The sequence below is a fragment of the Pieris napi genome, chromosome 23 (assembly GCF_905475465.1).
Source record: "Pieris napi chromosome 23, ilPieNapi1.2, whole genome shotgun sequence".
NCBI classification, from domain to species: domain Eukaryota; kingdom Metazoa; phylum Arthropoda; class Insecta; order Lepidoptera; family Pieridae; genus Pieris; species Pieris napi.
The window spans coordinates 754,087-807,017 of record NC_062256.1 but is presented as its reverse complement, the minus strand read 5'-3'; the positions used below and the strand labels follow the sequence as shown (position 1 = coordinate 807,017).

Below are 52,931 nucleotides of genomic sequence, written 5' to 3'. Positions count from 1 at the left end.
AGGATAGCCGCAGTTTAAACGCTGTGTGCGTTTTGAGAAGGTGTGATTTGGAAACGGAACTGTAGATCAAAAATTCAATACATTTTTGTCATACTTTGCATTAAATGTCGTTCCTGAATCCCACCCTTTAGACTGCTGATATCAAGATAATTTAAGTACATAGAATTTTTATTACATTATTGTACATGTTAAAAACCTTCTTTAACATAGTTTAAATTAACATATAGCATAAACTGATATGGTGTTTGTACTATTACAGATATGATCGTATTATAAATAAGCATATTTAATAATTGGACATTTTATAGATTAAAACTATACGATTATTATAATTGAAATAGTAAAATAGAATCTAGTAAATAGATAGTAGGGTGACCTAAACTTGGTAAACTAAGGTAAATATTATCTCCCTACTAATCAAAAATAGGTTTAATTGGACTGTTTATTTGAAGCACTCATCTGTCATTATATAGTCAAGATCATCACAGAGTTAATACAATTAGAAATAAATAAAGTAGTGTACCTACTGTAAATAGCATTCTCAATTGAGAGATTTAACTACTTCCAACTGCATCCAAAAACGTCGGTATTGCTGTCGCTATTGGATGTTGCGGTCTGTTTTTGAAGTTGCTGTCATGTGGAGCATAGTGCAATGGTATAGCTTACAACCATTTAAAAAAAAAAGAACTTGCCGAATAAACGCGCCGAAGCTACGGAGTTCTCTGCCAGTTTTTCTCGTGAACTGTACGAAACGCGGTGTAACGTTCGATTATCTTATTTATTTATTCTTTATTTAATTACAATAATACACTGCTTTAATGATGATGAGCAAGATGTACCTTATGGTTTCTTACAAACGTTTTGTAAAAACTTGGCGGTTTAAGAGTGACGGAGTATTGCTAGTTCTTTTCGTTTTACGCCCTTTTTGCAGTAATGGCAGTAAATGTAAGCATTTTCTTACATAAGTGTACTTTAAGTTACCTACATTAATATATGACATTTTGCTTTCAATCAAGTTTTTACCGGCCCTTAGAAACTAACGTTTTTTAGTACTTTTTGTATTATGACAGACATGTGACCGAAACATGTGCCACACCTAAAAGTGCGTGCCATTATTCTAGCAACTCACATGACAAATAGTATGGTCCAAGATCCCAGGGCCGCCAGACATCACGTATTTTCTGACGGATGAAATGTGGACGATTGGGTAGTGTAAGTATGTACTATGATCGTATGCCTACCTGCTAGCTTGGTCAAACGGCCAATTTCCAGGTATCAGGTAATTAAGGTACACAAAAACATTACTTACTTCACGTAAATTCTCATGGCTGATTTTTATATATGTTTTCGAGTGTATAGTTAAAAATAAATTGTCAATACTCCCAGACACTTTCCGTCGGCCATATTGCTTAACAGACGCTTTAAGGGTCTCAAAATAATTAGTCAACTTCACGTAAATTCTGACGCTCCATTTTTATATATGTTCATCCGACAACTATTTTAAAAGCTTTGACAAGAAGACAGACCGATCCAAGGGGCCAATCATCCCCTAAACTAAATTTTAATATCTCTATGAGTGAGAGAGCATTATCTACGCGCATTAGACTGAGTGAGACCGACTGCGCTGTTAAAGCCATGAAAATTACTTGAAAAATTATTATTATTCAAAAAGGGCAAGCAAAAGCCGTTTAATATTTTGAAGAAAAATGAAGAGTACCAACAAAGCATTTCACCGTTTTGGTACGTTGGATTTTGTTGGTGATGTAGATGAAGAAGAACGTGTATTCAACATAATACAAAAATTTATCTGTGATGTTTACAATTTTCCTGGAATAATTGATGTAGATGCTGCCAGACTACAGTTGTTTATCATTTACATACATGGTATCTGATATAAATGAAGAATTCAATCGTAAGAATTTAAGAAACTTCGATGCCAGTAACTTACCACCTTGTAAAAGTGAGCTTTGGCAACAGTTTCGACGGGCTAGCTTTGGAACAATGCAAGTATGAAGATGATAAATATTTTCAACCCCGAAAACAATGGCTGGACACTACAAGATGGTAAATATGATTTTCATTGGTTAGATGGAGATCAATTACCGGGTTTTGTCAGTGAGTCGCTGGAAGAACAATCAGGTAAATTATTTTCGTTTCTCATATTATTTGTATCTTTTTAGTTTTTTCAGACCTTCATTGTTTAACTTGTTTTTTACAGAGGAAGAAAATAAGGATAATGCTGATGATGACGATCACGATTTAGATATTCAATTTCAAGATTGATATTTGATGATGATGATAATGAAGATTAAAAGCCACTGTTAAGAAATATTGAAGAATTAATATTTTTCCACTTTGTTTCCAAATTTCCAATAAATAATTAATTAAAAAAAAAAAATGTCGGCTAACTTTAGTATTATTTATTATGTGTCAATTTTTTTCTTATTTTTGTTGCTATAATTTACTTGTCAACAAACGTTCTAAAAATTATAAAATATCTGTTCAAGTAATTTTCATGGCTTTAACAGCGCAGTCGGTCTCACTCAGTCTCATGCGCGTAGATAATGCTCTCTCACTCATAGAGATATTAAAATTTAGTTTAGGGGATGATTGGCCCCTTGGATCGGTCTGTCTTCTTGTCAAAGCTTTTAAAATAGTTGTCGGATGAACATATATAAAAATGGAGCGTCAGAATTTACGTGAAGTTGACTAATTATTTTGAGACCCTTAAAGCGTCTGTTAAGCAATATGGCCGACGGAAAGTGTCTGGGAGTATTAACAATTTATTTTTAACTATACACTCGAAAACATATATAAAAATCAGCCATGAGAATTTACGTGAAGTAAGTAATGTTTTTGTGTACCTTGATTACCTGATACCTGGAAATTGGCCGTTTGACCAAGCTAGCAGGTAGGCATACGATCATAGTACATACTAACACTACCCAATCGTCCACATTTCATCCGTCAGAAAATACGTGACGTCTGGCGGCCCTGGGATCTTGCTCTAGTATTTTTGGCTGTAATTATAGACATATGTTCACTCGAACCTTTTAGCCAGGCGATGAGTAGCTAGCCACTTAAATTGGTACTACGTTTTTCAATATTAATTGAAATTTATGTCTAATTTGTGACTGTTGTAGTAAAGAGTTCTATGTGGAGAGGATTTCCAATTAAACCTTTACCATATCATAAACTGACCATGTTTAGGTCACCCTGTGAAATTTATCGTCGCCAATATTAAAGCCCTTCAATATATAGAGCGCACTTCATTTGTGCCCAAAACACGCAAGTTCTTTGGCGTGCAACAGTTCTTGTACGCATCAACTGCCACTAGAGCTGTTGGAGAAAGTCCGGTTTCCGTATTGTTTTCGCCATTGCTAATTGGACCCTTTAATTGTGAAGGTTTCGTCTACTTTAGTGTCGTTACTAAATTACAGTTGCACATACTGGTTGTTGGACGTTTAATATCCATGGTGATTCTGTATTTTAAAATAGTATGTTTTTGTGATTCTTTCGTAGCCAACCAATAAAGTATTTTTTATTATGAAAATAAAATACCATATTCACCTCCGCTGGGTGTCATGCTGCAGTTCACTAGTTAGCACCTTAAACTAAAGTACTGTCTGTCTCTTTCTGTCAAATTATGTTTACAATGTAATGAAAAAAGACAGAGTACTTTAGTTATGGAGGGTAAGAACGCTCTATACATTTAAGGCAAAGTTATAACAATTTTGAATATTTAAGATAACTTAATTTAGTATTTGGTGATTTAATTTAATTATTTTAAATTTATGTATTAATTATAATAATATTGCCATTGGGCGAGTATTGGAATAAAACGCTTATTTATCTACTAGAGTTTTAGACTAGAGTTGGACCTAGCGTTTAAAGGCATTTAGTTAAGATTAAATCTAGATAAAGAAGTGGAAATGCATATAGCTAAAGATATAGTGCCGTAAACTTAAATGACCCATGGTCAACCGTTCGACTTTTGAAGTGACATAGATTTTAGGATCATGCAAGCTTGCAGCACTATTAAGATTAGATTTATATCAGAAATACGTTAAAATGGTTACTTATACAAGTTGTGAGATTCAATTTATAATATTAATTTGTATGAAAAACCTTACTATATGAATATAGAATAAAAATAATTTATATGCACCATTTTAACCAAAGTACACATCTGTCTCTTTTCATCACAGCGTAGATACAATTTGCCAAAAAGAGACGACTGATTAAGTTAGTTAAGAGTGCAAATTGGCTGTTTTGGTCAAGACTACGATAGCGACATCTTTCGGAGACTGTGGTGTCCAAATGTTTTTACATGTCTAGAAACAATCATCTGTTGTTGTTTGCTTATGGAACGTTCTGATTTTGAATTAAATTTTTGGTGTTGGATAGTCTATTAATAGAGGAATGGTATAGTCTATAGAACACGCTACGACCAAATAAACGCGGGCTTGCAAAGTCATATTTTTTTTTTAAAGACAATTCACACCAATTGACCTAGTCCCATGCTAAGCTGGTGAAGCTTTTGTTATGGGAACTAGGCAACGGATATACATACAAATTATAGATAGATAGACATATAAATACATATTTAAACACCCAAGACCTAAGCACAACACCAAATGCTCATCACATCGATATTCGTCTCAGCCGGGGATCGAACCCGGGACCCATGGATTCGCCGTCAGGGGTACTAACCACTAGACCAATGAGTCGTCAACTTATTTTAAAATAACCATTTTAACATATGACTGTAAATTGAAAGCAATTTATGTTTTGTTAATTTTATTTTCTCGTGTACGTCTTTGTTGTATGTTTTCGATGTTTGTTTGTATGTTCGGAGTGATTTGTGGTAGCGGCTTGTTTCTTCGTTTCACTCTTTGCGGGGATGTTTCTTCTGTTAACTGAAAGAAAAAACAAATTACAATCTTAATTTTTTGAATTATCACTGAATAAATGTAAAACTCTCATTAAACGTAAATTAATGATAATCAATTAAGCTACGATAATTTTAATGATCCTAATCCTTAGGATTGATTTGCTCCAGTTCAAACAATTTGTATGACTCAAAACTTGGCGATTAAAAAGAGTGGCGGAGAGTTGCTTGCCAGTTCTTCTCCGCTCTAGAATTGAGAACTGGCGGGAAATAAAAATTTAGGTCAATTTTATTTTTAAATATTTTTATTGACATTCATAAGTGTATATTGTTTTACCTATATATAAATGATATTTTTCAATTACATAGGAGTCGAAGCTGTCAAATGTTGTCACCATAAAATATAGTCAACTTATAAAGGTGCGTACAGACTATGTAACATATTATATAACTTGTGATATATAACACTTCCACAGTATGTAACCTTATCATTCAACATTATAACATAAAACATTACTGTACACATTAGAATAACAATGCAATATAACAATGTTATATAACCATTTTAAATAACAAAAGAAAAACAAAAAAAACGTAGATGCTGGGTTCGTCCTAGCATACATATCAATAAAATGTTATTATAACATGTTTTATAACATTCAGTGTCCACATTATCTGAAACATGTTGTATAGCAATGTTGTATAACATGTTATGTTATATAGTCTGTACGCACCTTTACGATCATTTTGGGCAGAGCCATGGCAGAGCCTCACTTGAATTAATTGAAATTCTGCATTCAGGGGAAAATAACCAAATATAATCTGTACGTAATAATACTAACAGTGGTTGTGAGTCTTAGCGGTGCAGTATGAGGTCCCATCAAGGGTGTTCCACTGGAACTACCAGACTGAACTGAACTGCTTCTGTAATTAGAAGATTAATACAGCCTGAAAAAGGTTTTCTATCAATAGTTATAATACAAGTTGGACGCTAAGCGTCTCATACTGCAAGTGAAGGCAAAAATCTTTCTTAAAAAGCCGGCAGCGCGTCAACCCTGAGTTAGAGAGTTCATGGACGGCGGTATCACTCAACATACGATGAGCCTCCTACCCTTATGCTCTCTTTTCTATGAAAAATATCGAGAGGAAACTGAACAAATTTCACACGTGTGAAATTAATGCGATTACGATACGAACACTGGCTGATCTCCTACATGTCGGAGTGTCCATGGGTGGCGGTACCATATAACATCAGATACCTCCTTTTCTATGAAAAAAAAACATCGTGAGGAAATCGTGTCACAGACTGCTCACCTACTTGTCTATAAAAGATATGACAAAGGCCCATAAGGGTTGGAATAACTTGTACACTGTAATATGACCTTTATTTTGAAAGGAGGGTAGTTTGCGCCTCAAGTGTAAACAGCTGTTTTGAAAGTTCTGTAGGAAAAATAAGTTTTTTATAGTTATTTTGTTGTTGGACAGTGTGAAATTAATGTGTACTTGCTATTTAACCATAATAGCATTGATACTGAGAGCAGGTTTGAATATAACTGCATAAATATTAACTTTTCAAAATGAACTGTGCTGCGTGTAATAAGCCTGTGAAAAATGAAGACCTATTGGTCTGCACACCATGCAGGGCCGCGTATCATTACAAGTGCATTAACATGACTTCAATACATTTAAAAAAATATATAACAAAACTAAAACAGTCTTGGATTTGCCCCTCCTGCCAGAATGTCACGGCAAGGCGTAAAGGTGACGAGACACCCGTTAAGACTCAATTTGAGTCTTCTCCGGAAAGCAGTGCATCATCAAATAGCACTTCGCACACCGGAACTAGCCCAGTAACGTATGAACAGCTTAAAGTACTTCTGGAATCGAACATAAGTGCTGCTCTCACCGAGATTAAAAAGGAGTTCTCGCAAACGGTTGATTTTTTGACCGGTCAACTAGCTGAGTATAAAAACGAATTGAATACTCACATGGGGAGAATCCTGGCACTTGAAAGTGATAATATGGAATTGCGGGCTGAACTCAACACTGTACGCAAACAACTTTCGTCACAGAATACCTCAGGTCTTAGTACCACCGTCACAGAATTGCGATATGAGTTAAACGAACGCTGCCAAATGGATTTACTCAACGACATTGAAATATCTGGTATCCCGGAATTTCCTAATGAGTCCCCAGTGCACCTCGTTCTCACTACCGCACAGAAGCTCGGAGTCATTATTGAGGAGCGCGATATAGTTAGTGTACACCGCGTCGGTGCTAAACCTCCAACTAACAATGATTCGGACGGCTCGCAAGTCATTACCCGTCCCTCCCGTCCCCGGCTAATTGCAGTGAGACTCGTGCGCCGTTCCATTAGAAATGATTTTTTAAAACAGGCTAGAGTAAAACGTAACTTATCAACAGCTGATTTTGGCTTTAAATCACACGCCCCGAAGCCGATTTATATCAATGAGAGGTTAACAAAGGTCAATCGCTTGCTTTATGGTAAGCTACGAGAGAAATGCAAGGAACACCGTTGGAGATTTGTGTGGACGAAGGGGGGTCGTGTGTTTGCTAGGCAGACAGAAACAACTAAGATAAATATTTTTCGTACTGAAGCCGACATTCTACGTGTGTTTGGGAGTATCCCTAGTGTATCTGATACATGTGGCTAAGATTAATGGTAGTGTGTCTTTCTTTGATTTAATATTGTATACTGTCTATACTTTGCCATCGGTAATCGTTTCTGTTAATGATGTGTGTGTTGTGGTAGTATTCATCTTGATCTATTGGTTCTTTGGTATGCATAAACTTATATACTTAAGACACAGTCTAATTTACTTACATTTGTGTATTTATATATTCTGTACACAGGGTAATAATTGTTTGACTTATGAATACCATCAAATGATACCTCATGACTTAAATATTATTATTTTATTAATTTATTTAAAGTATTGTGTATGTATATGTATATGTTTTTACTATTGTGCATACCAGAAACTTACTGCTATGTATCAATTTATTCATCTTCTGAAAATACCTCTATGTATAAATTGTCTATCTTATTGCTTTCTTATAATTATAATATATCGAAGTTGGGTATTCATAGCTATTACAAGGGGGGATTTATTTATTTATTGCATATTTTTATTTTTTTATATCAAGTAACATGAACAAGCATAAAAAATTACTTATTGGTTTTTTTAATGCGGGGTCGTTGGGTACCCGGCATGATGAATTGCGTGTCATATTTGATCGCCATCTGCCGGATATCTTTGCAATCAACGAGACTTGGCTTAGGGACGGGCAGGAGGCTCGTGCACCGACAATACCAGGATACACCTTTCGCCATAGGCCCCGGTCCCCTGAAGTTCGTAGCAGAGGTGGTGGCGTTGGTTTCTATGTCAAGTGTGGTATTAGTGCGCGTGTCTGCTGTCTTCCCCATTGCAATCAGTCTGTGGAGCAGTTATGGCTTAAGATTAACGTCAAATCACTTCGTGTTGCTGTGGGTACGGCGTATCGTCCGCCTTGGCTGAATGTAGACGTTTTCTTAGACGCATTGACGGAGACTATCTCATCGTTAGGTAGCTGTGATTACTTGGTACTTACCGGTGACTTTAATATAAATCTTCTGAAACATCTAGACAGTAACACAGCTCGTCTTAATGCATTTTTGAAAACAGTGGACTTAGTTAATCATGTCAAGGATCCTACGCACTTCACTTCTCACAGTCAGTCACTCATTGATGTTGTTTGCACAAATGCCCCAGTTGCCTGCATAAATATCGAACATATCCCAGATCTTGGTGCACACGCTTTTATTCTAACAGAGTTTAAATTGAACAAACCGAAAGCACCGTCCAAGCGCATAACGTTCAGGCCATTAAAAGATATCGATAAATCTAATCTCGATAAGGTTACTGCATCGATACCTTGGCATTTAATTGAGAGCTTTGCTGATGTGAATCAAATGGTTGATACTTTTAATCGTTACATAATCGAACTCTTCGACAGGTTTGCTCCAGTAAAAACAAAGGTGGTAAAAAAGTTATCATACCCGTGGCTTACCAGTAATATCCGGTATATGATGGAGTTGCGAAATGATGAACATCAAAGGTACCGCAGAACCAGGCTAGATGTTCATCTTGAGTCATATAAACAGTTAAAAAGTTTGGTTAATTGCAGTTTATTTTATGAAAAAAAAGCTTTCTTCGACTACAATATCAATACACATCATAAAAACACTAAGTTGCTTTGGAAAAATCTAAAAAAGAACATCTTGCCTGACTTTGCACGTACAGATGATCTACCCCGGTACCTGTGTGATGCTGATGAGATGAATAAGCATTTCTTAAATATCCCGGGGGATAATATTGTAGACCCTTCCTATCTCGCATACTTTGATGACAATCGATTCAGCGAACGAACTTTTACCTTCGAACCTGTCAGTGAGCATTACGTCGGTAAGCTTATTTTGGACATCAAGACTAATGCACAGGGGGATGACCGAATTAATAGAGATATGTTTATTTTAACGCTTCCTTATACTTTAAAGATTATAACAGCCATAATAAACAAATCTCTTTCAACCTATACCTTTCCATCACAATGGAAGATAGCCCTTGTCCGGCCAATTCCTAAAATACAAAACCCAATAGAGCTCAAAGACTTAAGACCGATCAGCATTCTCCCTTACCTTTCAAAGATCCTGGAACGAGTAGTTTATAACCAAGTCATCAAGCATTGCGAAGCCTGTAACATACTCCCTGCATTTCAGTCAGGATTTAGAAAACTCCGCAGTACCACTACTGCATTGCTTGATGTAGTGGATAATTTGATCTCAGCTCAAGACATAGGTAACCCGTCCATCCTCACTCTTCTTGACTTCTCTAGAGCTTTTGAATGTATCAATCTTCCTCTTCTTATTTCTAAGCTTCGTTACTATGGATTTGACTATATATCTGCTTCGTGGTTTAGTAGTTATCTCAGGCATCGATATCAGAGAGTGTGTTTTTTGGGAAGTGATGGGATCCGTGTTTCATCGTCTCTGGGCCCTATCGACAGAGGAGTACCTCAGGGGTCTATTTTGGGACCCCTATTATTTATCTTATATTCAGCAGACATAACTTCATGTATCCAAAATTTTCACTACCATCTATACGCTGATGATCTGCAAATATATCTTCCTGTTGATAGGGCTTGTGTCAATGACGGCGTCCGAAAAATAAATGAGGACTTGGAATGAATTTCTGTTTGGTCCCATAAAAACGCACTCCTCTTAAATCCAACGAAGTCGAAATTTCTTATGGTCGGCACCAGGAAGCAAGTGTCTGATCTCGCAAGACAAAGTCCCACAATTCTAGTTAATTCTTCGCCTATAGCTCAGGTACCAATGGCAAGAAATCTGGGCGTAGAATTCGATAGTCATTTGAGGTTCGAAGATTATGTTACAAATATAGTTCGTAATTGCTTTTTCCGTCTCAAGGTTCTATACAATATACGACCCCTCTTAAGTATCGACCTTCGTATTAGACTTTGTGAAAGCATTGTGCTCTCCAAACTTACCTACGCTCTTCCGGTGTATGGGCCTTGTATAACTGCTAAAGCACAACGGTTGATCCAGAGAGTACAAAATGCATGCGCCCGGTTTTGTATCACCATACCACCTCGCTCACATGTCACCCCCTATTTGAACAACTTAAATTTTCTGACAATGGGGGGTCGACAAAAATTGTATCTGGCTTGTTTATTATTTGACGTGGTATGTACTAAGCAACCGGAATATCTATACAAAAAGCTTCTCTGGCGTAGTAATGCCAACAAGCATAAAGTCAGGAGTTGCACTCAGGAGCTGGCCATTCCCAAGCATCGGACGGCTTCATTTCGTGGGAGTTTTAAATATAACGCGACGAAGTGCTGGAACAATATCCCTCCTCCGTTGAAGTGTCTTCAATTAAAGTCGAATTTTAATCGCACTTATAAGACACTTCTACTTATGCAACAAAAGTCCCACAAAATTTAGTTTCTACCCATAAAACAAACAAATATCTACTTATTTACGTTTATTCTTATTTTTAACTTTTAATTTAATTCTATTTATTACACAACGTTACACACGATTTACTCACACTTCTTTAATACTTATCTTTAATATTATTATTATTTTTTTTCTACTTGGTATTATAATTATTTATTTTATTTTATTAGAGGCGCAAACTAGCTGCTGTGGTCTCTGGCAGAATGACCAGCGCTGTGGAACTTCTTGCTCCTCAGCATAATGCTGAGCCAGGGCCAATTACAACCACAGTACACACACATTGCACACTAGAAGCGAACCGAATGGCAAAAGAAAATTTCTTAATTTTAATTTCTAATTTTTATTGTTTGTGATGTCTTATTTTATTTTATGTTTTCTCTAAGTATTGTTATTTTGTGTGTTTATGTGTGTGTGTTTTTGTTTGTAATAAATGTTATGTCTATGTCTATGTCTATGTCTATGTCTATGTCTATGTCTATGTCTATGTCTATGTCTATGTCTATGTCTATGTCTATGTCTATGTCTATGTCTATGTCTATGTCTATGTCTATGTCTATGTCTATGTCTATGTCTATTACAAAGGCCTAAAAACAATATTTGAATCTCTTGGTACCGAGTTACTGTAAGGATCAGTACAGATGCAGACATGTGGCTTTCCCAGATCTTAAACAAATCAGTGGCGCTTCAACGCGTCTGGGCCTCAGATCTCTGTAAATGCTTCATGATCATTGCAATCTAATAGGCAAGTAGGTGATCAGTCTCCTGTGCCTGACACACGCCGACTTTTTGGGTCTAAGACAAGCCGGTTTCCTCAGGATGTTTTCCTTCACCGTTCGAGCGAATATTAAATGCGCACATAGAAAGTCCATTGGTGTACAGCCGGGGATCGAACCTACGACCTCAGGGATGACAGTCGCACGCTGGAGCTACCAAGCCAACACAGCTCTCTCTCCAGGTCTAGGACCCCATATATTCGCCTTAAACGAAACAATAGTCTAGATACCAACAATTGAATTAAGATTATAGTTTTCTACTTGTCAAACACTTGTCAACCTAGACATACCTTCTAGCTCTCGGCGGAGGTGGTGGGGGCGTAGCAGAAGATCTAGACGATGTCCTCGAATCCTTTGTATCCTCTGAGACCTGGGATCTAACAGACACCTGGGACTTCATTGACACCTGCGAAGTGGAGCGGAGCTTAACCCGTTCTCTCCTCAGTGGAGGGAAGGGGTGACCAGGATTGGTGTAGGCGCTGACGGAGGGACTAGGACCGAAGGAGGGGTTGGGGCTAACAGAGGGGTTGGGACTGAAAGAGGGGTTCGAGGGATTCGGACTGGGAGAGGGAGGGGAAGGTTCGGATCACAAGACTGTGTCGAGGGTATCAAGAGATCGGAGAAGAGCGGGGTCTCGAGCGCACCAGCGTGCTAGCTCGTCTAGCGTTACAACGCCATCGGCATTTGTGTCCATTAGCTGTAAAAAAAGTTTTTTTTTTTATGGCTCTGGCACGGTTTGTGCATTAGCCAGCGTCAAGTAGATTTTTATAATTCGTGCTTGCCTTCGAAATTCGACCGTGTCCTCCATGTACGGTTTAAGCACTCGCCCGGTACCGCACAACCCTCCCAAAGGCCGAGAACAAATTTAAATTAAATTAAAACTTGCTCTCGAACCGGGAATCGAACCCGGTACCCCTCACCTAGCTGCCACTTAATAAGACCGCTAGGCTATTCCTCCAATGCGGCAACATTGATAGATTAAAATATTTATTATTTCTTACAGTATTTCCTATATTGATATGAAGCAGATCTTTTGTCAGTTCAATCAACGGACAATTAAAAACGTCATTTATTATATATTTCTTTTTTGACGTTTATAAGTGTACATTGAGGGGCCTCATATACACAATAGCCTAGCGGTCTTATTAAGTGGCAGCTAGGTGAGGGGTACCGGGTTCGTTTCCCGGTTCGAGGGCAAGTTTTAATTTAATTTAAATTTGTTCTCGGCCTTTGGGAGGGTTGTGCGGTACCGGGCGAGTGCCTAAACCGTACATGGAGGACATGGTCGAATTTCTAAGGCAAAAAGCACGAATTATAAAAATCTTATACTTGACGCTGGCAAACCGTGCCAGAGCCATAAAAAAAAAGTATACATGAATCAATGTTTTTTATTTGGTGACACCGGAGCTGGTGCTATCCTCGCTCAACAAATAAGTATCGCAATACAGCGAGGAAATACCAGCATTGAAGGTACACTGCTACAGAAACCAAACTTTTTAATTTTGTTTTAGCAAACTAAAAAATAAAATAAAATATTCATACAATAATAAGTATAATACGAGTATAGCCTTAATCATTTCCTGTTCCATACATACATTAAATATCCGATCCACGTGCGTCTCCGCTTCAGTACGTTGAACTGGTGGCAAGGCAGTGCGTCCCAACAGCTCGTACACAGCGCGTACCACGGACACCATCTCTCCCCGGGAGATCCTTCCATCGCCATCAACATCGTACAAAGCGAAAACCCAGGACACTTTCTCTTCTATAGATCCGCGTGCTACACGCGATAGTATTTCCAGAAATTCCTGGAGTAGTAGAAAAAGTATTAAAAAATAATTAAAAGAAAGTTGATATGGCTAAAGAGCCGTAAGTATGTACCTTGGCTTTAGAATACGAAATTCCACCCGTATCACCTCGACGTTCCTCGTTCCACAACTGAGCGTTATTTAAGGCAGTTTTTGCCGCGTTTGACTTAAGGTTCTTCAAGGAAAGAGTGTACCAATTCTTAAAAGGCCGGCAATGCACTTGCGAGCCCTCTGGCATGAAGAGTATCCATGGGCTGCGGTATCGCTTAACATCAGGTGAGCCTCCTGCCCGATTGCCCCCTGTTCTATAAAAAAGTAGCTAGAGCTTGCAACTCTCATCCCTGTGTTCGCACAGCCGTGATGTGCACCAATGGACTTTCTATTTATGTCCACATTTAACACTTGCTCGTACGATGAGGGATAACAGTAAACTACTACTGGGTCATGCCTTAGACCAAAGAAGTCATCGATTTAAAGCACACAAGGGTAGTTAGTAACTAGCCTATTGGAAAAAGCATATGATCACGAAACATATGTTTCGTGATCAAAATACACGAAAATATACGAAACATTATGTTTGGGAGGTATTAGCGATAAAATGTAGTACTTGCTTAAATCATAAAATGACTGCTTCACGACTGATTTGAGAGCGACCGCCGATGCGAAAACCGCTGTGTGAGTTCGAAAAGTGAGTTACAGAATCGCAGGGCTGTTCACCCCGAGTCACTGACACAACAATTAGTGCTGGGATAGGGGCTAGGGCCTTAACGTTGAGGAAACTATCAATATCACACTCAAACATGCCTTGTGAGAAAATAAATATAAGAAATAATTAAACGGTGTAAATAATAATCCCTAACAGTGAAACTTCCGTTAAAGTTTAGCATTAATGTTACGATATGTAATTGAAGGACGATAAAGGGAATGAAACGTCCTTTTGATATGGCCGTAACTTGTTGCCATAAAATAAAACGTTCCTAATAATAATATAATAATCGAATATTCTACCAAAATTATGCTACCATAAAGTTATGGTAAAGTTATTAAAATAATGGCGCTACAAGCTTATTAAGTCTGGGCCTCCTCTATCTGTTTCATGATCATTTGTCAATCTAATAGGCAAGTAGGTAATCAGCCTCCTGCGCCTGGTAAAGACGTTCAGGGCGAATAAACCTTTACTTAATTTTCGGATACACATTTATTGACAGGCATCATCTCCTTTTTGTCATGGGCTTTTATATTGTTGATGCATCTACCTAAAACTCTTCTGCCAATTGCATTATATTGACACTTAAAACTGTCATAGAAATGACAGCCATAAATATCGAAAAATTTCCTGATGTTTTATACTAAAGAAAATTTGCTAAACTACATATAAGAATGCTAAGGTACATAAATATGACATCAAGTATAAAATATGGTAAATTGGCAACACTGATATGATTTTTCTGTAGTTTATTACGAAAGACAACCCTACGCTGTATTATCGACGATTTTTATGGCAGACCTTTAATATTTTATATTGGAATGTTTTTTTTATGATATTGGCTATCGAATACGGCCGAGCCTATTTGAATGTAAGTACGTAAGTACCATAGAGAAGTAAGAACATAAGTACCATATGTTGAATTGAGTTTTGTTAGCGGGTCCACTTGTATACCTTTTCAAATTTTATTTTTGTATAGAAAAATGTGCTTAAATATAGAACTTGGGAAAATTTTAAACTTTTTTTTTTTACAGTAACATAAATAGAAAACTTATTAATATAAAAATTTAACTAGAAACATAATATTAAAACTATTAGATAAGGACTGCCACTGTCAGTCTATCACACTGCCAGTTTTCTGTAACTGTTTCATGATCTATCAATCTAATAGGCAAATAGGTGCTCAGCCTCCTGTGCCTGACACACGCCGTCGACGTTTTGGGTCTAAGGCAAGCCGGTGCACAGCCGGGGTTGGAACCATCACGAGAGACCACATCATGAGAGTCGCAAACTAATGCCACTTGGCTAACACACTAACACTACCTAATTTACACTTAGGTATATTGAATATAATTACCTCAAAGTTGAGTTTTCCACGTTGTTTGTGCTTCACCGTGTTGAAAACGAAATGAGCATATTGTGTAGCATCTGAAACATTAATAATATTATTATACTTATGTAGAAATTTGAATTAATATCAATGAATTATAATTGGGTGATTAAAAAGAGTGGCGGAGAGTTTCTTGCCAGTTCTTGCACGCTCTACGCCCATGACTTTCGAATTAGTAAATGTAAATTTAGGATCAATTTAACATCCTTTCTGTTGACGTTCATAAGTGTACTTGGTTACCTATATGAATAAAGTTTATTAAATTATTTTGAGTTATATAATTATATTAGATATATGCTAAATCTATATATCAGCATAATGCTGAGCCAGGGCCAATTACAATCACAGCTTCAATGATAAGGGTCACACGTTTCCAAACTTATCATCACGTACAGGACATGGCAAGTATTTCACGGAATTCTATAGAGAACAAATCTTTGTTTTTATTATTTATTATTATTATTACATAATTACTTATGACGCCATGTGGAACAGCTCACAACAACAACAGGTTGCAGCTCCTTACAAACGTTGTGTAAAACAAAAAACTTGGCGATTAAAAATAGTCACTTTGACTTTGTTTCGTAGTAATTTTATAAACGAGGGCAAATGGGCAGGAAGCACTTGGATTTACCAGCAGGCTGAGTAGGCCTAGGCGGTAAATTTCCGGAGCTTTTTTTAGCTACCTCTTGGAAATTAAACAGATTTGACGCTTCTGATGTTTTACAGATATAAGTCTGCAAAAATGTTGCCGATGACTTATCCCTTTTACTTGTAATTGTACGTTTGGTGTTCCAAACTTCCATATTCAAGAGTAAAATAGCAAGCCAACCAGTAATCCACCTCAGCGCCATCAGACTAGATTCTTGAAAAACGACTTAGTGTATTACTTTTGGAAAAAATGTACCTACTATTCAATAAATGATTATTTGCGTGAGACACTGTAATTGATATAAATTTAATAAAGTTTGATATGTACGATACAGATAATATAAGAATTGACTTTGACTAATAATAAAAATCTAATATGTTGTTAGGGTGGTACAATCGTAAATCGTTCGCATGATTTACGATTGTACCACCTTAACATTTTTGTACAATATTCTTGCAATAAATTAATTATTATTTTTATAACATCGTTGTTGGTATTCGTTCTAAATTAAATTACTAAAATACTGCCTCTAATATATATATATACATTATGACCTCTATTACTACCTGTATAAACCAACGTGTATCGCGTATAATGAAGTTGAGTTCATTAAAACTTTGCACATCGCCGCCCTCAGACCCCCGCGCCCTTCGACCTCCATCGGGTTATAACAGGGGTGTACTCGTGCTAATATATTGCTAAGAGAACAGCCCTGCGATTCTGTAACTCACTTTTCGAACTCACACAGCGGTTTTCGCATATATACATAAACAATAAACTACAAGCTCCCACATTTTCAGAATGCCAAATTATAAAATGACTGCTTCACGACTGATTTGAGAGCGACCGCCGATGCGAAAATCGCTGTGTGAGTTCGAAAAGTGAGTTACAGAATCGCAAGGCCGAACCTAGAGAAGTTCATCCTGATTGGCAACACCGGAGGCAAAAGATCGCCTGGACGTTCGCCAACTAAATGGTCTGATCAAATCAAAGACTCCCCAAAACTATACATAGTTGTAAACACCGAAATTGGTGAAAGAAAATTATACGCACCACATAAATACAGATGACTATTCAGACATGAACTACCGACCCAGAGACAATCCCCAAGCTATATGAAAGATGGGAGTACGAAAAGATTGCTTCATTATATAATAAAAAGAAAATAAACAAAAACTTAAATTTCAACAGATCTACTTTATTGATTATCTTAGGCATCGCTATACACATTTGAATAAAAATTGCCTAGTAATAATATATTAACAGACAAAATAATACATAGACCAGATATAACACTTCTAGATAATGTCAATAAAACAGCATATTTAATAGATATCACCACACCCCAGAAACAATAGCTAATAAAATCACGAAATTTGTATCATCCTTCAAAAAGCAATTATATTACAAACGAAAGAATAAATACATATGAAACCTCTTTTTTATTTAAAACTTTGATAAGAGTACGTCCCCGTACAATCGCGTACATAATATAGCGATACACTCGCGCACAACAAGTGGGAAATACGAGAGTTTGAAAGAAAGTTCAAATAAGATTAATAAATTATGAACCGGACTGTACCCGTATTTACATTCAAGAGTTTGTTTAAGTAATTAAAAAACTTTTTTTCAAAAATAAAAGCGGGATGATTGTAATACGTGACCTATGAAGGGGAATCACGTTGTCAAATATCTTTTATTTAGAATATAGACACAAATTTGTGTTTATAATACTATTATAATAACCAATTTGAGTCGTTTTTATACTTAAATATATACTAAATGTGAGCCGTCACGGGACACCTGGCAGATGTGAAACATCGACATTATTTTGTAAAAGTAAAATGCAGAAAATAACAGATTGTGATAGGAACTAAATATGTCAAGATGATAAAATAAAATATTATCTACGATTTTATTTCCAGATAACGATGACTAAATAAACATTTATTTTCGTTAAATACAAAAATTTATTTGTTTAATCAGTGACTGAAATACACACACCATACACACTACTGCATATAAACTGTATATACATATATACCATCATATAACGTGACGACGCCTCGCCACGGCATGCGTCGCCACGCCACGACATGCGTCGCCACGCCAGAAATCGGTTTTACGTGCGGCTATAGATGTTTCACATCAATAAAACCTATTCTGTAATAAGTGCAATAATAAGTAATAAAGTTAATGGCGAATTTACAAATTTGGCATAGGCCTTAGGTCAAGTTAGCCCTTGCCTCGGCAATCTAACAGTTTTGTTGAAATCGCACGTAACATAATACACACATAATTTTAAGTAGGACTGACATGTATGGGTTGATAGAAGAAGAAAGAAATATAATTTCACTCTTTTCACTTATAAAAAGTGCGAGCTAAGGGCGTAGACGTCGATTACTGGTTGGAGGGCTGTTTTACTCTAGAATATGGATATGCTACTCCAAATTAACAATGACAAGTAAGAGGGGAAAGTCATCGGCAAATTTTGTTGCAGACAACAGTTCTTTCTGTAAAACATCAAAAAACCATGAATTTCTTCATGAAGTAGCAAAAACAATTCGGTTCCAAAATGCCGCCCCAAAAATAGGCTGGTAAATCCGACACTGAATAAACGATACCAGCTGGGTTCATTCTCATGCCCTGGACACCCTCAACAGCTGACACGGGGCACGTGGTTGTTCCAAATTTTACCATCTGGGAGTATATATGTGTGAATAGGTGTAAGTAGTATTTAAGATAGTCTTAATTCATTTCTCGCTTTCTTTCAAAATGGCGAAATCTCCTACAAGCCCTTAATTATCGTGGTGTGCCTGCCCGATAGCTTTGAGATAATCCCACCACCTTGAACCTTTGATACTACCCGTGGGGCTCCATCTGCTACCTTCTCTTGGAGCAGACATCCCGTACTTATTTATATATTCACTACTTATGTGTTAGGGTACATCTATAGGGGTCCGTGTGGTCGTTAGGTTCTTAGCTCTTATATATTTAGTTATCCAGTGCAGCTAATACATACACTACATATACTGCTGACAATACATAAATATATATGCACACAGTCCACTGTATGCATGTAGTCATTATCCAGAAGTTATTAATATATCTTTAGTTCTGGCAAAGCCCATTAAACAAAGGTTTATCAATTCAAAAAAGAAATAATGTTCTTATAACGTAACTTTACACGGTACGGTATTTAAAGTTTTAATTATTAAATGTTTATAAATAATTATTATATTCTGTAATAAGTATTTTTGATTACTTTATAATCATTTTGGCAATAAATATCTAATGTGTTATTGTTGGTAGTATACTCTAGCAATAAAAAAACGTATATAGCCTATAGGTACAGAGTTCGATTTTCGAAAAAATATTTGCCTCGCGTAGGCTATTAAAATAACTTGTTAAAATATAACTCACCTCCAAGAGGAAAGAATTGCGAGAAAATATTCTTAAACGACTCTTCATCCACCACGCCTGTCGGACACTCCTGCGTAAACAATATTGATATATTAGCATACTGATGGCGATATATAAAAAAGTTATGTAAGTAATGTAGCATATTCGCGTTTATATTCATGGTATTGAGTGCATTTTTAGAAGGTTCCGAACCTACGCAAAAGATTAGTCTGCGCAATTAACCATTGCACTTAGTCACTTCATAATTTTTAACAAAAAAAAATGACTTTGTTTTCCAAGCGATGCCCATCATCAGATCCTGTTGCCGCCCTTGGGATATCGTCAAAAAATAAAAAGAATCATCAAAATCCGTTCACAAATGAAACGAAAGTTATCGGCAAACACACATAATATAGTATAAGGTCAAATTGAAAAAAACTTTTAAACATGCCGTCAATCAAGGGAATCAATACATATTCAATGATGAAGACTGACTTAATTAAGACTGATTTAACAATTGAGACTGTCACAATGATGAAGACTGACTTAATTATAGAAATCAACTTAATGATGGATGAAGACTGCTTTAATGATGAAGACTGACTTAATGATGAAGACTGACTTGATGATGAAGACTGACTTTATGATGAAGACTGACTTAATTATAGAAATCAACTTAATGATGGATGAATTTATGATCAAGACTGAATTAATGATAAATATTGACTTAATTGTGAAGTTGTATTAATGATGAAGACTGACTTAATAATGAAGACTGACTTTATGATCAAGACTGAATTAATGATAAATATTGACTTAATTTTGAAGTTGTATTAATGATGAAGACTGACTCAATTATGAAGTCTAACCTGCTTAAATCCTCGGTACATGAGCTTGATCTCATGCTGTGTGAAGCGAGTGGTGGATGCCAAGGTGGCGGGGGGCTCCGGTCTGTAACGGGCCCCTACCGCCCACGTGTTGGGGTCTTCGATGTCGTCTTCTGCAAAGCAACAAATAAGAACATAAATTTTCTCTTTCCTTTTCCTTTTAAAATTGTCTTTTAAATAGGATACATTATGCCAAATATTAGGATAGAGGACAAATCTTTGTTTTTAATTTATTTTATTATTATTTATTACTTAAGATGTCATGTGGAACATGGTGTAATGGTTGCAGCTCCTTACAAACGTTGTGTAAAACAAAAATTATTAAAACAATAATTATTGCCATTTCTTCTCTTCCGTTCTACGCCGTTGAGAACTGGCAGTAAATGTAAAATTAGAAACATTTAATGTATATTTCATTTTTGACGTTCATAAGTGTACCTACATTGTGTTACCTATATGAATAAATGATTTTTGACTTTTATAATATAATAATTAAAACATATATTATTAAAAGGAGTCCCTTTAGACAATGTTCCGAAGATACTGGCAGCGTTTTTTGAATAGCTAGACTAGTTTGTTATCTTCCTAAAATAAATGTCGAAAAATGTCCATAACTAGGACAAGTTTCCAAAATTTAAAATTGGAATGTGACCTTAGTCTGAGTGAGGTCTCAAATTACACATCGTCTCGACCCACATTCGTATGTTTGTCTTGTTGCACCCACGACAGAGGTTCTCAAACCAGCATCAACATATATATGTGTCAGGGAATGCTTGGATTATCAGGAAATGTTCTGATCAAGTCAATTGAACGTTGATCAGTTGAATCAGTTGCGCTACAAACTCTTTAGGTCTGGGCCTACATTTCTGAATCTGTTTCATGATCATTTTTCGATCTAATAGGCAAGTAGGTGATCAGCCTCCTATTCCTGGCACATATCGAGTTTTTGGGTAAAAGGCAAGCCGGTTTCCTCACGATGTTTTCCTTCACCGTTCGAGCGAATGTTAAATAGAAAGGAAGAGGAATGCTTAAACGATCCTAATCCTTGCGATTGATTTGCTCCAGTTCAAACAATTTGCATGACAATACTTGGCGATTAAAAAGAATGGCGAAAAGTTTCTTGCCAGTTCTTCTTACCCGCTCTATGCCCTTGACTTGCGAACTGGTAGTAAATGTAAATTTACAATTAATATAACTTGACAATTCATAAGTGTACTTGGTTACCCACTTGAATAAAGATATTTTGAGTTTGAGTTTGAAATAGAAATAAACATAGAAAGTCCATTGGTGCACAGCCGGGGATCGAACCTACTACCTCAAGATGATTTTTTTATCATACACAGACAAATACCTAGGTCAAACAAACAGACTTTTTACAGAAACTGATTTAGGTTATTGGGATTTTCAGTTTAATATTCTGGTATTCAAAAATGTTTTGTCTTCTAGCAAACGATTTGACCTGAAAAGAATGACGTGGGACCGTAGCTGTTGTTAATAATATTTATTCAAATATTTTCTTTAATAAGATTGTACTTTTTAAGTGTTAAATCGCAAAATAAGGTTAATTTTTTCATGAAAGAAATTACGATTTGTTGACTCGTCAAAATAAAGTTGTTTACATATTTTGAAGGCCTGTAGTTGTGGTCCTACCCACTGAAGTATTTCCGAACCAATTCCACTTAGGGTCCTTAAAGAAAAGAGCGTACCGATTCTGAAAAGGCCGGCAACTCAATGGCACCTTCTGGCAATGTGAGTGTCCAAGGGCGGCGGATTCACTTAACATCCGGTGAGCCTGTTACAAAAAAAAATGAAGTCTAATAATTCATCTCAATTCAATAACATCCTTAATGTTATCAGTTAAAAAAGAATGCAACTGATATATGTTATCTACTTTTAACTGAACGGGTACTCTTTCACTAAGTTCTGCAGCTGTGATACTTTTTGACATTCAACATCTCAGCACGCGAAACGTCGGATAAATTTAAAATTATGTTTAAATAGTTGTAAATTTATAATAATACATAACTTTAATCCGTTCAAAAAAAAGTTTTTTATTTAAATGTATATAAGTTATGTCAATCAAAGACAATACTCGACTCAAAAAGTTTCTCGGCCTCCGAAATGAGAAACTTCCAGCGCTCCCTATCGTGTAGGTAATTCTATCAGTTATTATATAATAAATCAATTAAAAAGCCCATAATTTCCTACTAAAATATATAGACTAAGTGTTTATTAAAACTGGTTGGTTATTAAAAGAGGCAAATAATAACTGAAATATATTAAAATGTTCGTGAACTTTGAGAAACACATGCATAGCCGTTATAGGAGCACAGTGAGACAAAAGAGCGACATTTTGTGTTATTTAGACGACATTGTTGTGAAACCACTCACGTTTAATGTCGCCTTGAAAAGAAGATTCTTTAAAATTCATAAGTTTAATATTTATGTTACACTCGCAAACTACAGTCTGTAGTACTCTTCTTTGTCGTTGAATGAACTCTTATTTTTAAGAGGCAAATTTCTAATGCCACTGCTATTTATCATGAATTGAAGGAGCTTTTAAAAACTGCCAAGCAAGGAAAAATTCCAAAATTCTTTAAACCATTGCCTGAAGATAATAATTATATGTTTAAAACCTTCAATTAAATTGTTCTTTTTCTATTTTTTTCACCTTAGAACTTGTCCCCTATAATCTAATTTAAATTACCATTCCGTATGCACGGTTTCTGTATCCGCGGAATATTTTTTATTTTATTATATTATATTTTATTTATTGGACATATACTCCGCGAATAAAGAGCTTTTGTTGTATTAAAAATTATGCATGTCACATATTCATAAGAATTTTAGAAAAGCTTGGATGGGCCATGGCACAAAATGAGGTGGATCTAACGCCTCGAAGCTAATATATATATAATATAAATAAATAAATTAGTTAAAGATCGGTGTTGGCCAAGTGGCTTCAGCGTGCGACTCTCATCCCTGAGGTCGTAGGTTCGATCCCCGGCTGTGCACCAATGGACTTTCTATGTGCGCATTTTACATTCGCTCTAACGGTGAAGGAAAACATCCTGAGGAAACCGGCTTGCCCTAAACCCAAAAAGTCGACGGCAGAAGAAAGAAAGCTCAACCTACTTGCCTATTGATTAACAAATGATCATGAAATAGATACAGAAATCTGAAGTCTAGACCTAAACAGCTTGTAGCACCATTGATTTAATTCTAAAGATTAACACTGAAATGTTTTACAGTTAACTTATAACCTAATAGGAACTCAGTTAACCTGCTGTCGCATTGTTCTTCTAATTAACGTGTATTGATTGACTCTGGGTTAACTGCGGTTTGAACTACAGCTGAATGTAACTCATTTTGATGATTGCGATTAAACATTAATGATTTTACGTATTTCATTTCATAAATTAAGTTCGGTGGAAGTTGTTCTTTATGCTTTTTTGATTTATTAGACGTTGCTTAAACAGATAACATCACATGAAATTAACCACACTATAACTATATATTAATTTATAATCAACAGACAACCACTACGATCGATAAGTTCTACGCCCTTGATTTGAGAACTGGCAGTAAATGTAAAATTAGAAGCATTAATATGTATTTCTTTAATGACGCATCACAAGTGTACATTGTGTTACCTACGTGAATAAATGATTTTTGAATTTTTGAATTTTGATAGTAATTATAAGAAACGTCTATATCTGATGCGAGCGACGAAGAAGTGAGAGTGACTATTTCTTTTTTGAATGGAATCTGGCCGTTGGCCTGAAGGGCCTATACAGCAGGGCAGCGCAAGGGTGTCTCTTGCGAGACTCGGACCGCGGCTTGGGCCGTCGCAGGGTGGTCAATCGCCTGAAGGGCAAGACCTAACTGCTAACTGGAGTGAGCGAAGTAAGGGTTCACCATTGAAAGCGGTTTTTGATCTGATTGTGTAAGAGAGCGACCACACCCTGCGCCGTGCTTTTTGCAGTATCCCTCACTCTTACGTATCACTTGAGGTTTTTCAGCTTCATATATTTATATGTTCGCAGAGAATTTACAGAAGCGACATTAGTGTTTTTTATATATGCATTGACACGCGTCATCATACCTCTTGCCTCTTTGACTTTTAATTATTCAAACTCTAACTCAGAATATCTTTATTCATGTAGGTAAACAAGTACACTTATGAACGTCGAAAAAGAGGTTAAATTAATTGTAAATTTACCACCAGTTCCCAAATCAAGGGCGTAGAGCGGGCAAGAAGAACTGCCCTGCGATTCTGTAACTCACTGTTAATCCGTGAGTCCACTACGCAGTAACAGCGCTCCCTTCGTCACTGACGTAATTTTTGGAATCTCATGGTATTCTGTTAAGAAATTTTACATTACGTCTTGATAAGTGGAGGGAGGTAACCTAGTGAGTTGTTGTCTATTAATATCGTGACAATTGACTCATTTTATTTTATAAAAAGAGTTAATTGTCAAAATTTTCATCATACATAAACAAAATATTTATACGTTTGAAATAAAATTAATAATATTAAAAAAAAGATAAACTGTGAAAATATCTCTAAGAGTTTATATTTCGTATTTAGCCGACAACTGACCAGCCGTGGTGTATATGAGCGACAGAAACTTAAACATATTAATTATGTTTCAGCACGAAACAAGGGATACCTAACATCTGGATATATTGTACAAAATTTAAGAATATTATCTTAACAAAAAGATTATTATGTCACGCTAAAAGTGATTCTCTCAGCAAATAGTCTAAGGATTCAAACTAAACAGGATGGATAGGTATCTTAAATTTTCAAAATATTACTAAATGCCAATGTTTTCAATATTTTGTTGAGTAATTATAAAATAAAATGGTACCTATCTATAAAGAAGAAAAAATTGTGTTTATATATTTATTCATTTAAGTGTAAGTGCAAGTGTTGGTACTTTTTAGATGCCACAAAACTACTATTGCAACCTTTTTAAGTGATTCAGAGGTCAAACACACAACAACAATATTACCTATGTTTTTACTAACACTCTTAAAAACTGAATTCTATTAAAACTATTTTAGAAATATAATAACTATCATAGTAAATAAATAGGAATAAGCAGTGTCTAGAAAAATAGTTAACAAAGTTTGTTTGTTTGATGGCAAATTTGAAGTCAAATGTAATAGGTTAAATCGAAGCGACATTGTAAAGAATAATTAAATTGTTAGTTAAAAATGTCAAATATAAAAAATATTTTTAGGTTTTCTAACTTCAAATTCCATTCATGAAATATAAGAAGTATTAATTTTAATTGATCAAGTTGAATTTAATTTAATTGTTCAGATTTCAGAACACAAGTATAAATAATCATGTTAGGTATGTTGGATCAAATATATAAGCTTTCAATTGATCAAATTCATACCATTTCAATTGATCAACGTTAATTTTAAATGTTGGAAATGACATTGCCATAACTTATTTAATAAACATAGAAGCCATCAAAAGATAGTTAATCTATTTTAGTTGTTATTATATTGTAGTCAGCACTACACTTTAGCACTAAACATACCCTTTATGGGTCTTGGATTTGTTTCATTAATAAATAATTGTATTTAAAGTACATACTTAGATTTGCTCAAGATTTTTTTTATTCATAGTACTGAATCAATAACTGTGTGCGAAATTACTAAGCTTTGTTACCATAAAACTTTAAATAATATTTGGCTTAGTTATAATATTATCAAACATGTTTTTAAGATACTTTACTTAGAAATACAAAGATATCCTATAAAGTTTTTGTGAGTTTTATGCAAGTTTTTTTATTATTTTCCTTAACTTTACAATAATTAAATTGTTATGCAATATTATTGTGTCAGTACAGGGACCTACCACATCTCCCTATTTACAATTTTAACACATAACTATTGTATTACAGCCATCAGCGGTAGTTGTCAAGAATGAGGAAGAAAATGACCAATTATTGAAATGTTAAGAAGAGATATTATACCGAGACCACAAAACTATTTTGAATGCAGTTTGGACAACTATGATTTTATATGAAAAATTGTATTACCGTGTTAAGATAATTGTGTACTTCATAATAATTTTTTTTGTATCTAATAATATTGTTATATTAATAAAATGATTAATTAAATCTACCACTTATTTAATGACTGCCTATAGAAAACGTAGTAACCGAGTTAAATACATAGCTTAGCCGAAATGAAAAATATATAAGCCATGTTACTTTATAGGTGAATAAAAGAACAATATATTAACTTACACATTTAATTTAATGATTATAGTAAACTTTTAACACACTACAAAATTACTTTCAGTAAAACAAACTTAAGTATAATAAAAACTAATTAAAACCCAGCCTCACATAGAGCTAATCAATAACATCTACTTTATTTTGTAGACAAATATATTTATTTTAATATATTTTCTAATTAGTTTGTAAAAAGTAATAGTTATGAACGATAAATTTAAAAAAGCTTAATAAGTACTTAAACTATCATGTATGTAATGATGGTATTTCATACTTGTGTAAAGCAGAATAATGTTTTTATCCAAAACCTTAATGTTATATCAATATATTTTATAAAAATATAGGAACTGAAATTGTACTGTGTTATCATTTATTATAAATTGAAGGATAAGTAGTCGAAATTCAATAATTTGAAAATGTCTGCATTATTGTGTCTTTTTATATCCAGGGGCCTTGTTGTATGATACAAATGTAATATTCTTCTTCTTCAAAGGCAGAATGTATTTTTCTATCAGAAATTTTGAACATTTGGGGATCTCTGAAATTATTAGATTTATAATTTTAGTATAGTAGAAAAATACAAATAAGTATAGGTATAACAAAATTTACCTATCTTAACTTATTTATCGTTTTCTGTTCGACTTATCTCTGCTGGAGACAAGACATGATCAAGACTGCATCGAAAAATTGGTTCTAGGATCAAAATGATATTTTTAATGCTAAAATAATCAAAATGTTTACCTTAGATAATCTATTTACTAGACTCTTCGTTCATCTCAGTAGCATATGTTCTAGGTTTCGTAACCATATAATTTCTTGAGTATTGGAAAAAAGCGATAGTAACCAACGCCGAGAAACCAAATTTTTTTCGCCGTCTATAGATATTATATTAAGTATTTTTTAATGGTTTACATCATTTATTTCTTGAAATAGAGGTTTAAACTTTAAAAGTGGAAACGGGCCTTCTGTAACAATAACAAAGTTCAATTTCACGAAGATTAATGTTTATATATATAATTTTTTTCGTAAAATAATGCTGTATTGATAAATATTATTTTATAAACTTACCCCAAGATACATATAGATTGTCCTATGTTAGAATATTTTCACATAAAACAAGTTTTAACTTCGCTAAAAATGGCTAACTCACTGGTAAATGACGATTTCAGCGAGGGAAGAGCAACTTTTAATTTGACGTACAAAATGTACATTTAAGTGAGATGAGATGTCAAATGGTATGTATCAGAATACCAAATACCAACAATTTTGGAGCGTAAGTGTAGCAGTGCCAAATTTTAGTTCCAAATGTGAACAATCTCATTTGAGCGGCGCTTTTGTCGCGGTTATTGTTTATCAGAATACCAAATTGTAACATGACACCGAAACGAACGATTTGACAGCAAAAATCAGCGCTGAGGGTGTGTGAAGCGAGTTACAGAATCGCAGGGCTGGCAAGAAACTCTCCGCCACTCTTTTAAATCGCTAAGTTTTGAGTCATACAAATTGTTTGAACTGGAGCAAATCAATAACCAGGATTAGGATTATTTAAGTATTCGTAAAGGGAACGGATGAAATACATATGGAAGTAATATAACGGATATTACGTAATACAGCCTATTAGGCAATCTAATTTGAGATCTTGAGTGTTCTTCCACAAGTCACTGGGGAAATCAAGTACATTGGTCATATTAAATGTTTAATTCCAAAGTTAGTGTGTCAGATAAATGGCATAGCTGTTTCGGTATTTTTCAAGCTAATTAAAATGACAGTGATTTTTTGAAGTTATACTTCTTTAGGCGCGTTATAAAAAATTTATGTGACACAAAATTATCAGAATGAAGTTGCCCACTAACGAGTTCTTTTTAAACCAGCCGGGCGCCGAGCGAGCGCGAGCGAGATGGAAATAAGACTATATATAAGTAAAAAGAAATAGAATGTGCGTGAAGTTAGCTGCTATGCCAAGCATTTTGAATGAACATAATGACCTTTGTAGTACCTTTTAAACAAATAAAGGAGTTTTAATTATTTTTTCAAAGAAATTTAGCAATGCTTTTTCACAAAGACCTATTGTTACTTAGTTAAAAGGTTATGAAACATACCTAGTTATTAAATTGAATTAATAATATAATAAATAATAATAATAATAATTGTTATTAATATTAATTAATTATATTTAAAAAAAATAAAGAAAGCCAAAGAAGTATAACTTCTTACGCGCGTACATAAGTACACTCGCCCTTTTTTATGTATTAGGAGGGAAACGGGTAGGAAAAAACTTAACTTCTATAAAGAAATTAAAGACTATTTATATATTCAGGTTATTCGAGTCATTTACATATTTCTACTTCTACCGTGTTAAGATTATTCCAGTCACGTATCACATTGCTGTATGCAGCATATGTTCAAAAATATTCGAATTTTAAGACAAAATTTCATACAATTTAAACTACTTTCTTTTGCGAATTAAACTTCCCTGGGAGATACAACCTTCAATTGTAAAGAAAGAGTATAGTCCTTACTCAAAAGCCGGTAACGCACCCACTAATTGGGGCAGCGATAACTGCCCTTTTTGGTCGTCCCGTCGCCTTCTTTGCCCCTTTCCAATAAAAAGAATGTACAACAAAATATTACTACAAGAAATTTTTCAATATGCTATTTATATTTCTCGTCTTTTAAATTACACAGTTTGTTAGTAAGTAATAATTATTAAGTATAATGCTGTGTTTGCATGTTAATGTAGAATCAGTTTTATTGATATTCTTGTTCTAACTCAAAATAACATTATTCATTTAGGTAAGTACACTTATGAACGTCAAAAGAAAAGATGTTAAATTGATTTTTCTTATAGCGCCCTTTCGAAGGTTGGTGATCATCATGGCTGGCAATTTTGGATGTCGCGCTTCTGACAACGCTTTTGACCAAACCATTGTCTAAGATTCTTCAACGTGCGTCTGCGGCCAGGTCTCCTTCTACCAGCCACTTTGCTTTTCATTACTTAAAATTAAATAAATAAAATAAAAGGTAAGATATTATTGTTTGTTTCTAGGTATCCCTGTATTATATACGTATATCGTCCCTTCCCTTTCAATACATTTTCATGTATTTAGAGAGCCAGCAGCTTTGCTCCAAATGCGTATATAAAAAAATACCATTAGGAAAAAATAACAAGAACGGCCCACTTTAGTAAAATATAATCTAAATATTAGTGTGTGTATCTGTATGCATGAGAGATTATGTGTGACTCAATACATTATTTTTATTTTATTTTTACATAATCATATGAAATACTTTATTTATTAATTTATTTTATTTATTTTATTTATTTTATTTATTTTATTTATTTTATTTATTTTATTTATTTTATTTATTTTATTTATTTTATTTATTTTATTTATTTTATTTATTTTATTTATTTTATTTATTTTATTTATTTGTTTAACATATAATATTCTATATACTCGAGTCGACCTAGTCTTGAAGTGATAAATAGAATAATATGAACGGCTCGTCGAGTGCCGCTCACAGATGACCTACACTGATACTATTATTATAGGACGTGTTTGTTCTGTCTCTTGTTTAAACATTGGGTTGCCGAGACTTACCAAGTCCCCAAACGCAAACGTTCAGATTTCTGTTTCATTGGTAATATTTTGAAGAAAAAGAAACTGTATATAAATGTTTAATTAAAAAGAAGCAAGAGCAATGCTGGCCTTGTGGTAGTAGGTTCAATCTCCGGCTGTGCACCAATGGACTTTTTTTGAATGTGGGCAATTAACATTGGCTCGAACGGTGAACGAATTGTGAGGAAACCGGCTTGCCTTCGACCCAAAAAGTCGACGGCGTATGTCAGGCACAGAAGGCTGATCACCAACATGCTTATTAGAACAATAAATGATCATGAAACAGATACAGAAATCTGAGGCCCTGACCTAAAAAGGTTGTAACACCATTGATTTATTTATTTAAATATCGGTACATAATAATTTTTACATAACACTTACAATTTATAATTATTATATTGTTGCATAATACGAGTAATTTCCCTTTCATAGGATATACTAAGAAGATGTTTATGATTGGATGTATAAAGTTTTGAATAATTACTGAAAATTTAGATTTTAGCAAGTGGTTAAATTTGATATACATATTGACTTATTACATGTAGAAATAATTGTTTCGCAATTCATTGAGAGTAAACAGAAGAACTCAAGACACCAAAGCTCCACCACTTCCTGTTCTGTGCTACCGCCCACCAATTGCTGGCTTTCAGCTGCAGCAGTTCCTCCACTCTGTCGATCTAGCGGAAGAGAGAGAGAAGAACTCACGATTTTTCGAATATAGAACTTGGATCTACGAAGGTCATTCTAAATAGTTATTACTTAAAATGGATTCCAGCCCACAAACGTAGTATTATTATTTATTTACAGAGCTCTATAAATAAAGACTTCGAAAGAGGTTTATAATTCTACATAATTTCCCTGGCTGTTGCGTGGTTTTATATTAATACACGTTTCTTATACCTAGTGGAAACACAATAGACCGTACAAACAGACCGAAATGTAATTGTAACCATCAATCATTTGACGTTGAGTCATTCAGTGTGGTCACGAAAATAATAGGATCTACACTATTATTATAAAGAGAAAAGTTTTGTTTGTTTGTTTGCATTGAATAGGACTGATTTGAAAAATTCTGAATATAGAATATTTTCAAAAAGCTTGGGGAGGGGTTCTATATGAATGCGGGGTGACAACAGAGCATGTACTACAGTTTTATAGAAGATATTAATAACTACAAGTTCGCGATACCATATCAATAAAAAAATCGATTTGCATTTAAAGGTCTATTACCGGGAAATATGGGCGGGGCATATAGCAAGATACACAGATAAAAGGTGGTCTATTAAGACAACTGTATGGAAAGGACCAAGAGGAAGAACGAGAAGAGGCCGCCCAAAAAAAAGGTGGATAGAAGTAATAGAAGCGGTAGCAGAACGAATGGAGAAAGAGAGCCATAGACAGAGTCAGTTGGAAAAAGCTGGAGGAGGCCTTTACCCGTGAAGGAGTTCCGATCGACGTTAAGTGATACCGCCGCCCATGGACACTCTCAATGCCATTTTCTTGAAGGACCCTAAGTCGAATTGGTTCGGAAATACTTCAGTGGGCAGCTGGTTCCACAAAGTGGTGGTGCGCGGCAAAAACTGCCTTGAAAAAGGCTCAGTTCTGAAACGGCGGACGTCGCTGTGATACGGGTGGAATTTCGTATTCTGCCTCGACGTCCGATGATGAAACTCAGCTGCAGGTATTAATCCGAAAAACCGAATCCAAAAGTCCGAACCCACGCATTACAGCTGATATGGAAATGTGCAGCCCACATTGCTTCTGAGGGAGAAGTATACTCTTTCTTTAAACAAATGGATTTCGTATCGGAGGGAAGATCCCCAATGGAAGTCGTTTCCACAGTTTGCTAGTTCGAAAACGTGTCTTGTGAAGGACCGTAGAATACTTCCAGCCATCAAGGTGATGAAATTGTGAATTAAAAAAAATTATCTCAATATATAACTGAATACATACAGTGTAACAGACGTGTTTAGTAAATTTATATTTTCCAATGTCATTCACGTGAACTTTCATGAATAATAAATTGAAATTCATTAATGTTATTGATAGTGGCAGTATATGTGCAATAAGATAGTAAATAACGTATAAAATCTTCCTCGATCATATAATAAATATATTTTTTAATATATTAGGCTTTCGTGGCTCTACAGCCTCCCTCACAAAGAACTTTACGTCGCTTTGAACAAATCGTTCATACACTTAGCTATTGTCTGCGCAGCGGTTAGTTTCACTTCGTTATCAACTGAAATAGCTATTTCTATTCTTAATTCAATGGAGAATTTTAGCCAAAGAATAATTTTTTTTTATTAATGGGTTAATTTTTAACAGCACAATTATTCTTGATTCATATTTAAATATTATTAATCCTCTTGATCTGAATAATATAAAATAAAATAAAATAATTCAAATACACCGGGTATTTGAATTATTTTAACTTAATGACATTTCCTCTCTTTCTGTGTTCTCTTAAGTACTAAGTCAAAACAGAGCAAATAAATTTAGTTAATTAAATCTTCTAGTAAATATGGACTTAAGTGAAGGTTTTAAATTCAACGAAGAGCGGTTCCAATCGTCGACGACCAATCCCTTTTTGAGCGGCTTGATCCCTTGGCGTCTCACTGCATCTTCTAACGCGTTATTTACCATGGAGAGTGTTCAGAGGAGTTGTTCGGACCTGCAGCTGAGTTTGATAATCGGACGTCAAGGCAGAATGCAATATACAATCCGTATCACCTCGACTTCCGTCGTTCCACAACTGAGCGTTTTCTAAGGCAGTTTTTGCAGCGCACCACCATTTTGTGGAACCAGCTGCCCACTGAAGTATTTCCGAACCAATTCGACTTATGGTCCTTCAAGAAAAGAGCGTAGAAGACCGGCAAAGCACTCGCGTATTCTTCTATTTCTCTGGTATTGAGAGAGGAATTTTCTTAATGACTTTACTTCCCCATGACTTAGCATCGCTCATGGTCATCCTGAGTTCTAACCGAGGCGAAATATATATTGTTTCAGAACTTAAGTTTACATAAATAGTAATGTCATGGGCTTAGAAATGTGTCTGTCTGTGTTCCGGTTGCGGGAGAGTGTGATTCCAAAGTGAAAATTGTATTTTTATTTATTTTTAGAAGAAAGTTCACACGAGCAAGGAAAAGGTAAACATTAAGGTTTAATAACAGTCAATCAAATTAATATACATAGAGCAGTGTTGGCCTAGTGGCTTCAGAGTACGACTCTAACACTTGAGGTCGTAGATTCGATCCCCGGCTCTGCACCAATGGACTTACTGTCTATATGCGCATTTCACATTCACTCGAACGGTGAAGGAAAACATCTTGAGGAAACCGGCTGGCCTCACACCCAAAAAGTCGGCGTGTGTCAGGCACAGGAGGCTGATCACCTACTTACCTATTAGATTGACAAATGATCATCAAACAGTTACAGAATCTGAAGCCAAGACCTAAAAGGTAGCGCACTGGTTATTATTATTTGATATGTACATGATATATCAGCAATAAATATAATATCTACGTGAATATTGTTACAAAAGATATTTTTTTATTTTTTTATTTTTTATTTATTTTTAAAAAATAAACTTACCCATTGTAAATTCCGCCGTGGTGAAGCCTTTTTTGAACCTTCAGGTAACACTTCACACTAACACTATGAAAAATAATTGATGAAAAGTGAATAAAGATAACTTAAATAAATATGGTCTATGGTAAACTTTGATTTTGGTCTCTTTGGAGTAAAGACTCTTGGGCCGTTGGGTTCACGTGTACAGACGCTGTTTAAAGATTTGCCTTAGATTTCTATTTCATGATCATCATTTGTTAATCTAACAGGCAAGTAGGTGATCAACCCGTGCGAACATTTCGAGTTTGTGGGTTTAAGTAAGCTTCCTCGCGATATTTTCTTTCACCGTTCGAGCGAATGTTATATGCCCAAATAGACAGAAAGTCCATTGGTGATCAGCCGAGGATCGAACCTACGACTTCAGGTATGAGTGCCGCACGCTGAAGCCACTAGGCCAAAACTGCTCATTTAAAATATGAAATAAATTAAACAAAACAATAAATAATAAAAAACAACTAATTTTCTATAACAAGTTAGTAACGGCATATTTTGCCGGCACTATTTTGTCATTAATCGAGAGGGTTTTTAATAGTATATGTTTTAGTGTTCACTGTTCCATGGGGCAGCCAGGTTATGGTATGATAATTTATTCTATTAATATATAATATAGTCTATTTTTCGGAAAATAGGAAGAAGTTAGCGATGCACGGTTGGGTCTCGAAGACACTACTTTTGAGTAAAGAAAGCTAGCCTAACCATAAATCTCAATATTACTATGTTTATGATAAAAACTAATTAAATCGTTGATTAAATCGTTCCAATAAGCGTAATTCATGGTTATGTGAAATCAATAAGGTTTTGTACACACGAATGGTTCAAATCTCTAAATATCAACACATTCTTTCGTTTTACATGGTTCTGGTAATGTGAAGAAATTGTACCTTTATTTGGGTTTTAATAACCTCAAATATGTTTTACAAAAGGAATCCACGTTATAATGTTCTACGCTGTCTCGATCTCTGATAATCTCCATTGAGACTGGCGTAAGTAAGAATGTATCATTATCATCAGTCTCTTTTTTTGGTCCATTCCTGGATGTAGGCCTCCTCCATTTTTCTCCAGTACGCCCTGCATTAAACTCTCCTTGACGATGTCGTGAATCCACCATCTGGCCAGATAAGCTTGGTCTGATGGACTTGGCATCACCCGGTTGGAGGAGATGTTAGTATTAATGCAACAGGACCTGCAGCTGAGTTTGACTATCGGACGTCGAGGCAGAATACGAAATTCCACCCGTCGACGTCCGTCGTTCCACAACTAAGCGTTATTTAAGGCAGTTTTTGCTGCCACTATGTGGAACCAGCTGCCGAAGTATTTCCAAACCATTTCGACTCCAAGAATAAGCGTACCAATTCTCCAGAGTAATAACTCCTCTCATAACTCCTCCTTTCTTGGCTAGTCCTTTAAGGTCTCTACAGTTAGGCTATGGAATTCACTTCCCGTCCCTATTCCCTTAGCTCCTTTTTTATCTTCTGTATCTTTAAATTTCTTCTGTACAAACATTACCTGTTCACATCGTATCCCTAACTTTAATAATACCTACTAACTGACGTGAGACTGATCTTAAAATAAATTATTATGATTCATGTGCTCTTTTTACATTTTATTTTTCATGTGTCCTTTATTAATTAAGTTTGTTTTTTTCTTAATAACTATATGTAATACGTATTTTTGCACTTATTGTCTACCTCATCTAATTTAATACTTTTTTCTTTTCTCACAGTGGTTGCCTGGAAGAGATCGCTCGATAAGGCCGCCAGTTGCCCTCCTTTATATTTAATTATGTTAAATTTTTATATTGTAATGCAACGAAGTGTAAGTAATTAAGATAGTATGACAATGAAATTTCTTTGGATTAGTATTCCTTGGTGCTAAAAATCACGCAATTAAATAATATGCACAAATCCTATTCAAATTCAGTAAATCCCTAATTTACATTGCAATCAGTGTGTATACGCCCTGGGGATACCAAATGTGCAGATTATGGAATTGGAGTGTTGCCAGCGCGATCATATTGAAACTCGACCAATAGAGATAAAGCTTATATTTGCATTTGGGAGGATTGTCGCATTGTTTAGCCTTTTCGATTTTAAAATACGAATTTAATAAAAAGATATTGAACACTTAACAAGTATTTGACTTAAATATTTAACCGAATCTTTGATTGAATACAGCCTAATCATGGCGTCTTTTTAGTTGTATATATTTGTATGTATCTCAGTAGAGCAGTGTTGGCCTAGTGGCTTCAGCATGTGACTCTCATCCCTGAGGTGGTAGGTGCAACAATGGACTTTCTTTCTATGTGCGCATTTAACATTCGCTCGAACGGTGAAGGAAAACATCGTGAGGAAACCGGCTGATCTCCTACTCGACATTATTGACAAATTATCATGAAAGAGATACAGATATTTGAGGTTAAAGAAGAGTTAAAGAGGTTGGAGCGCTACTGTTTTTTTTAAATGAATCTTTGTTGAGTTCACACTTTGTTGAGTTCATTTTTATATAAATAAAAATGAATCGCAAAATATATTGCCTAGCGCGAAAATTGAACTTGCACTAAGTATTTTTTTCTTATTACTTGAACTCTGTGGAAGACTTTTTTTGGAAAAATTGCATGGTATAATCTAAAAACAGGTTTTAGGCAGAATAAAGCCTAAATATCGACTAAAACTTAGTACTTTTGTATCGCATATATATATTTAGATTAAATATTTTTCTTTTCTTTAACTGCCCTATATCTTAAATGAGTTAGAAAGTCGGGCATTCATTTTTGCTTTTTTATAGAACAGGGGGAAAACGGCCAGGAGGTTAATCTGGTGTTAAGTGATACCTCCGCCCTCACATTGTCAGAAGGCTCGCAAGTAGCTGGCCTTTTAAGAATTGGTACGCTCTCTTCTTGAAGGACCCTAAGTCGAATTGGTTTGGAAATACATAGCGCCTTTATAACAATACTAGCTGATGCCCGCGACTTCGTCTGCGCAGGATTAGTATTTCGAGTACCTTATATTAGCATGGCGTAGAAAAAACTACTAAGATAAACATTTCCATCATTACAAATGTGTAACTCTAGCGGTTTTGGCAGCGCACGCCAGGATAGCTCGGAGATGATCAGATCTTTCTATTTACTTGATATTTTGGACAATTCACATAAAATCTTTATAAATTGTAGCCTAGTTATTATTCTGATGTATAAACTACATTATTGTAAAGTATCATTACAATCCATTCAGTAGTTTTTACGTTAAAGAGTAACAAACAGTAAGGGAGTCATTCTTAGTTCTAAGTATCGAACCCCTTCCAGGCTGTTTCTATACGCAACATACTGCATATTTAACGACCGTACTATTTTGTAAAATACGCCTCGTAAACTGTTAAGTTTTGAAACGTAAAATAATGAGTTCGTGCGTGAAAATAAAAGTCATTATACGATACATTTAAGTAGCAATAACTAGAATAAACATTTATTACGTTGTTCAATTAAACTAAAACATAAAACTCTCGAAACAAAGCGATAAAACTATACGACGGTATTTGCATAATTTTATTATAATAACTTAATTCTGTTTAAACCATTCTATGTAGTTAAATAATATATCTTGTTATTCAATTGTATTTAACTTTTGTTTAGAAAGAAAAAGTGAGCCGTGTTGGCCTAGTGGCTTCAGCGTGCGACTCTCAACCCTGAGGTCGTAGGTTCGATCCCCAGCACCAATGGACTTTCTTTCTATGTGCGCATTTGACATTCGCTGGAACGGTGAAGATAACATCGTAAGGAAACCTTGCCTTACAGCCGAAATCTCGACATGTGCCAAGCACAGGAGGCTGATCACCTACTTGCCTATTCGATAAAAAAAAATGATCATGAAACAGATTCAGAAATCTGAGGCTCAGACCTAAAGAGGTTGTAGTGCCACTGTTTTTTCTTATTTCATTTTAGAAAGAAAATAGTTATATTTACGTATATACTCAAATAGTACTGATGAAGCAAATCCCCAAAACAATGCTACATTGTCAACAAAAGCTATATTTATATCCAATTATTGAAAAAGATTTTAGCCGTGCGATGGGGTTGGAATTTTGCCCTTTTTGTTCATAAACTAACTGTAAATGTAGTTATAGTATTGACAAAGCGTAGCCATGACTCTACGTCCTTTTTGTTAAAAAATAGAACCCCCGCAAAGCTCGCTTGTATGATAAAAACATTGCTTGCAGATCGGTCCATCAATGAAACAAATCTATATATATATAAAAATTATGTTGGTTTGTGTACGCTTCAAAAACTCAAAAAGTTCTGCACCGATCGAGCTGAAATTTTAGCATCAAGGATTGTTTTTATCCATTTTTTCGTTTTTTTTTTCCACAAGTATTGCAAAATTAAACTTATATGAAATGTTTTCTTTGTTTTGTTTTCCATTTCTCAACCATTCAATTACAATGTGCCACAGTTGTATATAAAAAAGTTTGAAATCTAATTTCAAAATATGGTTAAGGGTTGTATGTTATGAGACGAAAATTCAAATAATCTGTCCCTTTTTGTTTTCTAATTATGAAAGCAATAAACGTATAAAGGAATTTATAATTAAAACCACGGACACAATTTTAATAACAAAGTGTTTATCGCTTACGTATACACGTTGTTATTACAACACTTTATCTGCGGACATGCGACTGTTTTAATCTGTTTTGACCGAATTTTGATAGCTCAATTGGCCTGATTATTTATTGTAAAAGTTTTTGAATAACGATAACGAAGCTCAATATTTGATTTCGTGAATACTTACTTCAATTGCAAAATGCGTGTTGTACACAAGTTAAAAAAATTGTAATTGAAAAAGAAATGTTATGGAATTTACTATTAAGTATCTTATGGAAGAGCTGGGAACCCTGCCTTGAGATTCTGTAACTCACACAGCGGTCTTCACAGCGGCGGTCGCGCTCAAATCAGTCGTAAAGCAGTCATTTTATGATTTGGCATTCTGATAAGGAGGGCGCTTGTAGTTTATTGTTTGTTTTTGTTGAGGTACAAAATCGCAAGGCTGCACAGGTATTTTATGCTTAGAAGGGTTCCCAAATCTTACACATTATAATGAATTGTTTATAATTTATAAAAAGATTTCTATATATTTATTTAAATAAAACTCTATAAGGGACTTTCGGGAGGAATTTAATAATTTAGTTGACGTTTAAAATGCTAATTAGTCGTATTATTTAATCATTAACAACAGAATATGAAGAATGAAAAATATAGCAACATGTATGAGTAGAGCTGCAAAACACATTTTGAAACACCAGTTATATATGTATCGAGAACTCTTTATACAGAGTAACATTATAACAATTAACAATAAAAAATATCAGTGGCACGACAACCTTTTTAGGTCTGGGCCTCAGAGTTCTGTATATGTTTCATGATCATTTGTCAATCTAATAGGGTAGTAGGTGGCCTCCCGTGCCTGACACACGCCGTCGACTTTTTGGGTCTAGTGCAAGCCGGTTTCTTCACGATGTTTTCCTTCGCCGTTTGCGCGAATGTTAAATGCGAACATAGACAAAAAGTCTATTGGTGCACAGCCGGATCGAACCTGCGATCCCAGAGATGACAGTCGCACGCTACAGCCAGTAGGCCAATACTTTATAATTAACAATTCAATAGCAATTAATAATATCCGAAATTAATTAAAGCATACAAATAAATTTAAAGGCAATTAATTAGCCTAACATAAATTCTATTTCATAATTTACTTTAAACGAATGAAAACCAACGTTAAAATATTTCAAAGCTTTATAAATCTGAAAGATTAAAATAAAAATGTACTCTCATAATGTTACGATCCTTGAAAACGTGAATTGCGAATGGCGGTTGACTGAATTTAATTATGAATTTGTATGCGAATGAAAGGTTTTAACAGTAATTAATATTACTTGGTTTAACCGACGCTAATAGAAGTAATCTGGAGTCCACAGTATTATAACGAGATTTTCCCGTTAGTTTTCACTCGGCTTGTGGCTTTTCCATAGCCTTATCGATTATGATTACTAGATCATATTTTTATCTATATCAATTTCCCCTCTACCTCGTAATTAGCTACCATATATTATAACTAGCTGACCCGGCAAACGTCGTTTTACCATGTATATTATTTCTAGGAAACATTTTTTTATTTCACTAAAAATAACTATAATAAAAAAGGGGTTGATCGTAGAGGGGTGACAATTAAGGGTTGTATGTATTTTTGTATGATGTATGCATAAAACATAAAAACAAAAAGTTTTGTCTAAAAAATAAAGATTTAGGGGTGGGGACCACCCTTAATATTTAGGGATGAAAAATGGATGTTGTATGATTCTCAGACTTACGGTGTATGCATAAAAAATTTCATTAGAATCGGTTGAGCCGTTTCGGAGGAGTATGGGAACGAACATTGTGATACGAGAATTTTATACATTAGATACTTATTACTATGACTTTTCCGCTTCACACAGTCGCTAAGCGGGGGTCATAGAGGCCGAATGGCCCCGCTTAGCGACTGAGCTGATGGGTTACCCAAACCATCAAACCAGTTTGTCTGTTCCAGTGTCTCTGTGCATGGACCGCCATGACGCATTAACCTTAGGGTTAACGCCGAAGCACGTCTCCGTTTAGATTAATAAAATGTGAAATGGGTTATTGTAAGTGAAGTGATAACACTATAAATTAAAAAAATTCAATCAGTATTTGAATTTTTTTTGTTTTGTTAAAATCGATAATAATCGATTAATGCGACCAAATTAATACGGCTTAAACGTCGGAACATAGCTATATGCCAATGATATTTTAGTTCCATGTAGCATTTTAACATTATCATTTTAAGGAATGTTCTGCCAATATTTATGTTTAAAGTCTTAAAAAATATTGAAAATAAATGATTATTTTAGTCAGTACATTTATAAGTGTTTTTTTTTTTTGTTAATTTTATATGCACTTCTTTTCTACCATTAGTAGGTATTTAAGAGAGGAGACTGATAGATTGCTATATTTGAAGGAACCGATGGGAAATATCGAAACGTGATGAACCATGGAAATACACTCAGATTCAGCGAATGCCGGAGCAAAAAAGGCATGTATCGAAGAGGACTTAGGAGTGATGGGAATATGTCATCTGGAAGAGAGTCACCAAGGATTTAAACCAGTGAAGGATTATTGTAGTAGAGGCTAACACCTATAAAGCAGTTTTAGCGCCACTGAATTATGAAGAATTCAAATACGCCTTTCCTTATCACAATTGCACAATCATGAATCGTTACCGAACATAATTGTTTTTCAATTTATAATACGAGCATTGCTTAGTACCGGACATATATTATGACATATTTATGACAGTTCATATTAGACATATATTTAGCCATCGCAATATTAAAATACAAAATAATCGTTAAATTGAATAGTTATTAGATGGCAATCTCACAAATAATCAATCTCTGAAAAATATTCTGATAGCCTCGATAAAGTAATGAAATATATTCGTATATTTCGCTATAAATGCGCAAACTGTAAAAATAAATGTAAACAATTTATATTCCAAACGAGAACGAGAGAGAATCAGCCAATTAGCACTTCATTACATTCAACAAAGTTATCGATTCAATACGGAAGGGTTGGAAATAAATGAGAATGGTGTCAACATCTTAACGTCTTTTTTAAAATCTTTTTTTTGTAGAACAGTGAGCAAACGGGCAGGAGGCTCACCTGATGTTAAGTGATGGACACTCTCAATGCCAGAGGGCTCGTCAGTACGGTGCCGGTTAAGAATTGGTACGCTCTTTTCTCTTTTCTTGAAGGAAAGTTATTTAGGGCAGCCTGTGCAATGTGCATCCACCGACTGTTCTTTATATTTTTTTTAGGTTTTAGGTTTACTTTATTTGGTTTACATTGATTATCAAATATGAGTGAAAACTCGGTAAAATGGAACGACAAAGAGCATTTTATTCGTCGCCAAAAATGTATTGTCTTCGTAGGGTTTGGTTATTGGGATGCAGATAGGAGATCGATCGACTGCGACGGCCTTATGTCAGATTGTTATCAATCTGAGATTGTGGATTAATTATTGGGTTCGGGCGTAAATTAAACCGTACAAATAACATTAAAATATACATGTGTATGTTTAAAACATAACAAACAGTTTTTTTAATTATTTAAAAAACTGGTGGAAGTTAAAATCTGTTAAAATAATTAACTGTTGAAATCGAGCTTTCGTCAACTGTCATTTTCATACAAAGGTCTATCCACAGACACCGATACGACATCCCATGGATAGCTTGTATCGGCAGATGGTTATCAATCCGTCGATTGGTTATTGACACACTTGTTACAACATTCGGATAAGATTACTATCTCAGATGGTGGATTATGTATTGAGATAGGTTATTGGGTTTGGGCGTTAATAGTCTTTAAATATAGTTATATAATCTCAATTATAGAATAAGTCCTTATTCATACAAAAACATGAATATTTTTAAGTCAACGGTAATAGACATATATATCGAAGACATGGGGAGAAATTGGTGGTGCCAAAAATTAGTCTGAGATTATATAAGAAAAACACCTTTTGTGTGGCTTATAATAATTTATCAATAATATTCAAAGATCTCCCTCCAAAAACTTAAAAATCGACTTAATGTACTTACTACTTTTGGAAAAAAATATTATTCTAATAATGATTATTTGCGAGAAACATTATAATTAATATTAATTTGATAACATTATAATATACTTTAATAATGTGATGATGTTGTATTAAAATAATATAAGAATTGACTTTAATAGTTCATAAAGTAATTTCTATATTACCGTTTAAGACAAATTTGCACGCCATTATGTGTGGCAGAATATTCAAAGTTTAGATTGTACCACCATCATATTTTTGTACCATATTCTTGTAAATAAATTATTATTATTAGGATATGTTATGTATACTTGTACCTAACTAACTGTATGTTATTATCTAGATTGCCAAACTAAACGCTTACGAGCTATCATTATGATCTAGTTAAAATCGATAATAATGATTTATAGTTGCGTAAATAAAAACGTTTAAAAAAACATTTTTACAAGCATGAAATGTGGTGTGAATGCAGAGGCGATCCAACTTCTTGATACAACAGGAATAAGAGGCCTAAAAAGAACCTAAACCTTTTGAGCTAATAAACCTAGGGTAGTGAACATAAGTGCAAGTGCGGTATCTCGGACACAAGAACATAGTGTCAAAACAAAAAGTGTTAGAACACTAAGACTGTTAATGCACAGTTTAAGCTATTCACTAGTATTGTAGAAAATTAAGTCAAATTAATATTACATATTAGCCATAATTATTTTATAGACCTGTAAAGTCTATATCTTTTGTAAACTTTATTCTTTAAAAAAAACAAGCATGAAATAGAATTTGACCTCATGAGATACAAAGAGATATTTTTTATAACATACTGTAATTTTATAATAAAAGGAATCCATTGTTTTTTTTTGAATTAATGTTATCTAGAGGGTCCTAAATCTACATGCCACGTTTTTATTAGTTTTACTTTAAAACTTAAAATAAGTTAGTATTGATTTTTTTATTATTTCTGTTGAATTAGTACCAAAATAAGTTCTGAATCTAAGTCAACATGTCACCTAATTTCTTCCCTGCATACAAACCAAAATACATTCAACTGTTGTTAAAAAAAAAACATGTCATCTTTGCCCATACTAAATGCGTTATGTGACTAACAAAAATGATATGAAATATACAAAATATTACGTGTGTATGTATGTCGTGTTCGTGAACAGGTGGTTTTCTAAGATCGGGAGCGAATGGGCGCTCAACGCGACGGCTTCCGAGCGACTAAAACCTGAAGGCTGAGTCCCGGGATGCCTGGCTGTGTGGGGTGACCATTAAACCGCATAAAGAAATATGAGATATAATGGAGTGTTTGTCAAATCCTAATTTAGGTACTATTTCATGATCAAACCAGAGGTTGGGTTCGTAAGCGATTTTGAAAGCATATAGTAAGTTTTACTAACCTTATAGATTAAAAATGGTAGGAAACATACTTTTAATTAATAAAAAACTGATTAGACAATATCAGTCTTACTAATAAACATTTATGCACATCGTATAATATATTCCTGAATTGACAAGTTTGATGTATACGGCTGTTATAACAAGTGTCTGGTTTGTATGAAGACTTGTACAATACTTATACGCAGAGGCCTAGTTTAACGGGCGTATAAGACAAAAATGGCGTCATTTGATCTGATATCGCGTTTGACAGGTATTTGTGTTTGTTGAAACTGGATTTTCTTTATCAAATGGAAGATTTAGATAATATTGATATGCAGCTCATACATACGATTGAAGATTTGCCGTCTCCGAGGAAAGTCAAAACATACTAAACTCGGTACAATCCGTTATTATTTTCGGATGGCGATTTTCAAAGGAGTATGTTAGAAGATCTGTGACATAGTGCGAGCTGATGTCGAAAAGAGTAATAGAGGTGGAGGATTTTCAACCGAGTTGCAGGTGTTAATCGCTCTAAGGACTTGGGGTCGACGAGAGGTAATATTATAACCAAAAAGTTTCTTATACAAAAAGGTTAAAACTTGATTCACAAGGTTCATCTTGTCAGGAGCGCGGCAAATACATATGAAAATATTTAATTTACCGTTACACTGGATTGATATTTAATTTGACAATTTACCACCAATGCCCTAATTAATGGTCTTTGTCAATAATTATATTAGGAAATAGATTTAAGATTATATTTTGCAGCGCACACAATTACAGCTGTAAAAAAAAATCCCGATTTAAATAAGTTGCCAACCTCTTCCAGGGTTCATGGGTTCATTAACAGTGAAAATAAAAATCTTCAAATATAAGACTGTGGAGAATTTTCTTCATAAAGGTAGAATATAGCATGGTCCCTCTATCTCCAGCCCCTGCAAAGGGACCACAAAACGCTTGCGCGCTGACATCGACATTAAAACACTATCAAATATCTACTTTATTTCACTTGTAATACGGTTTAAATTTGCTTCTAAATATCAAAGTCCTTAATAAGTATATTTCTGTAATAGCTTTAGAAGCAATTTCGAGTTGTATTATATGTGAATTTAGCTCCAATTTTCATTAACAAACTTCATACCGAATGCATTCTAAAATGTCGTAAGTCCAATGTTGGATATGCGATTTCAGTCTTTAACACCAAGTCATACAGATGATTTTAAATCCAATTAGAATAAAATAAAATAGCTTATTGTAACGCTAATAAGTACTTAAACGATTTAGATACGGGGTTTTGGTCTATATTAAATTAGTGTAGGACATATTATGCCGTGCCGTTTCATGGATGTTACGACGTTTTCGAATGTTGTAAATAAGTGTGAGTTGAGACGCAATGCTGGTGTTTATAAAAACAAAATGTGGTTATTTTTTACTGGACTGCATGCTAACTGTTACTTTTAAATCAACTCTATAATTTTGCTACAATTTTAAAGCTTGATACATAGGTATGTAGGGAAACGAAAATTATACAATTATAGTTTTCAATTAATCTATGTTTATTATTACTATGTAGATAAAGAATATTTGTGGTATTAAATATATTTTTTCTTAAGTTAAATTATACAATTATTATATATTTTGTATAACACAAAAATTTCAATTGCCCTACAAATAAATAGCGCCCTACAATACTAAAGTGTCGATGGATTAGTAACAATATTTTATTGGTCAGTCTTATTCCGAAGCTGTTTCAAGGCATGAGGCATACCCAGAGTACACCGGATCAGACTTTGGCAACACTTTTAATATACTTCCTCGATAGAAACAACATGCCACGCGTATTCTGTTTGAACGAGGAAAGTTCTTGCTTTTGTTTAGTTTGTAAATCCGCTCAAGGGGCTCAAGTTTTTTCATAAATATACAATTTTATTGTTACTATTATACGAATTTATCTACTGTCACGTCGCACATATAATGGATGCAGGAAGCACCTCTATACCCAAAAGTGTTTTCTAGGACAAAATACGAAGTAATAGAAATAACAATAAGTGTATAATAATATAAATATAATAAATTAAAAACACCCATCTGATTTGTAATTTTTATAGTATGGAATTAAAGTAGCTTTATTATTATTATTTTTATGTATATCCAATGATAAATATTAAAAAATATTTATGAGTCTGTTGCACATGTTTAATTAAAGCAGAGGATACTGCTGCATCTGATCTTCTTCTTGTATTCATATATTGGTAGTCAACATTTGTATGATTCAAATTATTAAAGAAGTATTAACAAAAATGGTCCGACGTGACGGAAGATTTTTCTTATCCATTCTTCTTCTCTTCTTTAATTTTATGTGACCTGGAACAGGCTTGAAATCGATAAGGCCATGTATCCCTTCTTATTTAATTGGCCTCTTAGTTATCTCCTTCACTACCTGATCTTGGCCCATAAGCTTTCCCCAGCCAACGTAGTCAATAATCCTTGGTGCTAATGTTGAGCTGATCTACCAACTCAGGCTGGCCGATCAAAATGGTCTAAGTACCACTGCATTCACAGAGTGGAGGAAGACCTGCAGCTAAAAACCAGCAGTTACCGGTATCACAGGAAAGGCAGTGCTGGAAGTTTCTAATTTCGGAGACCAAGATACTTTTTTAAGTCGTAGAGCCAACGGTGAGTAGTTTTTATGGCAACAAAGTCTTCAATAAATAGATAGAAATAGTAATTTAAATCACCGTCAGTAAAGTCACTCATAAATAATAGATAAGCTTTATAGATGGGCTGTTTCTGACATAGTGACGTTTTATTGCGAGTAGGTTTTAGTACGTTTTAATGGAATAGTATATTTAAAGGAACAAGTTTATTTATGAACTAACACTAGTTCAATTCAGACCAACGGATGGTTTTAGATTTAGAATTAAAGTGGAATGATGTTCAGGAATACGGAATTTAATCAGTGTAATTACATTTCTTTGTACTCAGTCCAATTGCAATTGGATGTGTTTCAGTTAAAACAGTAAAAACGTTGTATTAAAAGAATAATAAATAAATCGGTAGGGCTACAATCTTTTTAGGTCTGGGCCTCTGATATCTGTATGTTTCATGATCATTTGTCAATCTAATAGGCAAGTATGGGAGTCGTACGCTGAAGCCACTAGGCCATATTGTATACGATCGTAAACACTAGATAGATATTGATATTAATAATAGACAGTCTATCGTAGTGTTGGACTAGTGGCTTAAGCGTGCGAATGTCAACCCTGAGGTCGTAGGTTCGATCTTCGGCTGTGCACCACAATGGACTTACGGTCTATGTGCGTATTTGACACTCGCACCTTAATATTAAGTTCAAAATTCAAAAATCATTTATTCATTTAGGTAACACAATATACACCTATGAAGTTCAATAAGAAATACATATTAAATACTACTAATTTTACATTTACTGCCAGTTTTCAAATCAAGGGCGTAGAACGAGAAGAACTGGCAATGAACTCTCCGTCACTCTTTTTAATCGACAAGTTTTTTGTTTTACACAACGTTTGTAAGGAGCTGCAACTATTACACCATGTTCCACGTGACATCTTAACTAATTAATAATAAAAAAAAATGAAAAACAAATATTTTTCCTCTATCAGCAGTAGGCATGGTGAAATAGGAGCACGCACATACATTCTCATTGGAACAACACGCAATAAGTTATATAACCTATATTTGTATTGTTCCTACTGTGTTTTATATAATCATTGAATACACTATGAACAAAGTAAATTGTATGGTGATCATATTAATAGTAGCTATTTAATTACCAAACAACCTTTTCTTAATATTTATTTATCTTGAACAATTTTAAAATGATCTAAGCAAGTTTGTCTATTGGGCAAAATTCTCTTTTAAAAGATATGTGTATGTGTATATGTGATGCTTTCATCGATCCTAGGATCAATATGAATTAGTTTCAAATGACTATGAGATGTACTTGCATTCATTTCTGTTATGATTATCCACTGATGTTACCTCTAAAATACAATATATTATTTCAAACTGATAATGCAAATATGCCTTGAGAACTATTTTTATATTCCACGAACAAGATCCTAGAACCCTATTTAACAAACTGGTTTACACAAATAGAGTTACAAAATTAACAAACATAAATAATAATAGACAATGTTATCGTATTGACGCAGCTACGCCGTAGATTCGTAGCTCTCTACGTAGTGTGGTGTAGTATGTGCAGCGTAGCACATTGTATTCTACGCCGTAGATGTAACTGTATAATATACTATGAAGGTAAAGTTGCCTAAATAGAATGTACGATAACGAAAAACTGCCTTTATAGCCCTGCAACTGCCTTTATAACACGCACATTACACACTTAAAATGTACCTTATTCCTTTTTTTTACATTTCTTTTTATATTTATTATTTTTATTATTATTATGTCTGTGTCTAACTTGGCTCATTATGTGTTTAATTATGTATGATTTGTCACAATATTTCGTTATTAAAAAATATAATACTATGAAATGAAATTATTCCCTAAAAATTCTGTCAGAAAAATGACTCAGATTTAAATTAATTTTATTTCTTAACTACAAAAAAGGTGAAGTAAAGCTCCGTCTTGAGACCCTTAAGAAATAAGGCACTTTTTAATTTAAATTTCTTTATTATAATTGATTTAGAAAGACAGAGCCAGTTAATTCATTCACTAAGGTTGATGTGAATGGCTGCATATTTTTGGAGAATGATGTCTATGGAAGTATCTACGCGTTGAACGGTTTTAGCTTTTATTCACATTGTTGTTACACTAAGTTTAATATTCCACAATTGACTGACTTTGTTTTAAGTCGGTGACTTGCTAAGTTTTTCTATTTCTTTGACTCATATATCGTAAGTCTGTACTATTAAATATCTTTATTAGTAATCATAACAAACAAGTATAGTAGTACATATACAGTATTTACAATTTTCTTTTTTTTGTAATTTACATAGCAAAGATTAAAAATTTATAAAAAAAAATTAAAACCATTTTAAAAATATTGGTCCCTGTGGCAGTCTACCATTAACACTGGCAGCATTTCCTCGCTGTATTGCGATACTTATTCGTTGAGCCAGGAAAGCATCAGCTCTGGGGTCAACGCTACTATCAACCAGGCGCCAACTTAAATCTTTGATTAGCGTCTTTACTTGAACCCCACGGCCCAAGAGTCTCTACTCCAAAGGGATATTGATCCAAGTTGGCAACTACTACTACCATTAAATATGTTTTTGTTTAACAATGTAAATCTAGTTTATCGTGTGTGATAGAGACTTTTGTATATATGGGTTTCCATTATATATATTGCCTGTAATTTTGCATTCATTCGATGAAATATTTTAATTGATAAAATAATAAAGTCAAAGTCAAATCGTTTATTTCAATTAGACCACCTAAAATGGCACTTTTGAAACAAAATTTCAGAAGATTCTAGTTGCCCCTTCCAAAAGGTAGTTTCGTGTGGAGAAGAATGGGCAAGAAACTCCACACTTACTCTTTTAAAATAGGTTTACAATATTTTGTTTCCATTTGTTAAATTATTATATGTGGAGACAATGTACTCTTAGAATAAACTACTATACTAAAAAAGTTAGTATAGATGTTCCTCAGATATTTACAAATATACTCGTGGTAATTGCGTTTTGTTTATCTTTATATAAAATATGTAACGCCCCTCCCGATGATATAGTACCTATAATTTTAAGGCCGATAAACCACCTATGTTTTATATAATTGTAATAAGCAACCTTTTCTGAGTATTCAGGGGCGTGCCTTTTCGTGAGAGAACAAAGCCAATGTATGAAGATAAATGATGGAGAACGATATGATTTATGATTGAACTCATGCGATGTTATAGGGATCGGTAATTACCTCACTCGTCTAGTGGTTACCATGTTTGACTGCATGTTTTCGGGGTTGAATCCCGGATGTATTTGAAAAATATAAATACCTACTTATGAGTAGTTCTACACACAATGATGAGAAGCTAATGATGCCCTAAAACGATCGATGAATAAGAGCGACTCAGTGGGGAGGCCCTATTGGGAATCGGAACAGAAGAAGACAGCTCACGAGATGGGCGGATGACATTACTAAAACGGCTGGCTCGAGCTGGAAGAAACTCACCCAAGACCGAGATACCTGGAGATCCTTGGAGGAGGTCTTCACCTGCGGAAGGGTTCTTGCAAAATAATTAGGAAATATATATAAAATTGGGGAAAAATTTGTGTAGTTTATTTTCTTTAAAAAAAAGTTTAAGGATTAAGTTTACTTTGTTCTTTTGCAAGAAATTACCTCATTTGTCTAGCGGTTAGAATAAATTTTTTTTGACATTATAATACCATAAATAACAAGTGTAGCGATAACATTATACAATACGTGTCGCAACTAAACGGCAAAAAATAAAATATTAATAAATTAAAAAGTACAGTGTTCTTTTGAAGTCAGTCAGCCGGTTATCAGCCACACTATGTGTGTGTACTGTGTATAGGTTTCGTTTCGTTCAAAACACTCTACCTAAAAAAAATTCAACCTAACCTAACAAACAAAAACAAACTATGAAACAACACTGTTATTCTGAAATATTTATGATTATATTTTATAAGCTACGCACTTAAATGATGAAGTATTCCTGTAATTAAATATTCCATATAAAAAATATCAAAGGAATTAAAAAAGAGCTTTCATTGTAGAATTTTTCACGGGTAAGGATTATTCTTTAATCTTTTATAAGAACCTCCTTTGCGTTCAAGAAATTACGTGAAACTTGGGATTTCCTTTAAAATTGACTTTTGATGGAAGATTCAAAATCGCAAACGTAAGATCCTATTAAGATATGGTTTCAGGGCTAGACTGATAATAATAATTATGATGTAATATAATGGCTGCAGAACTTTAGTTATATAACAATGGAGGATATAATAGCTATTATTATATAACACAACATGCACACACATATATATGTACCATTCGCACAATATAAGTATTTACTTTCATATAAGTTACGGAAGAGCTGGGTTCCCCTTTGACTTGGGTTGATTTAAAAGGGTCTTATTGTATACAAATGTTGTTTCTATATGGTATAAAATAAACGAGTATGAATTTTTGATACAGATTTCTTTTAAATTTCTACTGCACAAACACATCATGAAACATTACGATGTAGCCTAACTTAATACTAATAAGTAATTTAAGTGTAAGGAACATTACGATCTAGCCTAACTTAAGTAATATGTAATTTAAGTCTAACTTACTGTCTAATTTACTAATAAGGATATTTAACGTAAGAAAGTGTCCAATAACACTACTTACAGTCTTTATTAAGGGAAAGACACTCTGTTAAAATCAATAAAAAATATTCAATACTTTAAACTAAGTAAAACCTAATTCGGCTGTGTTTTGTGATGGTGTGCAAGTGAGGGTATGTATGTGGGGGGTGCTCATGATGCAGGTGATTAAGCACAAGATTTCAAAAAAATTAAAACCCAAGGTGTAAAAAAATAAACAAAAAATCTCGTGCGCTGCGAAAACTATTAATGATAGAACGAAATGATGTATTAAAATTTTTCAGGACACATCACTATCTCTAATAAATGTCACGACACCATGTCTCTATTTTTTATAGTTACGTCACAATAAGCGTCCTTTTATTAATTTTTTTTAATTAAAATACCACCGCTAGAAAAGGCTCTTTATTCGTACCTAGGCATTGATCCTTATCAAAATAAATACCAACGTTTCACATAAGCTACAATTTAATGGCATAACCACCAAAAAAGCATGGTGGATTGGTGTTCTCCTGCCGTTTCTCTTGAATAGTTAACTACTATGTAATATAACAAAAATCTTAGCCACCGCAACGCTTGGCCGAGTCTACTAGTTTTAAATATACTACGTTTTACTTTTTGTTATTAGCTTGAATGATATATTATTTTGTATGCAACAAATGGCCTGGAGATTTCAGTTTTCAGATTTCAATTTTCATTTATCATTGAGGATGTAGGTTCGATCTCCGACTGATATATATGAAATAGATACAGACATCTGATTCCCTGACCTCAAAGGCTGTAGTTACCTTTTTTTATTATTGTGCTTTTCAAAATCATATATTCATATCTTTTTTATGCATTATAAAAGATGGTAATAATCAGTGAAGTTTTCAGTAGATTGATGGGCCTGTCTCATCGCGGGGAATCCCTGTCATGTTTCCACGTGATCGATTGTTAAATCACCGCTAAAGTGCTGACTCGGCGTTTTTAATTGGACTTTGGTAATTTACAACGCTTTTTGGTAACTAGAGTTGGTAAAATGTTTGCGAATATAACGACAAAATCGCTTTGACAGGTTTTTTTTAATAATAAACTTATACAAGCGGTCGGTCCTAAGCAGAAAACTCTATAAAGCGCAAATAAAGCCACACATGCAGTACTGTTCTCATCTCTGGGCGTGAGCTCCCCGGTACCAGCTCCTTCCATTTGACAGTATTCATCAAAATGCGAAGAGCGGTTTGAATCGTCAACGTCCAGTCAGTTTTCAAGCAGCCATCATTTACCATGGAGAGTGTTCAGAGGAAATGTTCAGATTAATACCTGCAGCTGATTTTCTTCATCGGACGTCAAGGCAGAATACAAATATCAGTATCACCTCGACGTCCGTCATCTGAGCGTTTCTTAATGCAGTTTTTGCCGAGCACAACCACTATGTGGAACCAGCTGCCCTCTGAAGTATTTCCGAAAGAATTCGACTTAGGGTCCGGCAAGAAACATACCAGTTCTCAAATGGCCGCCAACGCACTTGCGAGCCTTCTGGCAATGT

General features: G+C 34.4%; 1 protein-coding gene across 1 annotated transcript; it reads right to left on the bottom strand.

Moving 5' to 3' along the window:
* Positions 1-4,742: 4,742 nt before the first annotated feature.
* Positions 4,743-43,941, bottom strand: LOC125061577 (Kv channel-interacting protein 4-like). The gene is made up of 9 exons (XM_047667055.1): positions 43,833-43,941; positions 34,024-34,086; positions 20,532-20,662; positions 19,684-19,753; positions 15,576-15,646; positions 13,300-13,512; positions 11,995-12,401; positions 5,734-5,815; positions 4,743-4,919 (listed from the first exon to the last, which is right to left on the bottom strand). The coding sequence occupies exons 2-7, from the start codon at positions 34,025-34,027 to the stop codon at positions 12,291-12,293; spliced, it is 600 nt and encodes a 199-aa protein (XP_047523011.1). The 5' UTR covers positions 34,028-34,086; positions 43,833-43,941; the 3' UTR covers positions 4,743-4,919; positions 5,734-5,815; positions 11,995-12,290.
* Between the last annotated feature and the right edge of the window lie 8,990 nt (positions 43,942-52,931).

Excerpts from the sequence above, each read along its gene's own strand:
- LOC125061577 (XM_047667055.1), bottom strand. Across the intron at positions 13,513-15,575 it reads GTGGAAAACTCAACTTTGAG|GAATTTCTGGAAATACTATC; the intron begins GTAATTATATTC and ends CTACTACTCCAG. Across the intron at positions 12,402-13,299 it reads ACGTGGATCGGATATTTAAT|CTAATGGACACAAATGCCGA; the intron begins GTATGTATGGAA and ends CTTTTTTTACAG.